Source organism: Symphalangus syndactylus, chromosome 19, assembly GCF_028878055.3.
Source record: "Symphalangus syndactylus isolate Jambi chromosome 19, NHGRI_mSymSyn1-v2.1_pri, whole genome shotgun sequence".
NCBI classification, from domain to species: domain Eukaryota; kingdom Metazoa; phylum Chordata; class Mammalia; order Primates; family Hylobatidae; genus Symphalangus; species Symphalangus syndactylus.
In genome coordinates this window covers 34,198,650-34,270,738 of record NC_072434.2, presented here as the reverse complement: position 1 = coordinate 34,270,738, position 72,089 = coordinate 34,198,650, and positions in this window count along the sequence as shown.

The window sequence follows — 72,089 nt, the reverse complement described above, 5'->3', positions numbered from 1 at the left end:
TAAAGAAATCCATAAATAATGTATTCCATTTATGCTAAGATAGATATGTGCAATAAATTATTAAAATGTGATTTAAAATCTCTTTTAATAATAGTTATTTTTGGTAATTCCCAGGTTCCTATGTATTTCATTTTAATTTTATTCAGATCACCTTTAATTTTCATGTATATCTATCTCTCTATCTTCCTAACTTGTAGAAAGTGAACCAGTTCATTCATTTATGAGAAATGTATTGAACATTTAAATTATAAGCAAAGTAGTGTAAACTCAAGAAATATAAAACAAAGTCCTTCACTTATTGTTAGTAATAGTTGCATAGACACTAGAAGATAACTCTTACATTCCACATCAGATCCCGATGGAACAAGACCTGAGAGACATAGCTAGAGAAACTCTTCTGCTCATTCTATTTGAGCTCCTTTAGCTGCTTAAAAATTACAAACCACTCAATTTTTCAGTTCCATAGTGAATCTATGAATTCACTTTATTCTTCTCTTCCTTTTTTTTTTAATGTTAACAGGAATTTGGAAGAATGTTTTTTATAATATATTTTAGATAGATTTTTTTCATATAAAAGAGGAAGAATAATAAAATAAACGAATTGGTAATGATGTCACTGAATCTCTTAATTTGATTATATCTCACTATTTTTCTTCTCTGAAATTATCAATAGTAGTTAGTTACTAATTCTCATTTCATTTTAGTTTCATGTTTTGTCATTCAAAAATAACAAAAAGTTTCTGGAAACATGACAGGATATTATTTGAATTAAAAATTACTCAGCTTTGGCCAGGTGCAGTGGCTCACTTCTGTCATCCCAGCACTTTGGGAGGCCGAGGCTGGCGGATCACGAGGTCAGGAGATCGAGACCATCCTGGCTAACACGGTGAAACCCCGTCTCTACTAAAAATACAAAAAATTAGCCGGGTATGGTGGCGGGCACCTGTAGTCCCAGCTACTTGGGAGGCTGAGGCAGAAGAATGGCGTGAACCCGGGAGGCGGAGCTTGCAGTGAGCCGAGATCGCGCCACTGCACTCCAGCCTGGGCGACAGAGGGAGACTCCGTCTCAAAAAAAAAAAAAAAAAAAAAATTACTCATCGTTTAATACATTAACTAAGTCAAGAGGTTTTACTAATTTCAATTGAAACTCAAATTTATAGATTAGAAATTCATTATTATATTACAGTTGAAGTAGCTTACGTTCAGTTTAGGGAAGCACTGAATACCATAAATCTGAAATGATGAGCTGGTCATACCCATTGACTATTGGAGTCATGATAAATCTAGTCTTCATTGAATTTACTTATTAAATTTGGTCAATTTCTAAAAGGTAATTTATTTCCTCATTATAGTTGTGATGAGAGTGGTAGCTACAGAACTGTTTAATTATGAAAAAAAATTCTGAAAAACTGGCTAATTAAAGTTACTAAACTTCTTGATGTTTTTCCTAATTAAGCCTAAGGGAAATGTAAAGAGTATTTTCAATTAACATAAACTATATAACTATACTGATTGCTGCAATTTGAAGTTTGTTCCTTACTTACATCTAAAGATTTATAAGTCATAGTGCATCCGAGGAAAAATCAATCTTAAAACTTATTTAATAAAAAATAAGCACATAAATTTGTCCTTAAAACGTTATGTAATTTCAAAAGAAAAAAAATAAAGAGAGAAGGAAAAGACCGTTTGGTATTATAAAACTCTTGATGTCAGAGACAATATATTATGATTTTTTTAAATTAACAGTATCTAATCAGGATTATGGGAAGATTTTTTTCACTCTTCAGAAGGGAAGAAATAATAGATTTAATTCCTTAAAATAATCAGAAGGGGGAAAATATTCAAAGTGGGAAGAAAACAATCAGTGAGAATATAAATTAATTATTAATTATAATTAATTAAAAAGTGGCGGTTGAATCATTCGGTTGGAAAATTTTAATGCAGTTTATTAGAAAAATGATTAAAAATTGAACTTTTTAATTTTTCAGTAGAAATTTTAAGTAGAAATATATGAGATGAATTTTTGTATTTTAATTGATTGAATGAAACATAATTACTTATATGGTACTCTTGATTTCCCAAAATAACACCAGAGAAACTGTTTTTTTTGTTTTGTTTTGTTTTGTTTGAAATGGAGTCTTGCTCTGTCACCCAGGCTGGAGTGCGGTGGCACAATCTCGGCTCACTGCAGCCTCTGCCTCCCAGGTTCCAGCGATTCTCCTGCCTCAGCCTCCTGGGTAGCTGGGATTACAGGCGCACAACACCACGCCTGGCTAATTTTTGTATTTTTAGTAGAGACAGGGTTTTGCCATATTGGCCAGGCTGGTCTCGAACTCCTGACCTCAGGCAATTAGCCCACCTCGGCCTCCCAAAATGCTGGAATTACAGGTGTGACCCACCACATTCGGCCTGAGAAACTTTTAATTGAACGAAACTAAATTCACTACAATAAGGGAGAAAACCATCTATCTCATTCTTAGCGTCATCTCAGAAGGGAAAGTCAAAGGCGGGATAAGATTCAGACTTTGTGGTCTGGGTAAAGTAATTTAAGGTGGATTTTTCATGATGGGGAATTGCTTTAGATTTGGCATTTGGCATTTGATGATATTTGATTTGGCATTATTCATGCTATTAGGACTGGACAGAGTGAAGCAAGGATCTTGAAGTGAATGTTGATGAGCACACTGCTGTTTGATAAATGAGCCAGTTGTTATCATCTGATAAACTGATTTCTTATAATTCCAGTAAATAGCGAAGTTATTTATTGGTTCATGGTTTTATATGTCTTTGGTATAAACTTCCTCAAAGAAACAACAAAGTTATATTAATGTGGGTAGACTACCATTCTATTAGTCATGTTGACAAAGGCAGCTTTGATGATTACACTTAACTATATGCCTGATCTTGTTTTATGTGCTTTTTAATTAGCTAATTTAATTCTCATCAAAAATTTGTGGATTTTTCATGTTCTATTCTTATCCTTATTTTACAGATGAATAAATTGAGTATCAGAAAGGTTAAGAAGCTTGTCCGGGGTCAAACCACTATGTAAACATTTCTATATAGGGGTTATTACATTCTATTGTTTGTTATTGTTATTATTAAATAAATGTATAAATACTGAAAATAAAAAAAATCGAGAGCTGGCATTGAGGTATTTCTTTTTTCAAGTTTTTCACCTCAGATATTTGGAAAATTTATAGTGATCAAATTGTTTCTTTTTATTTAAAATACTAGTATTTTCAAAGACAACTAAAAGTGTGATTTAGAAAAGAATTTTGCCAATAGAGTGCCCTTAACGTTTTTGTATATCTATATAATGTACATATATATATACACACATATATGAATATAAGATGCTGTCAAAATAACATACAGAAATGTAACATACCATTATACTGGCAAAATTCTCTTCTAAATCATATTTTTAGCTGAGTCTGTAAACAGAAGTATTTCAAATAAAAAGTATTTAATACTAACAAAAACATATATGCATGTCTTTAATGTTTTTGTGTACAATCTCTATATTTTTAGGTACTTTCAAAGTAACATATACGAAAATATAACAGGCCATGATATTGGCAAAATTCTCTTCAAATTGTTTGTTCAGGTGATATTGAAAATATTAGTATTTGAAATTAAAGTATTTACTTAATAACAATAATATATATGCATGCCTTTAAGGATTTGCTTATCAAAGAGTGAAAATAATTTGGTTCTGCATGCTGATGAATGTAACAGGTGTTTATTAGGGCTATGTTTAAGAGCACATTTTTGCAAATGCCATTGCAAATGTGTGAATTTCTAAAACCAAAATTGTGGTCTGTAATTGAAGAATTTAAAACAAGAATAAACAGTAGAATGAATATATGTAGATCTGAGATGCTAAAGGAATAATAGATTGTATGATGTCATATGTTACAAAAGTGCTTTATCTCATGTAAATAATAAAATAAAATATTTTTTTCTAATCACAATGTATATATTTTTGGAAAGGTCTCTGATGCATTATTTACCTAATGTGTCTAAAATTTATGATAGAAGTATTATAGTGTTACAACTCATTGGTATGACTAGATTAAAATAGAATTTTCTGACTAAGTTAGACAGAAGGGGCTTTTATTCTATAGAGAGGAGAAAGGCGATTTCAGGAAATGCAAAGAGATTGATCAGAAGCACTTTTAAAAGGCCCTTCATGTTTTCAAGAAATTACAAGAAGTCCAGGATGACTATAGATTTCAAGTAAGAGAAAAAAAATATAGCTATCTAAAGATAAATCAAAATGAACTTTGGAATATGGAGTTTGGTCTTATACTTCTTATAAAGAATTGTCTATGATATATTTGAGTAAGAAAGTGTAATTATATTTGCCTTTTAGAGAGATTATAATGTTAGCAAAATATGATACTGTGGAAAACTGATTTTAGTATGGGAAGTATCAAGGACCTCGATTAGGAAATATCTGAATCATTTTCATCAAGGGAGTTAAGTCTGACCGAGATTTGAAATCAAACTGAATAAAATTCTAATTATACCTTTGCTATTTAGTACCTATAAGGGACTTACTCACACTAGAAATTATGAGTGATAATTATGTGAAATAATGTTTGAAAATCCTTTAGTATAGATTCTAGCACCTAGTGAGCAGCAAGATATGATACTATGTTATCTATATGTGTGTGTCTGCATGTGTGTGTGCATTTCTACGTCTTTGAAATACGAGTGATTTGCAAAGCATAACCGATAAGCAGTGTTTAACAAATAGAGTTTAACAAATATAGTGCACCGACATGCACAATCAAAATGCAATCTAGAAGACTTGAGAGTCAATTCACAATTATAATCACCAATAATGGCTATGAGGAGTAAAGGACAGGTGAATTAGTAGATAGGAGATTGTGGGTTCCTCAAGATAGAGAAGACAGAAAAAGATCTAGGTTTAAGAGAAAGAACAAAATTTAGCTTTGTATATGCTGCATTAGAGATGATAGTAGGAAAACATAAAATTGACCTGCAGCAGTGTCTGATGAGGGGTCAAGAGACCAATGATGGAACAAGAGTAAGTAATGTGAAGGTTAAACAGCGCAAAAGAAGGGTTTAGATACTGCATGATGAACTATCAAAAAGCAGTGTTGCTGATATGAATGCAATGTTCTAGCTTTTAGAAGAAAGAAAGGAGATAGTCAAACCACTTTAATTGTCACTTTTAAGAACACGTATGAAAACATATTGGTTTTAATTGGGAAAATATATCAAGCAGAGAATTTGCCACTCACATCAATTTGATATACCTAAATATAAAAATAGAACACTGGGTTTATAACATATTATTTTCAGTAATGGAAAGCCAACAATAGCTAAAACATAAAACAGTCTGGTATCCTAGAACGTAGCTTGTTTTAAAATGTTTTTGATAATGCAATTTTTTTCTCTTAGGTGATACAATACATCAGATCAAATCCAGAACAGATTCATTACAAATTGTGAGGTTTTGCCCAACCACATTGGTATAGGAGAATAAGTATTTCCACTACTAAATTTTATTTTATCTCTTGTGTGTTTATTTCTCATTTTCATAAAATGCTTCTTGACATAAATATTAATAAATATTTAATAAACAGAAAACCATGGGGTAAGCAAAAATAAAATAATTTTATTGATGTGATATTTAATTCAGTTAATCTATTTCAGAAGAATTATTATGACTTTTATTTATTTAAAAATGTCTTTCAAGTATTAGATACTGTAAGAAAACCTAAATTATCATTAAAAATGATTATTAATCCACAAACAAATAACAGAAAAGCACTGCTCTGTCAGCAAAAGAGTCCCCCAATAAGACAGGGAAAGTAAACCAACTCTGTTGAAGCAGAAGCACTCATTGAGTATTCAATTAATTCTAATCATGAACATAGTTACTATCTCAACTATAAAAGATTTGTTCTCTACTTTAACATTTTAAGATTAAAACAAATTGGATTAAGGGTTAAGATGCTGACATTCATGATCTTTTTTGCTGCCTAAATGTTTAAACAGGAAGAGACCTTGGTAAATTCTACATCTTTGAAATACCAGTGATTTGTGAAGCATGACCAGTAAGCAGTGTTTAACAAATAGAGATTAACAAATAGAGTCTGGGATACTGGTGGGGTCTTGCAGTTTATAAAGTAATCCTGAGGCAATCTTTAACTACGAGAGTAAAAAGAAAATAGGAACTCAAACATTGATTTCACATTTAATAAATCTAAAATATATGGTTAATATTTCCACTCATTAAATTACATTTGTAGATTTGTAGAAATCATTAGAGCTCTAGAGGTTGTATCTGTGCCACAAGGACTGTGAGGTCTCTTGTCTTGGTTAGCATGTATTAACTCAGCGCACTTTATCTCAGTTTATCTTTTTATCACATCATTCATGTGCTATTATTCATATTTTTTAAATGTTTACTTTGTTGATATTGAAATCTCACATCAAAGCTTTAATTTATAAAAATAGATCAATGGCTCAAAAGTGGTTTGTTTATGCATCACAGTGGTGTTGAAACAAAAACATAACTATAATAATGTACAATCCAATTTTAAATATAAAAAGTAAAGAGAACTTAGGGGGAAATTTCCTTTTTCCTATCTTTGTCCTCTGAAAGCTTTGGAAGATCACCCTACTGTCTTTGCCATTCGGATAGCTCTTCAAACTCTTGACAATTCCCACATTTAGAACATGCTCATTTATATTCTTACTCATTTTGGGTTATGGGAACTAGGGATGCATGGCTTATTTAGAAAGCGAAGTCCCAAAAAGTGGATCTAGAGCTTACTATGTCCCTCTCTAAACTATCCCAATATCCTTTAAGACCTGAGGTTATTATTATTATTATTATGATTTTTTACTATTAACCTATTATTTAAGGACTCCTTGGCAAGGTCTCCTTGCTTCCAACTTTTGCCCATGCAAAACATTCATTTTACCTGGGGATGACGATTGGGGTGAGTAAATTAATCGAAGTGTTAACAAATAGTCGAATATTTACCAGCCATAAATAAAATTGTAAAACCCAGATTCCTTTGGGCCCCAAACCCCAATACTACAGTCACTTTCATACCCTCCGATATCACTCATTTGCCATTGTTGACTTATGCTGTGATTTTTTCAGCATGTCTCTTCACCCTGACTCTCAATAGCTAATCTCCTTTACATGGGAAAACCAACAGTGTACTTGGTTAGTCGTGTACCAGAGATTTACAGAAGACCCCAGTTACTTTTCCTGGACATTAAATGCAAATCCAAGGAGATTTCGTCTTCCTTTACAATTTAACGCTCATCCAATATGTAGATGACTTTCTTCTTTATTCTATAATATTTGATAATTCTTTGGAAACCACACACTATTTATTAAAAATCTTGGCTCTAAAGGGACATAAGATATCAAAAAATAAAACCATCTCCATTCACCTGAAATAACAGAGCTAATGGAAAAATAAAATTTAAAAATGCTAAAATGAAGAAAGGACTTAATCTCCTATGATATAAGGTTTTATTCCTTAGGTCCCAATATAAAATAATAACTGGCTGACATGAAGATTCTCTGTTTTTCCTGCCTCTTGAAGATTTGAACCTGATCAATTCACATGTTCCAAAATACTTCAAGAGATTTATTAATTATATTCACCTACCATCAACAGGTAGAAGCTGCTTTTCTCTAGTTCTATGAAAACCCCCACTCTACAACCTAGAAATTGGAGACTTAATTCTCTGGAAGGGACGTCATCAGAAAACTAATCTTTTACCTTCTCCACAGGGCCTTATGTCATACTCCTCGCCACTAACATTGCTGCAAAACTCCAAGAGGTCCAATCTAGATGCATGTCGTTCAACTCTAAACATCCAAAAGCTCCTCAAATGGCAGTCCATCTAAATTGGACATTGGAAACTGTAGCTCTCTCAAGATTCCTCCATAAACAAAAGGCATCACAAGGTAGATAGCTTTCATAAGAACTTTGGACCAACCAGATGAAAATAAGAGCTAGTTACCTTTCCCTTAAAATGTTGAAAACAAAATGTCCTAGGATTTCCTTGTTTATTTCCTAACCTCAGTATTTTTGTTATCTTTCTTGACTGTATTCTTCTTCTCTGTCTCCTTCAAGTTGGTATTTACATAAATTTTCACCCCCACTACACTTCAGCTTTCCAATAACAGACCTTGCTTTGTATTCTCTCTTCCTTGCTTCACCCAAGCTGTTCCTTCATTAATAATTCCATGAGTCTAACCAAGATCTCTGAGTCCATGATATTCATTCACCCAGTTCATAGCAAAATATCACAACCCTATTTTTGCTTGCTGGTTATATCCTCTCTTTCCTTTAGAAGCTTCTAGATTCTCCTAAATGTTTATGCTATTTCAGGTTCAAGGACATTTACGTTATCACTCAGAAGCCCTTTAGGTTTTCCCTCTAAACTTCTACAAGAACTTCCTTCAACTTCAATGTTTTCAAAAGAGCTGTATATGCTTCCACCCCAACATAACCAAGGACAGTTTCATGGGCCTAAGTGTCTGTAATTATAAATACTCTGCAACCAATAAAAATACCTATGTTTTTACAATGAAAGGCAAGAGTTCATATTCCTTGCCCTGTTATGTGCTTTAATAGACCTAGAAAATCATAAATATAATTTTATCTGATATGCTTGGAATAATTGTCTTCATTAAAGAAACTTTTCTCTTCCCAAGTGGACAAGATGGTATCTTCATCCCAAGGGGTCCTATAGACTCCAAAATACAAAATCATGGGACAATTATTTACACAAAACCTGGATAACCACTAATAAGACATATTTTATTTGTGGCAACCATGCCTATACGTATCTGCCCACTAATTGGATCCTGTTATTCAGCTAACTTTATTAGTTCTTATCAAATCTTTAACCACATTGTCTTCTTTTCTCACCTTAACCACTCTATTACATAAGGTTTAAGTTTTCTAGGTACTAGATGATCCAAAAGTCTACAAAAAATGTATTACTACTACAGACTTTGGTGCAGAATTCCAGCCCCAGAAGGAGGTTTCAACCTTACTTTCTCACAAGATTCTCAATTAGCCTTAGAATGAAAGGTTAAAAGAGTGAGAGTAAACTTAAAGGACTTGACTATTGCAGCAGATCGTGTATTCTTTCCTGGAGCAGCTGCCCCATGGTCAACTCAAGGTCACTAGAATGCCAATATTTTCAATGTTCTGCCTTAAGAAATAACCAGGACTGTCATTCTAACCAAAACCACCAACATCATCAGTAGAGAACTACAGTAACTCCAATGAGTTGTCCTCTACAATCATCTTCCATTAGGCATCTCTGGAGGAAGCTCTTCCACAGTGATCACAAGTGATGGTTATGTATATCTTCCATGGGACTTTTAACAGGTGATATGGCTTGTCCTTCAAGGCCGGCTTATAACATAAAGTCCAGCCCACTTCTGAAAATTGCATTGGTTAGCCTCAGCCTGACAATGACTGTTATTTTATCCCTAATTGTGTTTCAGTACAGTCTTTGTCTTCTCTGATAGAGGGAACTTAGCCAAATGCTCACATATTTTCCATGACTGACCCTCTAACTTGGCTTGACCACACTTTAGTCAGGCTTTTATTGTCTTTACAATACCCTGAACTTTGGTTCACTTTTAGGTTTATCCAAGCAGACATCTTTTAATAGCTCATTCTGATCACAGCAATGCATGTTTCCTGGTAAGCCATGTCAGTCATGGTGTCACCTCCAGCTCTTGCCATGATTCTCCTAAAAGTTCTTATTCATGATGCTTAGTTCACCCCATAAAATAAAGCCTTTCACTGTTTGATATTGAGCTGCCTACACATTCTGAGGTAGAAACATTCTTGATATTGCAGTAATATTTTCTAATAAAGTCTCTCCTTACTTAAGTCTGATTTGTTTTTATTTGATGATGTCTGTGCTTCAGTTTGGTAATAATTAACTGAAAAAATTTACTCTGAGTGCCTGCAGTTTCTGATTTAGCATAGAATTAAAATTTGTGCAAATGCTCTAGGAGTCTACAGACAAAATGACCTTTCAATTCAGGGCTCGTGCTTCCCCCGGGAAGAGCACCTGCCTCCTCTTTCCCAGGACTGTAGCCTATATTTTCATTGTGATTACTTCTCCTGCTATTGCCCTTATCACTGTCATAATTTTTATCCCTAGGAAATCACCTCTGAGCCCCATGGCTCCAATTGCTCAGGCATGTATGTGTGTGCTGGTGAGCCATGTCAACTACTCAATGGACACATTGCTTATTCTTTCCCCTAGATACTCCTTAACCCCCTCCTCCCATCTACCATCACCATGACCTGAGCCTGTAATGTGCTTGCTGCTACCCAGCATATCTCCTCTGCTCACAGGCAGATTCTACTGTCCAGTGAAACTTCACCTACAAAACACAAGTTCAAAGATGAAATGATTAAGAATTTCAAGACAGTTGACAGCAGAGCATTTAATCAAGGGCAGAAAAATTCCTGAAAGTAGGACTCTTTGTGTCTACACTTGTCTCACACTGATAAAACCAGTTCTACTGGGGAACTTTCCACAGAATTGGAATCAGGGACTAATCAAGGCACAGTTTCTATCCCAGTGTGGAAGGCCACCACAAATTCTGTCTAGTGAGACTTAGCAAAAGCTAACAACAAGTGGCTGTTGACTCAACTTTGTACCTGTTTATTATAGGGGTGTTTGCTATAGTTATTCCATATCTGTTCAATTATTAAATATGAGGTAACAAAAGAGTCTTTTAAATCAGAAGTTTTCTAGACCAAGACATACCACACCTGGGCTTTGAGTTTGAGGTTGTTATGAAGTTAGGCTTTGTAGTTTTCTCTGTTGAGAAAGAGGATACTTAAAATAGTAACATTTAGTGTCAGAAAGAAGTATGAGCCTAATATGAATATTTTTGACCTGAAGTATGGCTTATTATCATCATTAAGGTTATTCATGAATGTCCTATTGTCTTGTGCTAGAGATAATCTGAGATCACTCTTTTTGTTTACTGGAACTCAGGAATTATTTTGGCTAATGAATTGCAAAAACGTGTATGTGTAGTATTTGGGCAGGAGCTCTTAAAGCCAGTAACCACTTTGTTTTGTCCCTGCCCTTGATATCGTAACAGTGTGTGTCACATCGGACCTTCTGTCAGCCAGTGTCCCTGAGAGACAAATATGATCAATCTCTTGTGCCAAACCATGACATGATAGGCATACTCATTGAACAAAAAAAAAATGTTGTTTTAAATGACTAAAACTTTAGTTTTATTTCCTATAGGTAATGCAGAATAATACCAGTAATAAATTATGCAGCACAATGAAAAGATAGCAACTATGGAAAAAATTAACTGAAGGCCAGGTTGAATTCTAAATTGGAAATATGTGTCAGAGTATAACTTACTGGGAAGGTTTTTGCCTATCTTTAAATAAAAACCAGTTTTCTCCTGTATAAGCCAGTTGTAACTTTGAAGAAAAAGAAAATAATGTTTAGTGGGGCTAACATAGTAACTATTTCCACTGAGAACAATGAAGAGATCAACACTTGCTATAACATTTAAAGCTGCAGTTCATTAATAAAAACAAAAGTTAGTACATTATGTAGTTAAGTAACTTGCAAAATAATATTTGAAGTTCGTAGAAAATATGCTCTAAAGAAAAAGTAGATTATTGGCAAATTACTTTTTTTACATTACACTTCTGGTACATGTATATTAACTATAATATATTAGAACAATTAAAAGTTAACACTTTTTTTTAACAAATGATTAGTTTCAAATGGGATGAAACCACTAGTAGACACACATGAAGGAGGAGAGCTTAATGACTTTTTAATGTGTTGATTGTTAAAAATTCATGATATAGAAAAAAATTCCTTAGTTAATGACAACTTTTAAGACATTACCTGGAATGGAAAATAAGTGTAAATACCAATGGAATACCAACTATGTCATAACAAGGATGCATATCCTTCAAAATTAAAAATACTAAGCCAGGCTCAGTGGCTCATGCCTGTAACCCCAACACTTTGGTAGGCTGAGGTTGGAGGACTGCTTGATCCCAGAAGTTGGAGACCAGCCAAGGCAACATAGGGAGACCTCGTCTCTACAAATAATAAAACTAAAAAATTAGCTAGGTGTGGCAGCTCACATCTGTGGTCCCAGCTAAATAGGAGGCTGAGGCAGGGGGATCAGTTGAGCCCTGGAGGTCAAGGCTGCAGTGAGCCATGATTGTGCCACTGCACTCCAGCCTGGGCAATATATGGAGACCCTTCCTAAAATAAATAAATTAAATAAAATTAAAAACCCTCAAAGCAATTAAGAAACTGCATCTGAATTCTAAGACTTTTTTTTACATGTTCAAACAGAAAAACTGAAAGCTAAAATATTTTTCTAGATAATTATTCCATGTTGAAGAACATCCTAAACTTTTGTCATTATTAATGTATCCATGAGTGTACATCTCTTCAAACATATGATGCTTATAACCAGAGAGTTAGCACAGAACTATAATAAGATTAGAAGAAAAACATTTAGATTGTTTAAAAAATTTTAAAAGATTTAAAAATTGTTTATAGAATCGCTTTCAGTACAGTTAGGTTAGTGCTAATGTAACTGTGGTTTCGAACCTTAAATTTTAAATCATTATAAATAGGCTCAAACACATCTTTATTAATCAAAATAGGAACCATTATCATCAACACACTTTTGCCAACAAGAAATGAATTTGTTTATTCCTGTAGTGTAAAAATTCATGCTTTGGGATTCAGTGAATTATTGGAAAGCATTTTCTGCATCCTGCAGAAATTCCCCTGCAAAAAGTTGTTGAGATGCTTGAAGAAGTGCTAGTCAGTTGAAAAGAGGTCAGGTGAATATGGCGGATGAGGTAAAAGTTTGTAGTCCAATCAGTCAACTTTTGAAGCATTGGTTGTGCAACATGCGATTGGGCGTTGTCATGGAGAAGAATTGGGCTCTTTCTGTTAAACAATGCCAGCTGCAGGCATTACAGTTTTTGGTGCATCTCATGAATTTGTTGAGCACACTTCTCAGATGTAATGGTTTCTCCAGGATTCGGAAAGCTGTACTGTATCAGACCCGCAGGGGACCATAAACAGTGTCCATGATCATTTTTTTGGTGCAAATGTGGCTTGGAGAAGTGCTTTGGAGCTTCTTCTGGGTCCAACCAATGAGGTGGTTGTCTCCGGTTGTCCTATAAAATCTACTTTTCATTGGCATGTCACGATCCGATTGAGAAATCGTTCGTTGTTTAGTAGAATAAGAGAAGAAGACATTTCAAAATGGTTTTTTTTGTTTGTTTTTTTTTTTACTCAGCTCTTGTGGCACCCACTTATTGAGGTTTTTCACTTTTCCAATTTGCTTCCAATGCAAATGACTGAAGAATGGTTGACGTTGAGTTCTTTGACAACTTCTCTTGTAGTTGTAGGACAATCAGCTATGATGACTGCTCTCAGTTGGTCATTGTCAACTTCTGATGGCCGGCCACTATGCTCCTCATCTTCAAGGTTCTTGTTTTCTTTGCAAAGCTTCTTGAACTACCACTGCACTGCATGTGCGTTAGCAGTTCCTGGGCCAAATGCGTTGTTGATGTTGTGAGTTTCTGTTGCTTTACGATCCATTTTGAACTCAAATAAGAAAATTACTCAAATTTGCTTTTTGTCTAACATCACTTCCATACTCTAAAATAAGCATTAAAAAATCAAGTAATAAATCATTAGCAAGAAAACATAAAGCAAGAAATGCCCATTAAAATAATATGTGACATAATCACATTTATTTATATTTAAGAATGTTTTCCAATATCAAACGGCAAATTCCAACAATGCAAAAACCACAATTACTATTGCATTTACTGAATAACAATTTCTGCTATGTAAAGTAAGTTCCTTTAGTTTCTATCTCAGTGATATATTCCATACCTTAAAGAACCTAAACTGACCGACTCAGAACCATTTTGCATTCTGAGGTTTTCATTTAGGAAAAAAAACATTTTATTTGCAGTCATCTAAACTGTAATATGTAAATTCAGGATTGACATATCATTCCCTTTATTTATGCATTTCTGACCTTTATATCCACTTGATTCCTAATAAATTTTAATCAGAGACATATTACTTACCCAAGCTTTATTTATTTGAACTATTTAGCTGTGTAAAATTAGCATAAGAAAAGATAAATTTGAGTAACTTAAAAATAGCATACTAGGGATTAGGATAACTAACTTTTGAACATTGTACCAAGGACTTTGCTAAGAGGATCACACAAATTATTTTATATAACCATAAAAGCCACTGTTACCTCCTTTTTAGAGACCTGTAAACTTAGGTTTGGTGAGGTCAGGTATTAGTATTTCCAGAGCTATGCAGCTAATTAGACCAATGTCAACATTGTGTCTCTAGATTCATATTCTTAATGCCATTCTCTTCTTGTGTCTTACTGAATCACCCTATGTTGCACATCTGGGCCTTTCATTCAACATCCATTGATAACACTTATTCCAAAAGCTATTACAATTAGGTGGGCCAGTATAATACAACTATTATAACTTTCCTTGCCTTCATGCTTCCCCCACGTCTTCTAAAATTGCTTAGTATTGCATCATCCCTTACACAAAAATCTTAAATGATTTCTCATTGCTTATCTGTCTAAATATTTTAGTGTTTGAGATCTTCCACAATATAGTAATAATTTAGGTTTTCATAACTATTTTTCCCATGTAAAGTCAATGTACATTTTTCATGCACTTAATATGAAAATACTATAGAAGGCAGAGGCAATTCCATTCAAATACTTGTATGCCACACCCATTTGCCAAACCTATATATTGTAATCCTTTTCATTCTTTAAATAACAGTTCAAAACAGCAGTCCTTTATTTCTTAACTAGAAATGATTTATATTATATTTGACCTTTGTGAAATAATGGTTATATTGCAAGTATATTGCTATCTACAGACTTATTTTGATGAAATTATACAAATATTTGCTGAAAACATATTCAATTTAAAGACCAGAATTAGAGTCTAGAAATATAAATTCCATGTCTCAAAAATACCTAAATTTCAAGTCAATTTAAGAGAAACAAAACTGTAGTTGTGAATTTGGGAAAGACGCTACTATCAAGTGTGTGTATTTTTTAAATATAAAGTATCAGATTCAAATAAAAATGTTATCAAATTGATATATGACATTTTAATATTATTTTTTCTTAATTTTCATTCAGAGTCACTCTGAACCTAAATGACCTTTGATTAAATATGATTATTGGGAAGTCTCAAGTGGCTCTGGGTATTTAGGACAAGATCTCAAACTTGAATATTATGAGAAATGAGCTATATCAAAACACAGGAAAAGGGAAGCTAGACAAAGTAAAGTTAAATGCAGCAAATGCCAATGTAGTTTTCCAAAGGTCTCTTTCTCCACCATCTCTGCAAGTGGTTTTCTCTGCTTCTTGACGTTGTCAACAAACGCTTGTTTGCCTCGTTTCCAGAAGCTGAATTTTGTACCTTATCACAATCTTTCTATACTTAGAGCTTACACCACCATTTTGTAAGATCCTTTAGAAATAACCTGTATATTCAGTATTACCCTTCGAGTGATTATTTGCAGATGCTAGACGCTTCATAAATCCTAACCCACACTATCAGTTCACTCAGACTGAAAATATCTCTAAGGTTTTCTGCCACCAGATGGCAAGTAAGGAAAATAATTAAATTATTAGGAGTTCTGTAAGTAAACTCTGAACACTCATAAGTATATTTTTATATATTCCTGCCATTTTATTTATTTATTTATTTATTTATTTGTTTGTTTGTTTGTTTGTTTATTGACTGGGTCTTGCTCTGCCACCCAGACTGGAGTGCAGCAGCACAATTGCAGTTCTCTGTAACTTCAGACTCCTGGGCTCAAGGGATCCTCCTGCCTCAGCCTCCTGAGTAGCTGGAACTACAGGCATGTGACTTTTTTTTTTTTGGTAGAGGCAAGGACTCCCTATGTTGCCCAGGATAATCTCAAACTCTTGGCCTCAAGTCTGCCTCTTCCCTCTCAAAGGACTGAGATTACAAGTGTGAGATACCACACCAAGCATCAGAAGCTTTAAAAACCTACTCTTTCTCTAAAATTTTACTTTGAATAAAGCAGTCATATTTAATTAGATATAACTTATTACTTAAATTAGCAACGGGGAAACCTCCTATATTCTGCTTTTTCTAGACAGTGAGTAGATGAATTTTAAAGAAGTTCAGTCCTTCATATGTTCACGTTTATATCTAAGCCTATATTACTGATAGTTGAAGTATAACATGACTTCTTGTGAAAGTGTAACACAAATTATCAGTAGACATCGATTTTCATTCTCTTAGAGTGTATAGAAAACATAATTTGCATATATTCCATGTGACTCTGAAATGTTTAGAATAATATCTTATAAATGATCCATGAAATATTAGGCCCAAATATATTTTAACATGTGCTTTTTTAAAATAGAGATTTATTCATTACTTTAGGCAAATAAGTCCGGGAATTTCCAGCTTAAACAACATCAAATACATTTCCTTATTGCAGGCATTCTCAGAGCTTTTAATACACTAAATTATTTTGTAGAGGAGAACATAATTGGCAGTATTTACAGAATTGATTTGCCCTTGGAAAACATTTCTCATTAAGTGTTTGTTAGATCTGTATTCTGTAAGACACATTTTAATAAATATTACTCTAGTAAATGGCCACATTGTAAAAATAATTTTCTCTTCCCAACAGGGTCCAAGCTGTGGACCTCTGCCAGTGGGTGTTGTATCAGGATTAAATAACTATTTAAAATCATTTCACATAATGAAGCTAGTTATTAGGAGCAGTATATTACTTTCAAACGTTAGAAAAGTAACAGCTTCCAAAAGGGTATGACCTAGTGAATTCACTTGCGAAGTAGGTAGCTAATAATTATATCACGTGGTTGCTACTCAGTTAAATTGCCAGTGTGAGAAAATAATCAGCTGAAGGGAATGATAATTCTTTTACAGAAATCAGGCATTTTGACTGAGCTCGAGGTTGACTTTTCAACCACATTTAAAAAGCTAATATCTTAATAAAGCTATTTAGGAAACGGGGGTTTTAAGCATTCAAAAATCGTGTTTAATCCAATTTAATTTGTAATATGAAAAAGATAAAAATTTGAGCACTTTAAGGAGAATTATGATATAGAGGAGAAATAATAAATGAGATTAGCTATACACAGTAAAAATCTTAGGTTTTAACAGCAGTATATCTCTGATTGAAAGCTAATGAAGGTATTCATTTTAAGGTCAGGGAGTTTTAGCAGAACGGAAAGTGCAAGAGGTCAGGAGTTGGGAGGCCAGGTACTCCATTAAACTATTGACTAGATAGCTTTGCTGACCTTCCTGATTAGAGGATGAGAGCAAGAACCTTTAGAAATTAGTTGAAGGAGACTAGTTTATTCTTGAGTTTTTTTCATTCTTATAAAAAATAAAGATAAAGAATAATGAATGTAAGCAAAAAACTTAGAGTTCTTAAATAAATCTAAAGATAAGAGATAAACAGCAACTTATAATGAGGCAAAAGAACTCCATATCAAAGAGTAAAATGGGTTGGTTAAAATTCTCAATGCATTATTGTTCTGTGGACAAAAAATGACAAGGAACTCTAATCTTAATAAATAGATAAATCATATACAACTGCACAACAGCCTTATTATGGCCAGTTGATTTTTATGTCAACATAATATAAGAAGCAACCACCAAGGCTTCTCACCATTGAAATAAAATTTGCTCATTAAACTTTTTTATTTGGACCTGAGAGAATATCAGACTTAATTCACAAAATGCTCTGCCACCTGACCTTATTTGATTTATCGTTTCCCAGGCTACCTACCAGCAGTCACCTTACCATGTATCATGAACTGCAAAATGATATAAAATCCTCCTATTGCTTATTATTGTCATCTAGGAATCACATATTTCAATATCCAGTAAGTAATGTAAATTTGTAAAGTACACAATTACAAGACAATAGGGGTTGTCTGAGAGCAATGGGGAACATCGCAAAGTTGTACAGCGCATGTTTTGACTAAGCACACTCTGATTCTCTTTCATTTCATTAAACTTTTGTGTAATCTTAACACACACATGTGCACGCATACATATATCCTGGTCATAAATCATTTTGTCTTAATGATGATGCTGTCACTTACAATGTGGAGCAACTTGATGTCGTAATCTATTTAAGTTCAAGTTACTAAGAAAGCCATGTTCAGGGGACAGCTTTGAAGACTGGCATGCTTCATGTTTAGTTGAATTTTGAATTCTGTGGCTCTTCTAGAAATTAATAAATTTCTGAAAGTCACATTCATGTCTATTCTTTACAGAATTGAATTCCTGTTTCTTATCTAACAAGCAGACGTGGGTTTGTGGGCAGCCTGTGTGTAAAATACAAGAGGAGGACAGCTGGATCTCCCGTTCTGTACAGAAACATTGGTTCAAATTTACTCCCACTATCTCCTGCAAATATGATATTGCAGTTCTATTATTCTCCTGGTTTGGGGAAAAGCAACCGGTTGCACTTCTATCTGTATCCTTCTCAGTGAGGTCTAGAAACTGCAGCTACAAAAAATGTCTCCCTGAACTATCCAGTTGTTGGCCTCCAAATTTTGTTGTAATCGCGTCTCTGTTAATAACCCATTTCCCAAGGTGTTGTTGTTATTAATAGTTGTATTTTACTTCATTTTTAGTAAGATGAAGAACTAAACGATTATTTTTAATATACTAGCTTTAGCCATTAATACTACATCTTAATGATTTATGAGTATAGATTTACTTAATCTTTTCAAAGATTCTCATTGAGTTGGACAGTTAGAGTTCTGAAAAAGTGTAATATGAATACAATTATAATTTACTTGTTAGATACATTGTTTACAGTCCTGTGTGGCTTAACGATGATGATAAATTCTAAGAAATTGTTGTTAGGCAATTTTGTTGCTGTGTGAATATCACAGAGTATACTTACACAAACTTAGAGAGTATAGCCTATTTCACTAAGCCATATGTACAGCCCATTGCTCCTAGGCTACAAAACTGTTACTGTATTGAATATTGTAAGTAATTGCACCAAAATGGTAAATATTCTTGTATTGTTCAGTAAAAATACACTATAAAAGATCAAAAATGGTGCACATGTTTTTGGCACTTACCGTGAATAAGGCTTGCAGGACTGGAAGTTGCTCTGGGTGTCAGTAAGTGAGTGGTTAGTGAATCTGAAGGCCTTGAACGTTATTGTACACTGCTCTAAACCTTATAAACACTGTATATTTAGACTACACTAAATTCATAAAAAATGTTTTCTTACCTCAATAATAAATTAACCTTGGCTTACTGTAACTTTTTTGTTTTATAAACTTTTAAATGTTATTAAACTTTTGGATTCTTTTGTAATTTTACTCATCATAAAACACAAACACATTATACAGTTGTACAGAATATTTTCTTTCTACATAGCCTTATCTTACAAATCCTTTTCCATTTTCAAAATTTTCAATTTTCAGTTGTTTATGTTTTAAACTTTCTTTTGTTAAAAACTAAGACACAAACATACACGTTAGTCTAGGCCATCACAAGGTCAGGATCATCATCACTGTCTTCCACCTCCACACTTTATCCCACTGGGAGGTCTTCACGGGCAATAAAATGCATGGAGCTCTTATCTTCTAAGTTAACAATACCTTCTGGAATACCTCCTGAAAGACCTGCCACAGGCTGTTTTACCCTTAATTTTTTTTAATACGTAGAAACACAATACTTTAAAATAATGACGAAATTTATGGTATGGTAGGTAGATAAACAAGTAACATAGTCATTTATTATCATCAAGTGTTATGTACAGTACATAATTGTATGGGCTAAACTTTTAGATGACTAGAAGCACAGTGCATTTGATTATGCCAGCATAACCATAAATACATGAGTAATGCATTGTGCTATTATGTCATTAGGTGATAGAATATTTTCAGTTCCAATAAAATCTTATAGAACCACAGTTATATATGTGGTTTGTCATTGACCAATATGGTGTTATGAAGTGACTTCGTGTGTAGATACCCCCACTTTACGTCTGAGGGCAGGAATATTGGCATTTCCTAAGAGCATATCAAAGTAAAACGCTCAAAACCGCACATGTCTAAATGGGAACATGTCTAGTCACTGTATATAAATGTTCTTTTCTCCTATTAGATGTCGAGTACATAGTTCTTTGCTAGTATGTAATCATCTATTTATGTTTATTTTAATCCTGTCACTCTGGATCCATATTCTGATGCATCACATTGAAACTAGAGTACTTCGTAGCTGATAGAAGAGATTAAACTTAAGAATGTATAACCATGGTGTTAATGTCAAGTCAAAGGTACAGGCAATGGTGTCAGTATGCTCTTAAAGCTGGAGTTTCCCCTCTGGTATGTTGTTATATACTAGTGTGCCTCAAATGGCTTACAGTTGTGAGATGCTGATTGCCTCTTCCTATGTGTGCTATAGACAAAGATTGAAAGACATTGCTTTACCAAATCAATTTATCTAAACATCTTTTCATTTATTTATAAGAATTATTTCTGTATTTTTATGACAACTTATTATTTACTATAACTGAGGCAAATATTTTCTCCCCATATTGCTGATGACCCCTCAGGTTTGTTGCTTTTTACATTTGCTCCAAAGTGTATTTGTTTTGTTTTGTTGGTCACCATAATTTTATGATTATGGAGCACAAAACTCTTGGTTTCTGCAAATCTGGCAGAAGTCTTCAAAGTAGACATTTAATCATTCTTTTGCTGCTGATAAGAATTTCATATTTTTCTCTTCTAAGAAAGATTTTATTTGAAAAAACTCTAGGTTTTTCATTTAATGAGTTTTAAGTATTAAAAATATATTAAATAAGTCAAATTTAATCCTATGATATTTTCATTAAAAAGATAATTTTCTATCAAGGATTGTCTTATCTCATAGCATTATTATGACACTGATAATTATTATAGTCCTAAAATATATTTTAATATCTAGTAGAGTAAATTAGATATCATCATTCTTTTACTAAAGCGATATAACTATTGCATCTCTTGATTCTCAAATAAATTTAATTTGTTTGCAAGTCATGTTAAACTAATAAAACAAAATTTTCATATGACTCAAAAAATTAACTGATAATTCTCATGGTAATCTCATCATATTGGGTTTGGTATCTCATATTTTGTATCATACAAGTGATACATACTTCCATTTGAACAATTCCAAGATATTTCATTAGAGGTACCTACTGAATTCTACTTCAATAACCAACACAACAGTATTACCTTGTGCTATGTTCTGAATGTCTGTGTTCTCCCAAAATGTATATATATTAAAATCTTATCAGCAATGTGATGGTATTATTAATAGAAAATGGGGACTTTGGGAGGTGAGTAGGTCATGAGGCAGAACTCTCATGGTTATTAATGCTCTTTTTTTTTTTTTTTTTTTTTGAGACAGAGTCTCACTCTGTTGCCCAGGCTGGAGTGCAGTGGCGCAATCTCGGCTCACTGCAAGCTCCACCTCCTGGGTTCACGCCATTCTCCTTCCTCAGCCTCTCCGAGCAGCTGGGACTACAGGCGCCCGCCACTACGCCCGGCTAATTTTTTGTATTTTTAGTAGAGACGGGGTTTCACCGTGGTCTCGATCTCCTGACCTCGTGATCCGCCCACCTCGGCCTCCCAAAATGCTGGGATTACAAGCGTGAGCCACCGCGCCCAGCCTATTAATGCTCTTACAAAAGAGGCCCCAGAAAGCCGCCTTGACCATTCCACCATGTGAGGGCACAGCAAGGAGGCACCAGCTGTTAACCAAAAAACAGCTCCTCACCAGACACTGAATCTGCATCAACTGTAATTGACTCCCCAGCCTGAAGAACTATGAGAAATAAATTTCTGATGTTTATAGGCTACCTAGTTTATGGTATTCTGTCGTAGCCACCCAAATAGACAGAGACCTTGTAAATTTGTGATGCAGCATAATAGATATCCTAGTACTGAACCCATTGTCATGATAAAAGTAAATCATTTTAGGTTTAATGTCTAAAAATAAACAAGACGGGTTAAAAAAAACTTGATGATGTGGCGTATTTTTGGTTCTCAAAATACTCATATGGGTTAAGGATTTTGAATTAGTAAATATTTCTGGTGTTTGAAACAGCATGATACAAACTTTTCAAACTCAACTTCATAAAATGAGATGTTGTGACTATACACACACAGGACCTAGAAGGACACATCAAACTGTAAACTGCTTATCACTGTAGATGCATTTGTTATTTGCCTTTTGTGATTTTTAGTTTCCTATAATGCACATATCCCAGCTACTCGGGAGGCTGCGGCAGGAGAATCACTTGAACCCGGCAGACGGAGGTTGCAGTGAGCCGAGATCGCGCCATTGCACTCCAGCCTGGGCAACAAGAGCAAAATTCTGTCTCAAAACAACAACAACAAAAACAAACAAACTATTATTGAAACCTTTAAATGACAAAGTAAAATGCCTTAACTTGCCATATATTTAAGACAAAGTAGGATATTGGATCAAAATATTACCTACTTTGCTTCCAGAACTAATTCACTCATTAATACATAAATTTTGACGTGGGAGACTTTACCAATCAATATAAAATGTTCATATTTTTAATAAATAAGGCTGGGTCAATTCAATACCCATAAGCAAAAACTAAAACTTGATCCCTATCCATATTCTACATTAAAATCAAATTTCAAATTGATTACATACTTTCTAAATGTGAATAAAAACTAAAGAAAATACTAAAATATAGAATATGAGATAGAAAAATACCTTCATCAGCTTGAGAGATAAGCATATTTTGTAAAAACAGCATCAAAACTACTAAACACAAAGGAAAATATTACTAAATATAATAAATTGGAATTACAAACTCTGATAATTAGAGGGCACCCATCAAGTGAGTATAAAGCAAGGCTATTAACACAAAAACATGGAACTTATATTCAAAAATAACCTTATAATCACATTATTTAAATAACTCATTAATAAGCAAAAGATAAATTATTCAATAAAAACAGGCAAAAGTCTTGAATATGAACTTCATATGGAAGATGATTCAGATGTCAAAGCATATAAAAATATACACTTCTTAAAAATCTAGAAAATATAAATTTAAGCTATACTGAGATACAAATATTTGCCATAATGGTGAAAATTAAAAATATCAGTAATACAGCGTATGAATTCATAAAAATTCCTTGGAAAATTGTCTACTATAGTCTCTATAAATGTGTATGTATAATGCATATATGTATGTATGTGTAAACATATATGTGTGTTCATGTACACACACACGTATGTGTACACATACATATGAGTCAGCAATGTCATTACTATGCATAGACCTAACAAAAATGCATTCTGTTACATAAAAAATACACATACAGTTACAAAACCTGGAATATCTATTACCTATCAATGTCATTACTTAATATACAATGGATAAATAAATTTTGTACACAAAAGCTAAAAATATGTTTTGAAGAATGCTCATAAAGGCATTATCTTAATAACCGTAAAAGGGAAAAATATGCATTAACAATAAAATGGTATTGCCAATTGAATATCCCAAAAATAGCTCCACGAATACATCCCATCGCACATATCGTTCCTACAATGTGACATTGATACACCTCTACTCTATCAAGACGTGGAATATATGTTCCAATATATGTGGGGCCAGACTTAGTCTCTCTCTGTTTACTAGTGGATGTCAGTAACCACAAAGTGTGAATGCCAGGTCACATGGTGTTGTTATGTTTAAATATTACATCCAAAAGTCTCTGCTACGGGCTTAGCTAACAGTCAGCATCAATTGATGTCAGATATATAACTAAGTTTTAAGATGATTACAGCCTCTGGCCTTCAGCTCTCCTACTAAGGCCCTAGATATCATGGAAAATAGCCATTCTAACCATGCCTTATCTGAATTTTCTGCCCATTGAAACTGTGAGCATAATAAATAGTTGGTTTGCTAAATTTTGGAGCTATTTGTTTAATAGCCATAGTAACTGGAAATATTTATTGTAACAGAATGGTGTGGTACTGTGAAAAACACCTAAAACAATGTGGGAATGATGTGCACGAGCTGGGTGGGCCTTGTAGACACTGTTGGTTAAAGCCTATCAGAGAGCACAAATCTGATGGCCAACTGAGGAGTCTGATACTAAAGGTTTAAATGAAACTGAAGATTGTATTGGAAGTTGGGAGAAAGATGTTGGAAACTTTAGAAACATCTTTCCTAGGGAGATAGGTATAATAGAAAATGCATCTAATAAAATGGATGAGGGGATTTGTGAGCAGAGGGTTGAAGGTGCTCTCTGGCTTCTTCTAGCTGCCTATAAAAGGATCGAGAGAGAATTCCCTACTGTGATGTATTAGTCCTTTAACTTCTGTATCTAATTTAACAGTCTGGTTTCACATTCCAATATTCATTACAAATTCTTCTGTGCTTTATCCACACTAGCATGTAACCACTCCTGTAGCATTAAACTTTCTCATATTTTATTACAAGATTTAAAAAGATTATAAGACTAGATAAAACAAAACAAACAAATCAAAAATATGGATTAAAACACAAATAAGAATGATAAAATTGAATAAATCTAAGAGTAAAGCTAACATGCAACTATACATATTTTACAATATTATTACTTGGATAAAGATTGGAACTACATTTATCTGAGCAAGTTCTGATCAAGGAAATATATATAACAGGCTTACAAGACAGTAAGTTTTTCTGGACACTGAAATCTGAGGAAAATTTCTTCTCTAGGATTCACAGATAATATAAAGTACTACACAAAGTCTTCATAAACATTGTTTAACGTGATGATTTTATATACATTAAGAGCATTTCATTGTGCAGAATCTTCTCATTTTGCAGAAATATTTATTTGAATTACCTGTGTGTGTGTGATATTACCAAGTGGTGAGTTTGATTCATGGAACTAAATGGCCTAGGTTATAAGTGGGTCTCATTAGGGAACCTACATTTTATTTCCCTGCATTACATTTTCTACATTTCATATGGATACATTTATTGTGAAAATAAAAATTTTTTAAATATCCCCAATTTCTCATAATGTAACTGTCATGAATATTATAGCACATTCTCTACAATTGGCCTAATAATGCTTTTCTTTGAAAGTATATTTCAGGCCGGGATCGGTGGCTCATGCCTGTAATCCCAGCACTTTGGGAGGCCCAGGCAGATGGATCACGAGGTCAGGAGATCGAGATCATCCTGGCCAACATGGCGAAACCCTGTCTCTACTAAAAATACAAAAATTAGCTGGGCGTGGTGGCGCGTGCCTATGTAATCCCAGCTGTTCGGGAGGCTGAGGCAGGAGAATCTCTTGAACCAGGGTGTCGGAGGTTCCAGTGAGCCGAGGTCACGTCACTGCACTCCAGCCTTGGCGACAGAGCAAGACTCGGTCTAAAAAAAAAAAAAAAAAGAAAGAAAAAGAAAAAAGAAAGTGTATTTCAAAATGAAATTGCAATAAAAAATTGAGTCCCAAATAAATCAACTTCCTTTGATCAACTGTATCAACTATATAATATGATCAGTGTATAATCAGACAGAATGCTTAATATGAAAATACATTATATCTTCAGTTCACTCTCCACAAATATCAATAAAATTGTTATTGATTGATTGATTGATTGTTGCTCTATTCATTTATACTGGAAGTCTCATTGGCGATTTACTACCCATCCCAGGTTACGAAATGACAAGAAATGAAACTTGAATGGAATAAAAATTAACATGAAGGCAAATAATTAGCAACTCTAAACCTGGCAAATTACATAATAAGAAATCAATAGATGTTAATTATTTTTATCATCAACATCATCATATCTTTATTTGGTGCCAAACATGACACTCTTTATAAGGGGACATTTAGAGTAACGAATCCTCTAGTTACAAAATCTCCTCTCTGCCGGGATCGGTGGCTCACGCCTGTAATCCCAGCACTTTGGGATGCCGAAGCGGGTGGGTCACAAGGTTAAGAGTTCAAGACCAGCCTGGCCAAGATGGTGAAACCCTGTCTCTACTTAAAAAAAAATAAAAAATAGCGGGGGGCGGTGGCGGGTGCCTATAATCACAGCTATTCGGGAGGCTGAGACAGAAGAATTGCTTGAACCCGGGAGGTGGAGGTTGCAGTGAGCCAAGATCGTGGCCACTGCACTCTAGCCTGGTCAACAGACTAGAGACTCCATCTCAAAAAAAAATCTCCTCTCCAGTATTAATCATTTCTTGTTTCTGGCTCTGAGAGAAGCAACATATAACATATCTGTGAAAATTCATAAGACATTTGGGGGTAGTTATTAATCTTTTACTAATTGTAAATGTGGATACTTATCTTACAATTTTTGCTTTTAGGTCTAGTAACAGTGAACACCATCAAGTACATCTATGGTAATTACTATGTGCTGGACACTCTTCTAAATGCTTCGTCTATATTAATTAATTTAATCTTCGTAGCAAAAGAGGTATGTTTTCTTATTACCTTTATTTTACATATGAGCACATTGAGACTTAAACAATCATGTTTCAAAGTCACACAATGGTACAATGAGCTATTTAATGAGCATAACATCAGAAAAATATTGTTTTATTTTTATTTCTTATAAGACAAAGCTCTCAAAATTATGTTGAAAATAGTGGTTGCAGCTTATACCTTGGCTTTTTCCCAGTATAAAATGTATTTTGGCATTCCATTAGTCTATATGATACTGATTTTTTTGTTGAGAAAAGTCTACTGTATTTTATTTAAATTTAACACATATACTTAATGAATGAGTGCTAATGTTTTTATCAAGTGCCTGTAAAAGTCTTTTTTTTTTACTTTGTATAGAATTAGGTTACTTGGTTCTTTTGTACATTGTTTTATCCTTGAAAGACTAAAACCTATTTAATTATGTTATAGTATTCTTTGTTTCAGTTCTGAAATCAAGTTATTACAATTTTGTCTGTATTTTCAGTTCTTACTGATTTTTATTTTAGGTTCATGGGGTACATGTGCATTTTTTTTTATACTGGTAAATTATGTGTTGCTGAGATTAATATACAAATGATCCTGTCACCCAGAGGGTGAATATAGTACCTAACAGATAGTTTTTCAACCCATAATTCCCTCCCTCTCTCCCTTCTCTAGTAGCCCTCAGTGTCTATTGTTCTTATATTTATATTCATGTTTACTCAATGTATAGCTCCCACTTATAAGTGAAAACATGCGATATTTGGTTTTCTCTTTCTGTATTAATTCACTTAAAATAATGTCCTCCAGCTACATTCATGCTACTGAAGAAGACATGATTTTCTTCCTTTTTATGGCTGTGTAGTATTACACAGTGTATGTTTACTACATATTTTTATCCAATCCACTGTTGATGGAAATCTAGGTTGATTCTACATCTTTGTTATTTTGAATAGAGCTGCAATTAACATAAGTGCATTTGTCTTTTTTGTAGAATGACTTACTTTCATTTGGATATGTACCCAGTAGTGGGATTACTAGGTTGAATGATAACTCTGTTTTAAGTTCTTCGAGAAATCTCCACACTGCTTTCTATAGTGGCTGAACTAAATTACATTTCTACCAACAGTTTATAAGTGTTCCCTTTTCTCTGCAATCTTGCCAACATCTGTTATTTTTTGACTTTCTAATAATAGCCATTTTGACTGGTGTGAGATAGTATCTGATTGTGGCTTTGATTTGCATTTCTCTAATGATTAGTGATATTGAGCATTTATTCATATATTTGTTGACAGCATGTATGTCTTCTTTCGAGACATGTCTGTTCACCTCTTTTGCCTGTTTTTTAATGGGATTGTTTTTGCCTATTAAATTATTTAAGTCAGGTGGTGTGATGCCTACAGCTTCGTTCTTTGTGCTTAGGATTCCTTTGGATATTTGGGTTCTTCTTTGGTTTCACATGAATTTTAGAATAATGGTTTCTAATTTATTGGAAAATAATGTTCATGGTTTGACAGGAATAACATAAAATCTATAAATTGCTTTTGGCAGGATGGTCGTTTTAACAATATTGGTTCCTGCTATCCATGAGCATAGAATATTTTTCCATTTGTTTGTGATGTCTCTTTTTTTTTCAGTAGTGTTTGGTAATTCTCATTGTAGAGATCCTTCACCTTGGTTATCTGTATTTCTAGGTATTTTATTCTTTTTGTGGCTACTGTGAATAAAATTGCATTCTTCATTTGGCTCTCAGCTTGGACATTATGGATGTATAGAAATGCAATTAATTTTTGTACATTGATTTGGTATCCTAAAACTTATCTGAAGCCATTTATCAGTTCTAGGAGGCTTTTGGCAGAGTCCATAGCGTTTTCTAAGTCTAGAATAATATCTTCTGTGAAAGAGATTGCTTGAATCTCTCTGAATATAGTACCCAACAGATAGTTTTTCAACCCATAATTCCCTCTCTCTCTCCCTTCTCTAGTAGCCCTCAATGTCTATTGTTCTTATATTTATATTCATGTTTACTCAATGTATAGCTCCCACTTATAAGTGAAAACATGCGATATTTGGTTTTCTCTTTCTGTATTAATTCACTTAGAATAATGTCCTCCCTTATAATTTGGATGACTTTTATTTCTTTCTCTTGCCTGGTTGCCCTGGCTAAGACTTCCAGTACTGTGATGAATAGGAGTGGTGGAATTTGGCATTCTTGTCTTGTTGCAGTTCTCAAGTGGAAATGCTTTGAGCTTTTGCCCATTCAGTATGATACTGGCTGTGTGTTTGTCATAGATGGCTCTTATTATTTTGAGGTATGTTCCTTAGATGCTTATATTTGTTGAGAGTTTTTAACATGAAGAGATGTTGAATTTTATGAAAAGCCTTTCTGTGTCTATTGAGATGATAATGTAGATTTTGTTTTTAATTCTGCTTCTGTGATGGATCACATTTATTGACTTGTTTATGTTGAACCAACTTTGCATCCCAAAAATAAAGCCTACTTCATCATGGTGAATTAATTTTTCATGTACTGCTGGATTCAATTTGCAACTACTTTGTTGATGACTATATTCATCAGGGTTACTGGCTTGAAGATTCCATTTATTGTTACATCTCTGCGAGGTTTTGGTATCAGAATGATGCTGGCCTCTGAGAATGAGTTAGGCAGGAGGCCCTTCTCCTTGATTTTTTGGAATAATTTTAGTAGGGCTGCTACTAGCTCTTCTTTGTACATCTGGTAGAAGTCAGATATGAATTCATCTGGTCCAGGGCTTCATTGGTTGGTAGGTCTTTTGGAACTCATTATTGGTGTCTTCAGGATATAACTTCTTCCTGGTTCAATCTCGAAGGTTTGTGTGTTTCCAGGAATGTATTCATCTTTTCTAGATTTTCTAGTTTGTGTGCCTAAAGGTGTTCATAATAGTCCCTGGGGATTTTTTGTATTTTGGGGGGTGAGTTGTAATGTCACTTTTGTCATTTCTCATTGTGCTTATTTAGATCTCTCTTATTTTCTTTATTAATCTAGCTAGTGGTTTATCAGTCTTGTTTATTCTTTCAAAGAACAAGTTTTCGGTATGGCTGATCTTTTGAATTTATATTCACTTGTCAATTTCATTCAGTTTGGTTCAGATTATGGTGATTTCTTTTCTGCTGCTAGCTTTGTGGTTGGTTTACTTTTGCTTTACTAGTTCTTGGAACAATGTTATGTTTTCATTTGAGATCTTTTTAACCTTTTGTTGTTGGTGTTTAGCACTGTAAACTTTTGTCTTAACACTACATTAGCTGTGTCTCAAAGATTTTGGTATGTTGTGTCTTGATTTTCATTTGTCTCAAAGAATTTTTTGACTTCCGCCTTAATTTTGTTCTTTATTCAAAAATGAGTCATGAGCAAGTTTTTAAGAGATCTTCTGGGAGCTTGAGAGATCTTCTTGGTATTGATTTCTATTTTTATTACACTGTGACCTGAGAGTGTAGTTGGTATAATTTCAGTTTTTTATATTTTGTTGAGACTTGCTTTATAGCAAAGTATGTCATCTCTCTTATAGTATGTTCCATGTGTAGGTGAGAAGAATGAATATTCCATTGTTGTTGAGTATTCTGGAGATGACTATTAGGCCCAATTGTTCAAGTGTTGAGTTTAAGTCCAGTATATCTTTGTTTGCTTTGTGCCTCAGTTATCTCTCTAATACTGTCAGTGGGGTGTTGAAGTCTCCCACTTTCATTGTGTAGTTATCTAAGTCTCTTTGTAGGTCTCTAAGAAGATGTTTTATAAATCTGAGTGCTCAATGTTGGGTACCTATAAATTTATAATAGTTGAGTCTTGTTGAACACTTTATTATTCTATAATGTCCTTTGTCTTTTTTGATCATTGTTGGTTTAACATCTGTTTTACATAAGAATAGCAACCCCTACCTCTTTTTTGTTGTCTGACTAATAGATCTTACTCCATCCCTTTACTTTGAACTTATAGGTGTCATTACATTTGAGATGAATCTCTTGAAGACAGCGGAGAGTTGGGTCTTACCTCTTTATCCAACGTGCCACTCTATACTTTTCTAGTGGGAACATTTAGCTTGTTTACAATTAAAGTCAATATTGATATGTGAGGATTTGATCCTGTCATAGTGTTGTTAGCTGTTTTTTATGTAGACCTGATTGTACAGTCGCTTTAGAGTATCAGTCAGCTATGTACTAAGTGTGTTTTTGTGGTATCATGTGTTTTTTTCATTTGCATGTTTAGAACTCCCTTAAGGAACCCTTGTAAGGCAAGTCTAGTGGTAATAAATTATCTTAGTGTTTGCTTTCTGAAAAGGATTTTATTTCTCCTTGCTTATGAAGCTTAGTTTGGTGAGATATTAAATTCTTGATTAGAACTTCTTTTCCTTAAGGATGCTAAAAAGAGACCCTCAATCTCTTCTGGCTTGTACAGTTTCTGCTGAAAGGTCTGCTTTTGGCTTGATGGGTTTCCCTTTGTAAGTCACCTTCTCCTTCTTAGCTGCTTTTAATGTGTGTGTGTGTGTGCATGTGTGTGTGTGTGTGTGTTGACACTGGAGAATCTGATGACTGTGTCTTTGGTGGATGGTTGTCTTATACAGTATCTCACAGAGGTTCTTTGAATTTCTTTAATTTGCATGTTGACTTCTCCACTGAGACTGGCAAAATTTTTATGGAATATAAGTGTATTTTCCAAGTTGCTTACTCTCTCTCCTCCTCTTTCAGGAATGCCAGTGAGTAATAGATTTAGTCTGTTTATATAATTCCATATTTCTTGGAGGACTGTTCATTTTTTAAGTTTGTTTTTTCTGCCTATGTCTATTCAAAAGAATTGTCTTTAAGCTCAGAGATTCTTCCTTCAGCTTGGTCTATTCTGCTAATGCTTCCAATTGCGTTATAAAATCCCTAGAGTTAACTTTTTATTTTCAAAAATTCAGTTTGTTTCTTTTTAAAAAAATAGCTATGTCATCTTTCAATTGTTGGATTGCTTTACTATCTTCTTTTTATTGGATTTTAAGGTTATCCTGTGTCTCATTGAGCCTCCTTGCCATCCAGATTCCGAATTCTGTATCTGTCATTTCAGCCATTTCAATCCGGTTAAAAGCCATTGCTGAGAAGCTACTGCAACTTTTTGGAGATAAGAAGACATTCAGGCTTTTTGAGCTGCCAGAATTCTTGTCCTGGTATTTTTCCTCATTTGTAAGGGCTAACGTTCTTTCAATCTTTGAAGGTGCTGTCCTTTGGTTGGCACATTTTGTTTTTATGTTCTTTATTGCCCTTAAGATTTGACTGTGGTATAAATTGGGTTTAGTTAATTGGCTTCATATCTGGATACTTCCAGAAGGTCAAGGCTCAGCTTGGTGCTCCTGGGCTGGATGCTCTAACCCTGGGGTTGGGACCAGGCCCACGGCTTTGTCCTCTGGCCCCTCAAGACATAGCACCAAGTGTACTGGGGTAGCTGAGGTAGTATGGGCTGCTGGCACAGTGCTCTATTGTGGGCCACCAGCAACAGTGCTCCAGTGGGGCAGTGATGGGGATGTGGGAAATAGCCTTCTGGTGAAGCAGTAGTGGCTCTGAGAGCAAGAGCACTCCAGCAGGGCAGTGCAGGCAGGCAGTAAATCAGCTGAGTGGCAGGGGTTCCATGGGAAAAACAAACAAACAAACAAACAAACAAACAAACAAACAAACAAAAAAACCGTTTGGCAAGGGGCCTTTAAGAAAAGCACTTCAGTGTAGCAGCAGGGCCTGTACCTTTTTCATTTAGTTTTTTATGTAAACTTTCTTTCTGTTTTCAATTTGGATTATCTCAATCAGGCTTTACTATTAAAAATTAAGAGGTACTTCTTCCATGATTTATGATTTTAAAAAATTTAAGTCACACTGGAATTATAAGATTGATTTTAACCAAGTTATAAAATGATATGGGCCTGATCAACTTTGTTGAATTGTAGAAATTCTGCAATATTTTTTGTAGTCTATTCAAATATCTACCTTTTATCAATATAAGAGTTTGTGTTTTGCTAGAAAGTCATCTATTAACTCTACATTCTTAAATATGATGTTGCATAATTGCACGTAATTCCTCATTATTAATTTATGTTATTTTCACAAATTTAATTATATATTTGTTTTTCCAAATAAGATACTGTATTTCTCTATATGTTTCTATTGAAACTCGCAGCATTCTGTTGATTTTATTTGATTGTTTAGAAATTTTTCTGATCACTAATTATCTTTGCCATGTTTGAGTCTATTTCTGATGCTTGCTCTATGTCTTCAGATTGTATTTTTTATATTTTAATATGCCTTTTTTTAAATCAAAACCCAGCTATGATGTACCCAGTGCTGGTTTCATCATTTGTTTTTACTTCTGTGCTGCTCCTCTGTATCCACCTATTTATTTCTCTGATTTAGAGGGTAGCGCTTTTCCTTTTACCACAATTCACTGATTAATCTCAGAAGCATTGTTGATTTTTAGCTCTTCATATTTTTTTCATGCTGTAAGAATGGGAAGGATGGCTCCCTAACATGCCAGACTGGAAATCAGAAGTCTCAATTTTTCATTTTTAAAAGATAATTTTACTGGATACAAAATTCTATGATGATGGATTTTTTTGTCTTCCAACACTTCAAATATTTCAGTCCATCTTTCATTTTTTTTTTTGCATTGATTTTGATGAGAAGTCTAATCCTTATGTGTGTTCTTCTATGGGTGAAAAGGACTTGCCCATTGACTTCATTCAAGATTCTGTCTTTAATTTTCTGCCTTTTCTGTCTTTAATTTAATTATATTAAAATATAATTTTAAGCTTATATTTAGTTTTAAATGTAATATGCGCTAGTATACATATTTTGGCGTATATCCTGTTTGGAATTTTCTGGTTCTGTTTTCTGTAATTAGTTTTGGAAAATTCTGATCCTTTATTACTTCAAATATTTCTTCTTCTCCTTTCTCTCTTCTCCTTTTGATATTTTCATTATCCATATGTTATACTTCTTCTCATAGTGCTGCAATTCATGGATATTTTGTTTCATATTTAAATTATTTTTTCTCTTCACTTTTCAGCTGGGAAGGTCTCTACCAACACATTTTCAAACTCACTGATTCTATGCTCAACCATTTCCAGTGCAGTGATTATCAGATCAAAGGAATTCTTCATTTCTGTCACAGTGTTTTGGTTTTTAGCTCTTCCATTTGATTTTACCTACATTGCTCATTGTCCATCTATTCTTGCATATGGTCCATGTTTTCCATAAGAGTCTCCAAAATATTAGCCACAATTATTTTAAATTTTCAGTCTGGTAATTCTAAAATCTCTGCCATGTATAAATTTGGTTACAGTGCTGCTTTGTCTCTTCAGACTGTTATTTTTGTATTTTATTTTTGTTTTTGTTGTTTATCCTAACTTTTAATTTTTTGTTGAAAGCTGAATATAATGTTTGGTAAAAGAAACTGAAATAAACAGATCTGTCATGTAAGGACTTATGTTTATCTAAGTCATTGTTTGCTATTTTTGTAGGAGTAAGAGGTTAAAATTTTCTCTGATGCCCTGGTCTTTGCCTCTTATGTCATCTTTAGATTTCCCTACAGACTAATTCCTAAATAAGGTCTGAGCCACACAGTTCTTTTCACCTATAATTCTCTTTCTTTATACAGGACTCCTATTTATGTGGTGATATGGTATTGAGGGAGGGGAAGCATTCTTTGTTCCTGCGATTAGTTATCATTCTTCTACTGGGCCTCTTACCCTCACTGTGACCTTCACAAGTGCTTCTCAGCTTCCTCACTGCCTTGTTAGTAGGACTGAATGCTGGAATTGTAAATTTCCCTTTTCCCATGTCAAAGATTAGAGGGGGCTCAATTTGGGTATTTATTTCCCCCTTTAATCAATTAGGATCAGGTAAAATAAGATCCCTTCAGGGAAACCCTTTATTAATGACAAAAGAATGCTCTGGGTGTATTTCAAAATGGTTGCTCCCTGCTCACCCCGCGTTGCAAGCATTAGGACATGTTTTCTTTTATCATCACCCTGATAAACAGGTCTAGCTCCTGGAGATAGAACTCATGAATGTTTGTAGGTACCTGCTAAGGTGTGGCACCTATGAATTATGTCTCGAGCTAGATTACACTCCATCTCCAGCAATTAATCAATTACCCTGTGAGTGTTTCTCCCAGTCTCTGGCCTGGTATCTCCCAGCTGCACCTTTTCCTCTCTGTGCATTTTGATTCTCTGTAGTCACCTGTCTCTAAATTCTAGGACTGAAGCTATTAAGAGTTGTTGATTTTCAATCTGTTAGCTTTTCTCTCGTGAGAATGGAGGGAAGAAATTCTGTTCAAGATGGCCGAATAGGAACAGCTCCAGTCTACAGCTCCCAGCGTCAGCGACGCAGAAGAAGGATAATTTCTGCATTTCCAACTGAGGTACCGGGTTCATCTCACTGGGGCTCGTCAGACAGTGGGGGCAGGACAGTGGGTGCAGCCCACCGACCGTGAACTGAAGCAGGGTGAGTCATCGCCTCACTCGGGAAGCACAAGGGGTCAGGGAATTCCCTGTACATGAAAGATACCCCCACCAATACAACACAACTATTTTACTCAAAATATTCATGGTTTTCTAAATGATCAGAGGTTTCAAAAACTGTATTTGCGAATATATCTATTAGCGGTATATTAAAAATGATCATGACCAATGCTAGATAGACATTGGAAAGTTTGTAATCCAGTGAAGTAAATTGTTCTTAGAGTTATAAATAAAACCTACCACCAGAAAATCTAAATAAAATGAGAATAAATGAGATGTTTTAAATCTAGAATAAAGAGAATAGTTGTTTTTAAATAGTTTTGACCTTAACCCCTACACAATAAAGTATGCAGAAAACGCATGGAGTAAATATTGTCGAGACCTAATAATTATTCAGCAAAAATGTAAATGCAATCTAAAGCCCTAGATGTAACATTGTGTTCTTTTATCATCAATATGTTTTTCAAGAAACATAGTACATATTGAAAAGCATGGTCAGGCAGGCAGAGTTTGGCAAAATGCAAATAGGAAAGAAACATGCTACTTCAAGTAATAACAAGCTCTTGCTATTCTTAGAAGGAATTCTTTCCATGTAAGTTTTCTTTAGTTATATTGGGGATTGCTGATATTAAATACTGCCTAGTTTTCATGAATATACTACATCTGGATGGGCTGCCCTTTAAAACGTTGCAGAAGTTGAATATGAATGCCCATCAGGTATTCCTCGTGCAACAGTTAGTTTAGTTAATGCAACAGTTTTTACCACAAATACATTTATAGCCCTGGCCTGCCAATATCAGTTTTGTCTCAAGAATATGTCATTTTTTTAGAGAAAATACAAATGCTACTGTAAAATTTTTGCAGACCTTGACAAGAAAATTTGTTAAAACTTTCATGATCTAACCTTCCACTTTTCTTGTGCTGTCACCTGAAATCTTGTGGTAATCAAGTCACAAAAATGGTCCCCATAAAATTTTCAGATGTGTGACAATATTGAGTATATATCCAACATATCTTGTTAACTGAATAACAATCCATCCTCCTATTTTGATATTTTTTTCCTATAAGAATTTAGCTAACATTACCCTCAAAGCTGTGTCTAAAAGTAAACATTTCTTTCTAGATGCTTTTTCAACAACTGAAAAAGAGCAAGCACTTTAACAACAGGCCCTTGCAGAAAAGAAATCATCTCAATATAGATAAAGCTTGTGAAATGTTCAAGCTGTAGTACCTTTGTGACTTTTTTTTTTTTTTTTGAGACAGAGTCTCATTCTGTCACCCAGGCTGGAGTGCAGTGGCACGATCTCGGCTCAGGCTCACTGCAATCTCCGCCTCCTGGGTTCATGCCATTCTCCTGCCTCAGCCTCTCCGAGTAGCTGGGACTACAGGCGCCCGCCACCACGCCCGGCTAATTTTTTGTATTTTTTTTAGTAGAGACGGAGTTTCACCGTGGTCTTGATCTCCTGACCTCGTGATCCGCCCGCCTCAGCCTCCCAAAGTGCTGGGATTACAAGCGTAAGCCACGGCGCCCAGCCGTACCTTTGTGACTTTAAGTCATGGAGCTCCCTTCAAATCTATCACTTAAACTGCAGGTACAGATGTATTTTTTAATTATAATTCAATCATTACACTGCCCAATTTACCAGATTAAATGTTTGCAAAGACATCTCCGCCCCACATACACACACACAAAAAAACAAGGTACATACATAAGGACCAAAAGATAATCTCTACTCAATTTCAATATTATAGAACTGGAAATACATATCTAAAGTAACAAGTGAATTTCATTGGAAAATATATAGGGCTATTTGCAATAAAATGGAAAGATGAAATATGAGTTGTAAGTTACTGACGTTTTTTAAATCTTTAAAATGAGAGTAACCATGGCACTTATTTGAATGATGTGAAAAGAGTCAAGTGACATAAATATGTTAAGCTCTCTGTGAAGTATCTTGCTTAGAAGCCATCAGACCTCACAATTTTTGATACCTGCAGTGCAATAGTAAGTAAGTATTTTTATTGGATGTCAATTTTTTAAAATTGTAACTGTTATTTGAACAATTATTATGTTGATGTTAATAATTCCTTAAGACAATTTTATTCACAGAATATTTGGTTTCAATTTTTATTTTCCCTGCACATACTGAAAAAGTCTAAAGCTATTTGGAGTTGAGCACATATAAAAATTAATCCATTTAAAATCTCAATTCCTGCTCTGCACTGTACTCTTTATTACCTGAGGTACAGAAATTATTAGAAGGCTTTATATATTTGATAGTTAGTAGACCTCTTCTGATCACACAGCTCACATGGGAATAGAGACCTCTGAAAATTAAGTGATCCTTATAATTACTATACCAGAGATGGTTTCTGTGCACACTTGGAAACAGGTAATGGTTTCTTTATGCTCTTTCCTCCCTGCCTATTGTCACTGAGGAAAGGTTTTGTAATTACCTGACCACAGTTTAAATAGATAATATCAGGAATTTAATATCTGTCATGTGCAGGGATAAATAGCCTTCAATACAATTACTGGCACCTACTCTAATACAAAGTGTGAGAAGTGATCATGCCCCTTGATGAGATACATCTTCAAATTATATTATCTCTCACCATGGGCAGGAGAATATGATTGTGGGCAGGAATGAGATAGGGACAAAATAATGGAAAAATTATACATGTCTCATTCTGCTTCTCATAAAACAAATAAAAATTAATCAATAATGCATAAATAAATAAACAGGTATAATGCAAATATCTTGACATTTTACATTTATCGGCATTTTTAATTGTCATTTCTTTCAGTAGGTATACGTTTAACCTCTATGAACAAAATGGAAACTGTGGTCTAATACTATCAGTAAAATTAATTTAAATATAAAGATATCATATATAAATTTTGTCTACGATTAAGTCATGCTTATATTGCTGATGTATTTGGTTTCAGTAACAAAATATTCTGCAAACTTCATCCTATATAGTTCCTTATCCTTGAAGTAATTTTAATATACACAGAGATATATTATTTCTGGCAAAATAAATGATCGAATGCTTTCAATACATACAGAAGGAACCTTCAGAATTCACAAAAGAGTACTTTACAAGTGATGGTATTTCTAATATAGCTACATATCTCTAGATTTGTATAGGAGTAAGACATGCATGTCTTTTCTATCGCTGCTAAAACAAATTACCACAAATGTCGTGGCTTAAAACACAAATTTACTGTCTTAAAATTCTGTAAGTTAGAAGTTCAACACAAGTCTTATTGGGCTAAAATAAAAGTGTTAGGAGGTTACTTTTTTTTTCTGGAAACCCTATAGGAAAATGTGTTGTCTTGTCTTTTCTTGCTTCTGGAAGTTACTCGCGTTCCTTGAGTTTTAGTCTTATTCCATGTCCAAAGACAGCAAGGGCAGATTGAATTTGTTTCACATTGCAACATAATGGTATCTTCCGTAGTTGCATCTCCCTTCAATCCAGACTTTCTTCCGCTTTTAAGAACTCTTGTAATTACATTTGGCACACCAAGACAATTTAGGAGACTCTCACATGGATGAAGCTGGAAACCATCATTCTCAGCAAACTAACACAGGAACAGAAAACCAAACCCCACATGTTCTCACTTGTAAGTGGGAGTTGAACAAAGAGAACACATGAACACAGGGAGGGGAACATCACACACCAGGGCCTGTCAGGAGGTGGTGGGCAAGGGGAGGGATAGCATTAGGAGAATAACTTAATGTAGATGATGGGTTGATGGGTGCAGCAAACCATCATGGCCCATGTATACCTATGTAACAAACCTGCTCACTCTGTACATGTATCCCAGAATTTAAGGTATAATTTTAAAAAGCTAGTTGATTAGTGTATTAGTTATGGTTCTCCAGAGAAACATAGCAAATAAGATATGTGTATCTACAGAGATACAGATTTAATTTTAGGAATTGGCATATGCAATGTGGAGACTGGAAATTTTGATATCTGAAGGATAGGCCAAGAAACAGAAGGAGGCCCAGGGAAGAGTTGATGTTGCAGCTCCAGTTTTCAAGCAGTCTGGAGGAGAATCTCCTCTTCCTCAGAAGATGTCCGTCTTTTTTTTCTTAAGGCCTTCAGCTGATTGGAGGAGGTCCGCCCATATTATGGAAAGGTATAAGCTTACCTGAAAGTCCACAGATTTAAATGTTATCCTCATCTAAAAACTACTTTCACAGAATATTTAGACTGGTATTTGACCAAATATTTGGATACCTTGGCCTAGCCAAGCTGACTTGTAAAATAAACCATCAAAAGAAGCAAGCTTAATTTTTCTTTGCCATACAGTCTAACAGGTCTGCAGGTTTCATGGTTTTAGGAGATTGACATTTATTGTTGATCATTACTCTGCACATCACAGACAATGCACGTGTGTGCACATATGTAGGTGCATGCCTCTGTGTATTTGTCCTTCTCATTTGCCCAAAATTCCTTGTGCAATGCCTATGCACAGAAACTTAGGGCATAAATATGTTAAGTATGTCGTTTCCCCCTACCTTCCCCTAGTTTCTTCCTTCTTAACCTGCTGGAACAGTGTAAATTTAATCTTCAATAATACTTCATTTTCATTTGCCAGTTTTTTTTCTTTTTTTTATTATTATTATGCCTTAAGTTTTAGGGTACATGTGCACAATGTGCAGGTTTGTTACATATGTATCCATGTGCCATGTTGGTGTGCTGCACCCATTAACTCGTCATTTAGCATTAGGTATATCTCCTAATGCTATCCCTCCCCCCTCCCTACATCCCACAACAGTCCCGGGAGTGTGATGTTCCCCTTCCTGTGTCCATGTGTTCTCATTGTTCAATTCTCACCTATGAGTGAGAACATGCGGTGTTTGGTTTTTTGTCCTAGCGATAGTTTACTGAGAATGATGGTTTCCAGTTTCATCCATGTCCCTACAAAGGACATGAACTCATCATTTTTTATGGCTGCATAGTATTCCATGGTATATATGTGCCACATTTTCTTAATCCAGTCTATCGTTGGACATTTGGGTTGGTTCCAAGTCTTTGCTATTGTTAATAGTGCCGCAATAAACATACGTGGGCATGTGTCTTTTAGCAGCATGATTTATAGTCCTTTGGGTATATACCCAGTAATGGGATGGCTGGGTCAAATGGTATTTCTAGTTCTAGATCCCTGAGGAATCGCCACACTGACTTCCACAATGGTTGAACTAGTTTACAGTCCCACCAACAGTGTAAAAGTGTTCCTATTTCTCCACATCCTCTCCAGCACCTGTTGTTTCCTGACTTTTTAATGATGGCCATTCTAACTGGTGTGAGATGGTATCTCATTGTAGTTTTGATTTGCATTTCTCTGATGGCCAGTGATGATGAGCATTTTTCCATGTGTTTTTTGGCTGCATAAATGTCTTCTTTTGAGAAGCGTCTGCTCATGTCCTTTGCCCACTTTTTGATGGGATTGTTTGTTTTTTTCTTGTAAATTTGTTTGAGTTCATTGTAGATTCTGGATATTAGCCCTTTGTCAGATGAGTAGGTTGTGAAAATCTTCTCCCATTTTGTAGGTTGCCTGTTTACTCTGGTGGTAGTTTCTTTTGCTGTGCAGAAGCTCTTTAGTTTAATTAGATCCGGTTTTAACACTTCTCTTTTTGTTGCTATTTTTGAGTATTTTTTCTTATGATCTGGAGGATTCATCAACTTATAAACATTGTGAACTTGGGAAAATTACTTTGACCTTTCTGAAAATTGGTATCTTTATCAGTAAAATACACTCAATAATTATTGAGATTTTAGTGTAAATAAGTAACACAATACATTTACACTTGACCTTTGAACAACCTGGATTTGAGCTGCGTGGATCTAATTATGTGTGTATTTTTTCCAATAAATATATTATAAAAACTTTTCCAGATTTGTGACAGTGTGAAAAACTAGCAAGTATACTGCATAGTCTATACATATTTATTTAAAGCTTAAAAAATTATATATATGTCATGAATGCATAAAATATATGTAGATACTCATCTGTTTTATCATTCACTACTAGTCTGTTTAATCTAATGAATGATACTATTTTATCATTATAAAATATACTAGTATCTATGGATACTATACTATCTATAATACTATGATCTATAATGGTTAGTATCTGTAGATACTAGTCTATAATGTCTATAGATCTATATACTATAATACTGTAGCTACTACAGATACTAGTCTATTTTATCACCCACTTTCTCTTATAAAACATTAAAATTTATCAAAATATACATACACAAACACAGAGTGTAAATGGCATCACTTGCAGTAGAAACATAAACAAACATAAAGATGCAGTATTAAATCATAACTGCGTAAAATTAACTGTAGTACATACTCTACTACTGTCATAATGTTGTAGCCACCTTCTGTTCCTGTTGCTGTGAGCTCAAGTGTTACAAGTATCCACTTAAAATGCCATGTGATGCTAATCATCTCCACGGAAGCAGTTCTTTCTAACTGCATATCAAAGTAAAAGTGATAACTTACAATTCTCACTTATTGTTAATCATGCTTAGTACACTACAATAAACCTTGAATAACACCATGGGACTCATACAAAGTGCCACTAGTGATACTGGAAGTGCTCCTGAGAAGCAGAGAAAAATCATGACTTTACAAGAAAAAGTTGAATTGCTTGATATGTACCATATATTGAAATCTGTGTGGAGGATTGGTAATCTAGAGAAGTATTTTTAGAGAAATGGAAAAGCAAAAACTCAGAAAAAAATTATGATGTGTTTCTGTCAAATCACACAAAGTATGCCCATCTCTCCTGCCTCTTTTTCACCTGTTCTACTTTTCCTGCCTCTGCCCACCTCTGAGACAGCAAGACCAACCCAAACTTTTCTTCTTAGTCCTCAGGCCACTCAACGTAAAGACAATGAAAGTTAAGATCTTTGTGATGATCCACTTCCAATTAATGAATATTAAATATATTTTCTTTTACTTATGATTTTCTTAACAACATTTCATCTCTCTAGCTTTCTTTATTGTAAGAGTGATTCATGTAATGCATATAAACATACAAAATATGGTTGACTGTTTATGTTATCTATAAGACTTCCAGTCAACAGCAGGCTGTTGGTAAAGCTTTTAGGGAGTAAAACCTTCTATGCATATGTTTGACGGTATGGAAAGTCTGCATTCCTAACCCCTGTGTTGTTCAAGGGTCAACTGTACAGCCATTATGAAAATGCCTGACGCTTTAAAAAAGGTTAATGTTAATCTTAAATTTTTGAGAACTTTTCTAAGAAGTAGGTATTAATCGCTTTTCATATTTACTAGAAATGTTTTCCCAAGTAATTTTTTCGACAAAAATAATTATTAATTATGTTGTTCTATATAATTTTAAACGTTCATTTAGTAAAGAATACTGGCTTATTTCTTTGTGATTTCGTGTTCTTCATTGAAAATTGAGAAGGTATTCACCATCTTAAATCCATTAAATATTCACCTATTTTTTGTAGTTCATGTGTATGCGCATGTGTGTGTGTGTGTGTGTGTGTGTGTTTCTTTTACCTGTAGTGTTTTTGAAGCATAGGCTCTGTATTTATGCTACATTTCTCTTAATATGACTTCCAGAGATGCCTGGGGAGATGACCTCTGAGAGTGACATGCAATATAGTCACAAAGTCACATTTTTTCCTTATGAGAAATCAGATAGCCTCTGTTTTCCAGACTCCTGAAGTTAGGTGGCACTGTATGACTGAGTTCAGGCCAAAGGCATGGGGGTTGGTGGGTGGAGAGTGAGAGATGGCACTTTCAGGATGCCCCTAGTAAAACTGCCTGCATACTTCCTCTGTGCACCCTCCCTGGAGGCTTTTGACAATTGGCCAGATTATATGACCCCAGGGGGTAGTAGAGCCCCTAGATAGAAACAATCTGAATTCCTGAATGATTGTACAGAATAGAGAGCTTTGGAGGGCACTGCACTGTGAAGTGAGTGCGAGTGAAGAAAACAAACACAAATAAAAAACAATTATTTTCAATTAAGCTACTAAAGGAGTTGTTACAGTGGTTAACCTACGTTGACTAATAAATGACCTTTGTTCTGTTTCCACTGTTCTAAATCCCAGAAAGCACTTATATTAGGCTGGATCTGCCTGGGAAGGCTAAAGGTAAAAAATGATGACTGGGTAATTCCCTGGTTGTAATATATACTTCCTTAATTAGATAGTACATGCATAACTTTTATGAAAGTGACTGTCACATAAAAAGAGGTTAATGTCAGTCTTAATCTTTTGAAAGTTTTTATAGATGGCATAGATTAAGAATTTGCCAAATTTGGTGGTAATATATTCCCACGTTATATGTGTTTGCATGTTATATGTATTGTATACTGTGTTTACATTGAATATTATTTAAACTAATTTTTAACATGATGACTCCCAGCATACAGGTAGCATAACCTGTTCACAGAGCTGTTTTACCCTTATTTCTTTGAAGCTGCACTTGAATGAAGCACAGATGTAACACCGATTCACTCAGGTGTTGTCATCTGTAGCTCATCTCCCCTTGGTGAAGATTTTTGAGACCTGAAACCTCGAAATATTGCACATCCTAAAAAATTATATTAATTATTCAGCTGTTTAATCTTGATTCCTTGATCCACTAACTTCTTTCTTTCTATCCATTAGCTAAATAAATGTTGGTTGATCTATGCAAATAGCATGCAGGGCATCCCTGCCATTGTCTGCTGTCATCTTTCCATCAGTCTGAATGTACTATTTACCTATATCAATACAGGTTGCACACTGACTTAGTTTAACCAGATTTTATTTTGGTGCTTGGTGCAAACTAATGATTTAAATCGATATAGGAGCATTGAATTTTCCAAACAATTTGTATAAATTAGATTTATTTCCATAGAAATTTGACAACTGCATTAGAGTAAATTTGTTCTCAGTTGAGTATGCTTGATGGTTGTTTCTTTCCAGTTTCTAAACTAGATATTTTAAATATTTAAAATTATAAGAGCCATGCATGTTTTTGATTACATGCATTCTGCTTGACACTGTCATTTCCAGTCACCAGCAAACCATCGTTAATGCTGGTGTGTTCTTCTTCTGTGTGCTATGCAAAGATACATAGGATTAGATAGAGTAGATAAATAGCAAGAGATAATGTTCAATAGAAATCTTTTTTTTTTTACTTTTTACAAAAAATATAATCATAGTTTGGATGTTTTTATGAATCTTGCTATGTTAACAATTTATTATTTGTTTAATATGTATCAATTTATCAACATATAAAAGTATTTAGTTTTGTAAACAGCTTGAAAGCACTGATATATTCGTGTGCCATATAGATAAAATTATTTCGCTGTCAATTAATTTTTTTATGATTAAGGTTTACTTTTTAAATTATGGACCAAATTGATACATATCATTGAACAATACAAACTTAATACAAATTGTAACAAGTGTGTTTTTCTCTGACTCTTTGCATTGAACTGTTTATAATATCATGAATGAGATTATTAAATTACTTTTTATTATTTCCACCTTGTGGCAGGTTTATTTGAAGTTATATATTAACATACAAATATAGGCAGCATCACTATGAACAATTTATATATGCACAAATTTCTGTTACCATGGCTTAGTTAAATAACACCAGTACCCACAACACACAGTACAAATTTCAGTTACCATGATATATCAGCTGTGGATGATTGCATATAGCATTAAGTTTGTGGTTAGCTCTCTATTCTACAAATCACTGCATATATAGCAACTGTATATCATGATCAATAACTAATCACATCACATCAATCAAAGTTGGACAGTAATAGGTCACTATTCATCTGTTATTCTGCTCACACACAGACAGCAAAGTGTGTAATATTATTTTATTGTATAATGTGATAAACCCACATGTCATTTTACAAAAAATAAATACGTAAATAAAAGAGATGGGCCAACAAGGGTAAAATGCAACAAACAATAAATGTAATGACAATGAAAGTAAAATTTAAATTGAATATATATGGCACGATAGAAGAAATAGCTGACCAAGATTCTAATGTGCAGCCAAGGAGGCTTAGTTAAGGCAATCTTATCAATACAATCGAGAAAAGTGACTATAATACAAATAATGATGTCCAGAGGAATTGACATGGGCAAAAACCTTCCCATTCATGGAATTCAGAGATATTTCAAGACACTGAAACTGCAAAGGGTAACATGTTGAAATCTTATCCAAATTTAGCAATTTGGATAAGATTTTTGCCTAAACATGGAAAGATGCTCATTTTATCATAAATCACATGGTGAGAAATGTAGAAGGAGAGTATTCTTCAAACTTGATAAGGCTTTAAATAGGAACAAGGAAAAATAACACTATAATTCACCCTTTAAAATTACAGTGTAACAAACATCTATTAGCTGCAGTAGTTTATCTTTTTTAATCTCAATTAAATATTGACAATTGAATTAATACTCTTCTGATTCTGTTTACTTTCTCAAGATAATGCAAAGATTTTATAAATAAAATGCCTGAGACAAATTAAGAACTTTTTGTCATTGCCATTAATATTTTAGGTGACCTATCTCAAATATCTACAATTAGACACACAAAAAATTACCTCATTAATTGTAATTTTTCTTTATATAATAAGGAAAAAAACAAAAATATTTTAAATCTAAGAATAAAAAAGTCATAAAAAGCCAGTGCAGATGTAGGGGTATCACTTGCAAACAACGATAGCAGGGATTTAATAAAACCTTCCACCCAATTGAGCAATAAATTGGCCCAAATTTTAAATCCAATCTATTCATTTAAATTCAATACTCTATCAAATATAGATTCAAAATCGTAAATCACCTAATTTCCCTATGGAGATTCTTACCAATTTATTCATATAACACAGACTGAATATCTGTTATTTGAAATGCTGGGGACCAGAAGTATTTCAAACTTTGTATTTTAGGGATTTTGAAATACGTGCAGTTACACTTAAATGCTGATAATGTCAAATTTGAAAATCTGAAATCCCAAAGGCCCAAATTTCATTTCCTTTGAGTGTCACATTGGCATCCAAAATGTTTCAAATTTTGGAGCATTCTGGATTTCAGATTTTTAGACTTGAGATGCTCAACATCTAATATCTAAATAAATTTAAATTATTGTATATGCATATTTATATATTATTATGTATGCTTATGACTACATAGGAATTTATATGAATATATGCCATGTCTACCTATGTTTCATATGCCTATCTTAGCAGTAAGTATAAATTGACAATATCTATTGGCTATATGTTTCCAATAATCCTGATAAGACAAATATACTTGATTAAAGTGAAATCACTTGTAAATAATAATCATCAATACTTTCATTGTTTTCTTTATTTGTCCTTTATTTTCTCAGATTTGAGAAATTTGTAAAAACAGAGTAGCGTTTTGTAATTCTTGTGACTAAAGAAAATTATGTTAGTATAAAAATGTATTTTCTTTAAACTCCTTTAATGAATGCAAGGTGATATTTTGTACTTCATGTTATTTTGAAAGATCAAGTTTTGATTTTGAAAAATATAAAAATACCAAATAAAAGTATCTAATCATGCATTTTTGTCCAATATAATGCATGCACTCACGCCTGTAATCCCAGCATTTTGGGAGGCCGAGGCGGGTTGATAATGAGGTCAGGAGTTTGAGACCAGCCTGCCCAACATGGTGAAACCTTGTCTCTACTAAAAATACAAAAATGAGCTGGGCGTGGTGGCGCGCCTGTAATCCCAGCTACTCAGGAGGCTGAGGAAGGAGAGTCACTTGAACCTGGGAGGCGGATGTTGCAGTGAGCAGAGATCACACCACTGCACTCCAGCCTGGGCCACAGAGCGAGACTCCGTCTCAAAAAAAATAAATAAATAAATAAATTAAAATAAAATAAATAAAATAAAATAAAATAAAAATAGATAAATAAAAATATGAATGTGTTTGTGGGTACATATATCATATGTGTTACAAGAAACAAAACTGTATTTGTTGAATTCCTACTTATAATTGACCGACAGAGTTACATCAACTGGAATTACCTGAGGTGCAGATTTCTCTTGATTACATAGGATGGTAACTTTGAACTACCATGTAGAAACTTAGAAATTTTTAAAGCGTTGCAGCATCCACAAACTCATTTAAACTATTTAAGTCATTTTATAGTATTATATCAGCAACAGTTATATTTGCTTTGGAGCTTGGTTTTATCAACATCCTTTCTATTTTTTTGAAAAACCTCAAAATGTGTTAACTTGGGACTGTGTGAGCTTTCTATAGCATGAGCATTTCTTTAGGTAACATAGTGGTTTTATTTTAGATAACACTTTCAGATTACTGTCTAAAACCTTGAAGGCAATACAATTAAATACACAGTGATCTTATCAAATGATTTCTAAGCCATTGGTCGAATAAGTTGTACAGTATTCTGGCAATGCTGCTTGGATATTTTGCATTTAACAGAAATATGTAAGAGTGAAGCAAAACAACTATTTGACTACACTTTAGTAGATCTTATAAGACTATCAAATTTCCATTGAAACATGACTTATGGCATTAATATTTTAACCTTGCAAAGGATGTAAAAAATAGACATAATTTTAGTTGAACAAACTACACAATTATCTCCTTGCCAACAGTTGATAAATCATTTATTTTTCTGTTCCACTGTAATACTCAATAAAAACTAAAAATTCCTGATACTATAATCAAAGTGTATTGCTGTAAAGCATTCAATGACAATCTAGAGCAAATTTCAATTACTCTAAGGATAGATTTGTTTTTTGAATTGACTTGACAGAAAGAGCAATAAAGATTTAAGAAATATCTTGTAAGTTCTTAGTTGAAAACTTCTTGCCAAATATCATCAATCTATATTCTACTGAGACCAAATTTACCAGAGAGTTACATTGAACTCACATAAGTTTTTCTGCTACAAATTTTGATGTTGCATAGTAAAAATTCTTATATTTCTCAAATTCTTGGTATTGTAAATGGTTTCAAATTTTGAGAAAGCCTTCATTAACCACCTGCTTGCTTGATTAAATTACAATACTGGAACGCAGTACTACTTTTATATCTTGAAGGCAAAATATGTCTGTTTCGTAATGAGTAACATTAGAATTCCTTAATGTGTAAATCTTTTTTTTTTTTTTTTTTTTTTTTTGAGACGGAGTCTCGCTCTGTCGCCCAGGCTGGAGTGCAGTGGCGCGATCTCGGCTCACTGCAGGCTCCGCCTCCTGGGTTCACGCCATTCTCCTGCCTCAGCCTCTCCGAGTAGCTAGGACTACAGGCGCCCGCCACCATGCCCAGCTAATTTTTTGTATTTTTAGTAGAGACGGGGTTTCACCATGGCCTCGATCTCCTGACCTCGTGATCCGCCCACCTCGGCCTCCCAAAGTGCTGGGATTACAAGCGTGAGCCACCGCACCCGGCCATGTGTAAATCTTAATACTGCAAAAAATATGAAAAAGAATCAAAACATCTATAATGGGGTAATGGTTGGTCATTAAGGGATACTTTTCTATTTAGCATTTCTTTATTTGTTTTACTGTGCTAGAAATGGTCATGCAGTTATTTCTGCGATTGCATTATAGTTTTATTTACAGTTAACAAAAGATGTGTAGAATAAGATGAACATTTTCTTATATTTGCACCTAGGCAAAAAGTAACAAAATTATATACATTTTATTTGGAGAGATAATAAATGTGGCTAATAAGCAATCTACATTTTTATCTCTCCAAATAAAATGTATGTAATTTATATAGAACAAAAAAGTATACATAAATGTTGGTTTCAGTTTTTTAAAAATGCCTGAAATCTATGCTATGTATTTATTTAAATGTAAGATGTAAATCAATACTAATCTTTCTAATTGCCAAGGCTGTTATTGCCTTAATATCAGGTTACATAATACATTTTTTTCTTGACATCACCTGGACCTTACGTTCTATTAAGTGGTTAGTCTTCTTTCTAAATTCTGAAGTCTGAATAATAATTTTGCATTTATCATGTCACAACACGTTTTTATAAAAGACAAAACTGCATAGAAGAAAGAATACTTACGCAGAGGTGGTAATACTCTTACTTATCTTGATACAACCAAGGCCACAGAGGTACCGCATGCTAGGGATGCAAATTTATGCTCATTACTTCACAATCACAGCTCAGTGCTTTTTAAAAAAGCATGTTGCCAGTTGAAATCAGACTCAAAATAGATTCTGACTTGCTGAACTTTGAGTTACATTCTGTGCTGAAAATAGGCCACTTAATGAATCCGTAGGTTCTTGTCTTGGGCCTGGAGTACTAGCTGAACAGTCCCATTCCATATGGTAATGTTCCTTCCCTGTATGTGCACTTTGTTCAGAGCCTCTGTGACATATTCTGACAGTTAACTTTGAATAGCAGGAAGAATATCAAGTTAGGTTTTTTGAGATTCTTTTTTTTTTTCAATGGAGGCATTTTACCAATTGGAGGCATTTACCACTATAAACTACTCTCTAAATACTGTGTGTGCTGCTCCCTGTGAGTTTTAGTAGGTTCTGTTAAGTTTTCACATGTTTTGAGATATTTTCTAATTTCCTTTTGATTTCATTTTTAACCCATTGGTTGTTCAAGAATGTTTTGTTCAATTTCTACATATTTATAATTTTTAATCTATTTTTTTCTGTTATTGATTTCTAATCCATTTTATTTTGGTTAGAAAAGATACTTCGTATGATTTAAATCTCAATTTTTTTGACTTATTTTATGATCTAACTTGTGATCTATAGTGGAGAATGTTACATGTGCACTTGAGAAGAAGATAAATTTTGTTTATCTTGGGTGAAATGTTATGTGTGCGTCTGTTAGACCAATTAGGTGTATGGTGTTGTTCAAATCTGTCATCTCTGTTGATTTTCTGTCAGGCGTTTTTTCCATAATTGAAAGTAGTGTATTGAAGACTCCTACTCTATTATTGTATTACTGTATATTTCTCTCTTCGGTTCTGTCAATGTTTGTTTTACATATTCAGTGTGTTTTATATACCTGATGTTCTATGTCTACATATTAAAATTTGTTAAATTAATATCTTGCCAATAAATTGACACTTTCTCAATATATGTTTCCTTGTCTCTTATGACAATCTTTTTCCCTAACATCTATTTTGTCTTATACAGGTATATTCATCTTTGCTCTCTTTTGGTTGTTATTTCCAAGAGATATCTTTTTCTATCCCTTTACTTTCAGCCTCTGCATGTCCTTAAAGCTGAAGTTCATTTCTTGTAGATAACATCTAGTTAGGTCTTATTTTCCTTAATCCATTCAGTCACTCCATGTCTTTGATCAGGAACCATAAGCCATTTACATTTAAAGTTATTGTTGATAGGGAATTATTTACTATTGCATTTTGTTTATTGTTTTCCATTTGTCTTATAGTTCTTTGTCCCTGTATTTTCTCTCTTGCTATTTCTTTGTGTTTTCTTAACTTTCCATATTAATATGATTTGATTTCTTTATCTTGTGTGTGTGTGTGTAACTTCTATGGGTATTTTATTTGTGTTTTCAATAGAGTTTAAGGAAAATATCTTATAGTTTATAAGTTGATTTTTTTTTTTGTTTTTGCTTGTTTAGAGGTATTTTCTAATTTCCCTTTTGATTTCTTTTGTGTCCCGTGGGTTAAGAGTGTTCTGTTTAATTTTATTTAATTTCAAATGCATTAATTTTTTTCTTCTGCTTTATTTAGTCCTCTGCTTATCTTCAGTAGAATTTTCTAATTCAGTTTGATATGGTATGGATCTGTGCCCTCACAAAATCTCATGTCAAATTATCATACCCAGTATTGGATATGTGCCTGGTGGGAGGTGGCTGCATTACGAGGGTAAATTTCTGGTGAATGGTTTAGCACCACCTTTTTTGGTGCTGTTCTCATGATAATGAGTGAGTTCTCTTAAGATCTAGTTGTTTAAAAGTTTGCAGCACCTCTCCCCTCACTCTCCCTTGCTCTTTTATAGCAATACAAGAACTGACTAATACAGAAAATTGGTACTTTGTTCTAAAGATACCCAAAAATGTGGAAGCAGCTTTGGAACTGGGTAATGGGAAGAGGTTGGAAGAATCTGGCATGCTCAGGGGAAGACTGGAAGATGAGGGATAATTTGGAACTTCCTAGAGATTGGTTGAATGGTTATCACCAAAATGCTGGCAGTTAGAAGGACAGTGAAGGCCAGGCTGATGAGGTCTCAGATGGAAATCAGTAAGTTATAGGGAACTGAAGTAAATGTCAATTTGATATTCCTTAGCAAAGAACTTGCCTGCATTGTGCCACTGCTCTAGGGGTCTGTGGGACTTTGAACTTGAGAGGGTTGATTTAGGGTATCTGGTGGAAGAAATGTCTAAGCAGCAAAGCATTGATGATGTGGCCTGGCTGCTTCTGACAACTTATTTGTGTCAGCAAAGAAATGATCTAAAGTTGAAACTTATACATAAAAGGGAAGCAGATTGTAAATGTTTGGAAAGTTTGCATGCTGTCCATGTGGTAGAAAGCCCATTTTCAGGGAAAGAATTTAAGTGAGCTGTAAGAATTTGCATAAGTAAAAAAGAGCCAAGTGCTAATAATCGAGAAAACAGCATAGAATAGCTTCATGGTCCAGACCCAGGGCCCCACTGCCATGGACAGCCTCAGGACATTGCTCTCCACATCCCAGTGTCTCCATCTCTAGCCATGGCCCAAAGAGGTCCAGGCACAGCTTGGACCACTGCTTCAGAGGGTGCAAACCATAAACCTTAGCAGCTACCACATGATGCTAAGCCTGCAGGTGCACAGAGTGCAACAATTGAGGCTTGAGAGCCTCTTCCTGAATTTCAGATTGTGTATGAAAAAGCCTGGATGTCCAGGCAGAAGCCTGCTGTAGAAGTAGAGCCCTCCACCTATACACCATGGAATACTATGCAGCCATGAAAAGGGATGAGTTCATGTCCTTTTTAGGGATATGGTTGAAATTGGAAACCATCATTCTCAGCAAACTATCACAAGGACAAGAAAACCAAACACCACATGTTCTCACTCATAGGTGGGAATTGAACAATCAGAACACTTGGACACAGGAAGGGGAACATCACACACCAGGGCCTGTCGTGGGGTCAGGGGAGGGAGGAGGGATAGCATTAGGAGATATACCTAATGTAAATGACGAGTTAATGGGTGCAGCACACCAACATGGCACATGTATACATATGTAACAGACCTGCACGTTGTGCACATGTACCCTGGAACTTAAAGTATAATAAAAGAAAGAAGGAAGGAAGGAAGGAAATAAAGAAAGAGAGAGAGAGAGGGGAAAGAAGAAAGAAAGAAAAAGAAAGAAAGAAAGAAGAAAGAAAGAAAAGAAGAAAGAAGAAAGAAAGAAAAAGAAAGAAAGAAAGAAGAAAGAAAGAAAGAAAGAAAGAAAGAAAGAAAGAAAGAAGAAAGAAGAAAGAAAGAAAGAAAGAAAGAAAGAAAGAAAGAAAGAAAGAAAGAAAGAAAGAAAGAAAGAAAGAAAAGAAGTAGAGCCCTCACGGAGAACCCTGTCTAGGGCAATGTAGAAGGACCATGTGGGGTTGGAGCCCCTACAAAGAGCCCCACTGGGTTGCTGCCCAGTGGATCTATGAGAAGAGGGCTGCTGTCTCTGCCTCAGAATGGCAGATCTACCAGCAGCTTGCATCCTCAGCTTGGAAAAGCCAGACACTCAGCGCCAACTCTGGGAGCAGCCTTGGGGAGAGAACCATGCAAAGCCACGGGGGTGGAGCTGTCCAAGGTCTCGGGAGCCTACCCCTTGCATCAGTGTGCCCTGGATGTGGAACAAGGAGTCAAAGATTATTATGGAGGCTTAAGAGTTAATGGCAGTCCTTCTGGGTTTTAGACTGGGATTTAATGACAGTCCTGCTGGGTTTTAGACATGGGGCCGATAGCCTCTTTCTTTTGGTTGTTTCTCTCTTTTGTAATGGGACTATTTATGCAATGCTTATACCCACATTTTGTTTTGGGAGTAATTAACATGTTTTTTATTTTACAGGCTAATGGGCAAAATATACTAGCCTTGTCTCAGGTGAGACTTTGGACTTTTGACTTAATGCTAAAATGACTTAAGAAGTTTGGGGACTGTTGAGAAGAGATTATTGCATTTAGAATGTCAGAAGGACATGAGATTTAGGGGGCCAGAAACAGAGTGATATGGTTTGGATCTGCATCCTCACCAAACCTCTTGTTGAATTAATTGTAGTCCCCAGTGTTGGAGGTGGAGCCTGGTGGTAGGTGGATGGATCATGGGGATGGAATTCTCATTAATGATTTAACACCATCCCCTTGGTGCTGTTCTTATGATAGTGAGTGAGTTCTTGTAAGATCTGCTTGTTTAAAAGTGTGTGGCATCTCCCCCCAACTCTCTCTTGCTCCTACTTCGTCTATGTGAGACAGCTCATTCCCTGTTGTTTTTCATCATGACTGGAAGCTTCCTCAGGGCTCCCCAGAAGCAAAAGCCACTATGCTTTATCTACAGCCTGCAGAACTGTGAGCCTAGTAAGCCTCTTTTATATGTTACCCAGTTTCAGGTCTTTATAGCAATGTGAGAATAGACTAATACAAGTTATTATATTCTTATCTCCATGATTTCTGTTTGGTAACTTTTAATATTTTCCTATCCTTTGAAATTCTAACTTTGTTAGGCATTGTTCTTCTGAATCCAATAAGCGTGTTTTGGATGGTTATTTTTTAGTTGATTTTTTTGTTTAGAATACTTTACCTGTTTCTTCATATTTCTTAACTCTCTATGTTGGAATCATCACATTAGGTAAAACGACTGTCTCTCCCAGTCTTCACAAACTTGCTTTGAACGCGAGAAGAAACTCATTAATCAGACTGGACAGGAATTCTGGCTTTCTCTCCAACACTCCTGCTACTCCAACCTGTTTTCTTTTTTCTTAGTTTCCCCTAAGCATCTATTTAGATTATGACAGGTCCTGTCACTTCTCTGAGCTGAACAAGACTGAACCTAGTTCTTCAAGTAGCTCTCAGAAAAGTTGAATTCTTGGATGCTCAGTCCAACTCTTTAACTCTGAAGGAAGAAACTGGCATTTGAAGTTTTTCATTCACTTTCTCTGTGCTTAACAAGGCAAAGGGATTACTGTGCTATGGTTGCTGCTAGACCGAACTGTCATCTCAGTTCTTCTTGGATACAGTCAGTTTAATTATGCCTTGTTCCATCAGCACTCTGAGATGAGCAAAAGAGAAGCTAGTTCTGTGCATAGCCCTATGAAAATTTGGGCCATTTGGCATGTAGTCTACATCTATCACATCTCAGAAACAGGCTAGAAGCTTGAGTGGGGAGATTCTTTACAATCCATGGCACTGTGCTGGGGGTAGGATTATGTCAAAGAGAGTACCTTGTCTCAAACCTCTCTGCTGGCTTCAATGTAGGTAGTTTTTCTACTTACCTTGGATGCAGGAGCCTCTATATTAGTTTCTGGATTTCTAACAAAGTGAATTTGTTTATGAATGGTTGAATTTGTGTATTCACGACAGGAAGGAGGGTGAAGAACTTTCTAGTCTGTCAGCTTGTCAATACACTTCAAATTAAGGGCAATTGAAAAGAATTGAGAGATAATGGCAGGTAGAAATTTTCTGCTCTTAAACACCATATTCTTTGTTTCCTGATTTGCTGATTCATTTGATAAACAATTTCAAAACCATAAACTTGTTCAACAATAAAAGGTGAGGCCTATAGTATTTGCCAAAGAAGTTCCTATTTTTAAATAGCTATTCTATGAATGCCCAATTTAATAAATCACAGAAAACAAGTCATCAAATGTTGCCAAATATGTTGCCATTGATATCAGCTTTGCTCCAAGGAATCTGAGCCCATCCAGGAACTGAATTTAGAGTGAAAACGTTGTTTCTTCATTCAGTAGCAACTGTATTTAATTTAAAGTATGAATATAAATAGGAATAGAGCTATAAAAGTAGGGTTCAACCTAAACCAGGACTAAGAATTTAAAAAATAAATGTTGTTTCTTTGTTGGCTATGCCGTACAATTCTTTATCCAAAATGAAATAAACCTAGACACATTAAATGTTTATCAGTAATTCGTAAAATTGTCTTTTTACTGTGGAACTCAAGTGATGTGTTGAGCTTACCTAAATTTATGTGCAGATTCCAACATAAGAGAGTCAAGAAACATTAAAAAAAATGGAAAATTGTGATATCAACAATGTAAAAGAGGACATGGTATAGTCGAAAGCCCCCAAGAAGTTTTTTTCTCCAGCAGGCTGGTCATCTCAAAGAAAACTGCCTTGGAAACTAAGTTTAAAATGTGAAAGAATTAAAAAGTCTTGTCTTTGCCAAGGATACCTTAATATAGATGAGAATTAAAGGGAGGTTTCAATTCTAGTATTTATATTTACTGCAGGAGAAGGTTATATTTTACCTATCTCTATGGCTTTTAGGGAAAGAGAAAATCTGAGGAATATGATGTCATGTACCATAAAATCTTAAACTGGAAACAATACTATAGTCTTTTTTTACACTTTTATCACTGACTTTACATTAGAAAATCAGTGACTAAATGCTGCTTGAATGACTTATAATTTTCTGGCTTTAGAGTCGGTTTTTTATCATCAAAATATCTGTGTAATAAAGCTTACTTAAAGGTGACTGTTTTTTTAATTTATATATTAAAATTGTGTAGGCCTGGTGTGGTGGCTCATGCCTGTAATCCCAGCACTTTGGGAGGCCAGCACGGGTGGATCACCTGAAGTCAGGAGTTCAAGACCAGCCTCGCCAACATGGTGAAACCCCGTCTATACTGAAAATACAAAAATTAGCTGGGTGTGATGGCACATGCCTGTAATCCCAGCTACTAGGGAGGCTGATGCAGGAGAACTGCTTGAGCCTGGGAGGTGGAAGTTGCAGTGAGCTAACATGGCACCGCTGCACTCCAGCCTGGGCGACAGAGCAAGACTCCATCAAAATAAAATAATAATAAAATAAAATAAAGTAAAATAAAATAGTGTAATCTTGTAATTTAGGGAGGGTCTGCAAATCTGCTATCTCTTTGGCAATGCTGCTAACCATATACTCAGTTTATTCATGTGAACTGTATTAGGTCAACTATTATTTCATTTACACATTCAATATTTCATAGACAAGAATCATGAAGTGTGTGAGCAATTTTCATGATTAATATTAGTATGCAACATTTGGTTCCAATTGATCAATAAATAAAATATTGAGATTATCATCTACTTTGGATGAAAAAGCATGTAGTTTTGCTTGAAATAAGCAATGCTTAATAGGTATCAATTTTGTTTAAATTAGAAGCATACTAACATACCCACGGAAACACAAAACAAAAAAAAATGAAGAAAGCTCCAAAGTGTTGTGCTAAATGTTTACATTTAGAGGGCCTTAATGCCAGAAAGAAATGAATAAAAGTATAGTCATGTGCCATGTAGTGATGTTTCAGTCAATAACTGACCACATATGACTATGTTTCCTTAAGATTATAACTGACCACATATATGACTATGGTTCCCTAAGTTTATAATAGAGCTGAAAAATTCCTATTGTTTAGTGATATTGTAGCCTTCGTGATGTGACAGTAAAATGCATTACTCATATGTCTGTGGTGATGATTGGTATAAATAAACCTACCGTGCTGCCAGTTGTATAAAAGTATAGCACGTGTAACTTTGTACAGTGTATAGTATTTGATAATGATGATAAATTAGTATGTTACTGGTTTATATGTTGACTAGTTTATGCTTTTCATTGTTATTTTAGCATGTACTTCTTCTGTTTAGAAAAAATAAAAAAAAAAAAGGAAGTTACCTGTAAAACAGCCTCAAGCGGGACCTTCAGGAGGTATTCCAGAAAAAGGCATTGTTATCATAGAAGATGACAGCTCCATTTGTGTTTGTGCCCCTTACTACCTTCCTGTGGAACTAGATGTGGAAGACAGTGATGATCCTGACTCTGTGTAGACCTAGACTAATGTGCGTGTTTGTGCCTTTTTTTAACAAAATTTTAAAAGTTTAAAAAATTAAGAGTTTATAGAATAAGGATATAAAGAAAATTTGTTTGCACAGCTGTACAAATGTTTGTGTGTTAAGCTACGTTATTATAAGAGTCAAAAAGTTAAAAAAACAAAAGTTTATACAGTAAAAATGTTAGTTAGCAAAAGTTCATTAATTTACTAATGAAGAAATATAAATATTTTATATTAATTTAGTATAGCATAGCTATACAGTATTTATAGTCTACAATACTGTTCAGTAATATCCGAGGTATTCACATTCACTCACCACTCACTCACTCACTGATTCATCCAAAGCAGCTACTAGTGCTATAAGCTGTATTCATGGTAAGGGACCTATACAAGTTTACCATTTTTGACCATTTATATTGCATTTTTACTGTAATCTTTATATGTGTAGATATGTTTAGATACACGAGTATTTACCATTATTTTACCATTGCCTACAGTATTCAATACAGTAAAATGCTGCACAGGTTTGTAGCCTAGGAGAAAGAGTCTATAGCCTGTAGCCTAGATGTGCAATAGGCTATACCATCTAGGTTTGTGTTAATATACTCTATGATGTCCACACAAAAATGAAATCTCCTAATGATGCATTTCTCAGAATGTATCCTCATTATTAAGCGATACATATCTGTATTTATGAGTATTTGAAAATAAAACAATTGTAATACTATTGTCTGAATCTTCTAAAATAAATAATTTTCATCAAGCCATTTACTATGGATTTCCACATAGATATATTATTTTGTAATAGGGAAGTCCCATACATGTAGAAATAAAATAAAACTTTTACAAATAATTGTAGACTTTCTTTTTAGAGCTGAGGTATACAGAAAAATTGAGCAGAAAGTTCCTATAGAGTTCTACTCCCCCTCCCACCGTTTCTCCTACAACTATCATTTCTAATGAGTGTGTGCAATTAATGAATGAACATGACACATTGTTATTAGCTAAATACCATAGTTTACACTGTTTCAGGCTCTGTGTTGTTCAGTTCTGTGGGTTTTGATGTATGTATATTGTCCTGTACCCCATCTTACAATACCACGCAGATATTTTCACTGCCTAAAATCTCCCATGTCCCACCTATTCATTCCTTCCTCTCCCCAACATTTGGCTATGATTTGTCTTTTTTCTCTCTATAGTTTTGTCTTTTTAAGAATGTCATATAGTTGGAATCATACAGTATGTAGTCTTTTCAGACTGGCATTTTTTTCTTATTAATATTAATTTAAGGTCCCTTCATATCTTTTTATGAATTGGCAGCTTAGTTCTTTATATCCCTTAATAATGTTTAATTATATGAATGCACCACAGAATCCTTATCCATTCATTTTCTGAAGAACATCTTGATGGTTTCCAGATTTTGATGATTATGGATAAAGCTCCTATAAACATTAGTGTGTAGGATTTTGTGTGAACATAAGTTTTTAACTTATTTAGGTGAATACCTACATGCGTGGTTCCTGTACTTATATGGTAAGGCTATGTTTACCTTTTAAAAAACTGCCAAAATATTTTTCAAAGTTGCTGTACTCTTTTGCATTTCTACCAGCAATAGATAAGAATTCTTGTTGCTGCACATTCTGGCCAGCATTTGGGTTTGTCAAGTGTTTTGGGTTTTAAACATTCTAATAGGTCTGTAGTAATAGCCTATTGTTTTAATCTGTAATTCAATAACGACATATAATGTTTAGCATCTTTTGATATGCTTATTTGCTAACTGTATATCTTTGGTGAGGTGTCTGTTTAGATATTTTGCTCATTTATTATTTTTTAAAAAATATATATTGTCTATTCCTGGTATATTTTAGATACAAGTCTTTTATCAGAAACAGGTTTTGTGAATATATTCTTCTAGTTTGTGACTTGTTATTTCATTCTCTGAATGAAATCTTTTACAGAGCAGAAATTGTCAACTTTAAAATATTTATCAATTTTTTTTATATTGTGCTTCTGGTGTGATATCTAAAATGTCATCACCAAACTCAAGGTAACCTAGATTCTCCTATGTTGCCTCCTCAAATTTCGATAATTTTATGCTTGATATTTAGGTCTGTGATCCATTTTGAATTTTTGTGATATAAAGTTTGTGTCTAATTTTTTTTTTGCACATAGGTAGACAGGTGTTCATCATTTGTTTAAAAATATTATCCTTCCACCATTGTCTTTGATCTTTTGTCAAAGATCTGTTGGCTATATTTGCATAGGTCTATTTCTGAACTCTCATATCAGTTCAATTGATCTATTTCTCTTTTGTTTTGCCAATATCACTTTGTCTCAATATCTGTAGCTTCCTAATGTCTTAAAGTCAGATATTGTTAAATCTCCTACTTTGTTCTTTTTTTAGTATCATGTTAGCTATTAAAAGACTTTTGTCTTTCCACATAAACTTTAGTGAATTGTTATGAAACTTTGTTGGACCATTGGTATATTGAAAACAGAAAAGAATGGTTTGAAGGAGAATTTGGTAAGGACTGTTAATATGTATAATATGTTTTTGTCTTTTAAATTGAAATTTTATTTCTATTGATTTGACTAAAAAAATTATTAGTGGTGTGCACAAGAGTTTAGCATAAGGCTGTTTATAACACATTTTAGTAAAAGAAAACTAAGTAAAGAAAGAAAGCAACTAAAAGGTTAATTATCCATTAGTTATATGATAAATAGATATAATAATATTTGCCAGGCATTTCCCAAAGAGTGTAGATGTTTTTAAAAATGATGACATACAAAAATATTGACTATTATTCAGTTATTAAAATGTATACTGCACAATAATTATCAGTGATTTGGAAAAACTTTAAAATCTGTAGGTTAGTTAGAAAAGGGCGGCAAATCATTTGAGCTATATCTTCCCAAATTTGAAGTAAAAATTGCACATAAATATTTCTAATATATAAATATCTCTGGTATATACTAGTGTACACTGGTGATTTCTAGTATGGAAAAAGAAAAAAATATGTGTTAGCATGCTAATTACAGTTTTTCCTATATTTTATAAATTTTGTAAATTTGTCACTAAATTGTCAGTTTGTATGCAAAATAATTATAAACATATTTAAAGAAAAAGTTTTGTTTCAGATTTGGTTTTGATGGTTTTTTTAAGGATGCCAAAGCTTAAAGTTATTTTTCTATATGTAGAGACTACAAAGTTTTATGTTAGCTAAAACATAAATAAATGTTTAGAGGGGAAAAATTGTTGAAGGGTTTGCCTGTACCTTGCTTATATTTCTATTTAACTCTTTATAAAATGGATTCACTTTTAGTGAAATCAACCAAATTATCTATAGAAAATTATTGAAGGGATTTCTATGAGATAGTTAATGTGTATTAACTGTTTAGGATGACATTCTTTTCTAATCAAAATTAGAAGGAAATCTCTTGTTCTCATATACAAAAGGGGAATATACCATGAAATACATCTTTTCTCATTGTATCACTTATGAGAGTTAGTATCTGTAGAAAAATAACTCAAAATAATATTTATTGAATAAATAATATCTTTTTTAAAAAAATATTTTTAAAATGTCAATAAAATTGTTTTGTAATATTTACTCAAACATGCTAATAGAGGTTAATTGCACCACAATGTTACTGTCTCAGATTTTAGTAGCTACAGGCAACTATAAAGCATTACCATTGCATGAATCAATACAATTTAAATAACCTGTACATAATGAACTAACAAAAGAGAGCAAACAGTTTATTTATTCAAAATAAAGCATGCACATAGTTTTTTTCATGGCATATTCCTAAGAGTCTTATAATAAAAAAGAATTAGTCTTCTTCCTCAACTTTCTGAAACTTTTATTCTAGAGTCCCCAAAATAATCCATCTCTGTGATATATTTATCTTGCCTTTGCATTCGTACTGGCATTGTTTGATTTTTCAATGTTATATATGTTGTGTGGATTTACTATTATAATAGTCAAGGATTAGGCTCTTCTCTATCACCTTTACTATTCACCTAACTATCTTCATGTGGTATATTTAATAACATTTTTCAATTCTGATACATAGTAGAATTTCCCGTTTATTCTTGAAATTCTAAAATGTCAAAATAAAGCTTTCTAAAATGTGTTAATTTTTGTAATTAACCATCCTTTGTCAAGCTTTTAATTGGAGACATGCTGTTCTGAGATTTCTTGCCTCATTTCTTTGATTATTTCTTCTTTTCAGATTTTTTTTGTTGTCTCTTCCTGGTGTAGTTAACAATTACCTAGATTCAGCCCGGTTTTCTTTTGTTAAGTCTCTTATATTCTGTATCTTCGAGGTTTTTTTTTCTCTTTATTTCACCTGGTATTCCTTTAACTCTATCTTTTAATCCTTCTAATTATGGTTTTTATTTATGTATTGTATGCACAATTTTTAATAACTTTTCTTCTCATGTTTCTTTTTATGTTATTTTTTAATATTATAATCTAATTTCTCTAAAAGAATATTATATTTTCTTATGTTTTTTCTTCTTGTTTTTATGTTTGGGAGAATGCCGATTCCTCACTCTTGATCATTTCTTTGGTATAGAAGAAAACATATAACGTAACCCATGTGTATTTTTTCACTGGCCCTCTAACATTGTAAGACAGAGCAAGTGGAGTAACTCATCCACTGGTGAGTTTTGGAGGAGAAAATAAGCATGTATACCTCTGTGCCTTTGTATATGGGTGTTTGTGTCTTGGAATCAAGTGACTTCTCTAGGTCACACATGCTGCCGTATTCCACATACAAGGTTTGTCCCTTAGAGACAGGAATGAAGAGGATTATATATAACACTGGTCTGCATTCCCATGTCTGGGTTATTCCTAGATCTTGTACTAGGAAACACATTTACCTAATATCTAAGTTGAATTTCTCAGATATACCTTTATCAGCTATTAAGAGAGGTAAAAAATTAATTGTCTATTTGTCAACTCTCAGAATTATTTCTTAAGTTTTATCAGCAGGGAAGGGAGCATTACCAATCACTCCCACTCTCACTTAGACAATAACACTTGGTGTTATTATTTTCCCTCTGGATTAAAAATTGTTTTTTATCCCAGTTATATAACATGCTTTGTCCTTAAGCACCAAATTAATATTTAATAATGAGGCACTAAAAGCTGATTTAAAGTTTGTGTAAAACGGTAAGATTTATCTAACATAGGATTTCCCCGCAGCAGCAATATTGGCATTTAGAATCAGTTAATACTTTGTTGCAGGAGGCTGTCCTGTGTATTGTAGATGTTTAGCACCATCCCTAACTTCTACCCACTAGATCCCTGTAGCATCCGTTTCATCAGCTGTGAGCATATTTAAAAAAAATAGACTTTGCCAAATATCTCCCAGAGGCAACATTGTTCCTAGGTGAGAACTACTGATCTAGTATGATATGGGATCATACTGTTAAGATTGGCAGCATTTTATTGGCAGCATTTTGTTAAGATACACAAATCTCATACCCAGTAGAGTTTTCCATTCAAAGTTTTAGTTTCTCTAGGGGAGAAAAATGACCCTGGCACATATCCTCTCTTTTCTGAATCCAAATAAATAGCTGGAATATCTTCTATCGATGTATATCGTCCTGTAGTCTTTCTCTCTTTAAACATTGCAATTTTGTCATTTCAAAGGGGTCTTGAGCAGAGAAGGAAACAAGGTTATAATTGATTGTGGATTAATCTGCATGCTTAAATAAAATCCAGGCAGAATTTGTAGTCCCAAAGTGCACAGCTTTTTAATTCACTTACTCACTTAATGAATATGTATTTAATATATATATGTTTTTCATAACTCAGTTATCTATGTGACTCCAGAGAAGTTTTTCAAATATAGATCATTCAGATTTAGATTTCATGGTTAAAAATTACTACAAATGTCTTAATTCATAAGAATCATAGGTATATTTAGATACAATGACAAATTCAATTTAACAATTTTTGAAGAAAATCTCTGGATATTTATACCCAATCACTGTGAAACGACCTGTTCATTTTTTAATTTACTTGTAGTTGGTAGTATATAATATGTAAAATGCCTAAGAGTATTCTTTATAATAGACATAGCTACCTTCAAATACCTCCTGTGATGAGATGAATTATGTCCCCTCGATATCCATATGCTGAAGTCCTAACTTTTGTTATGTCAGAATGTGATTATACTCGGATATAGAGTCTTTAAAGAAGTAATCAAGTTAGGATAAGGTCATTAGTAGGCCTTAATTCAATGTGACTGACGTGCTTATAAGAATAGTATAAACACACACACACACAGAGGGAAGACCTTGTGAAGATACAAGGAGAAGACGACCCTGTGTAAGCCAAGTAGAGAGGTCTCAGAAGAAAGCAACCCTGCTCTTACCTTTCTCTTAGAATTCTAACTTCCAGAATTGTGAGAAATAAATTTCTGTTGTTTAAGCCATGTAGCCCATGGTACTTTTTTATGGCAGCTCTAGCAAACAAACTTAATTTTAAAACCTCACTTAAATGACAGTAAAGAGAGAAAAGGGCATAAACTTACAAGAAAGCAAAGGGGACAGAAGCAACAAAAGTTACTGACAGTTCAGTGAAAACAATGAACGGCCCCGAGAAAACATCAGTTCACATCACAGAAGTTAGAAAGATTTCAAGAATTGGTGTGGAAGGAGAAAGATATGTGAAGCTGAAAATAGGAGGACAGCTCTAAAGCCTGTGAAAAGAGCTATAACATGCCAATCAAAAGTAATATTAATGATATACATATATATTTAAAAAGCTGTGACATTGTTTGACTCTCACCCTCACCTGCACTTCCACAACATGATGACATTTTATCCTATCAGAAGACTTGCAGGCATTAAATCAGAAGTTTGTAGTATAAACCAAAAATAAAATCTAAACGCCACAGCTGACTGACTAAATGGACCCCTTCTGATGACCAAGAAGATTCCAAAGAAACTTGAAAAACTAGTTCAGGTCATGATGGGAAGTTGGGAGTTGGATATGCCCCATTATATTATCTTCCTTTTAAAGGCCCGAGTAAGAAACATTTGCCATATTGTCTCTAAGGGCTGTCACCTATGAGACTTCATCTACATAATAAAAATTTCAGCGTCTACAACCCCTTATCCTAACCCAGACCCTCTTCCTATTGATTCCAGGTTTTTAAATAATAGCTCTTTCAACCAACTGGCAATCAGAAAATATTTGAATACACCTATGACCTGTAAGCTCTCACTTCCAATTGCACCACCTTTCTAGACTGAACCAATGTATACCTCACATGTATTAATTTTTTTTTTTTTTTAAGATGGAGCCTCACTCTTTCACTCTTGTCACCCAGGCTAGAGTGTGGTGGTGTGACCTTGGCTCACTGCAACCTCTGCCCCCCGGGTTCAGGCGATTTTCCTGCCTCAGCCTCCCAAGTAGCTGGGATTACAGGCGTCTGCCACCACGCCTGGCTAATTTTGTATTTTTAGTAGAGATGGGGTTTTGCTATGTTGGCCAGGCTGTTCTCAAACTCCTGACCTCAGGTGATCCACCCACCTCGGCCTCCCAAAGAGCTGAGATTACAGGCATAAGCCATGGTGCCTAGCCTGACTGATGTCTTATGTCCCCCTAAAATATACAAAATGAAGCTGTAACCCAACCACCTTGGGCACATGTTCTCAGGACCTCCTGAGGTTGTGTAACAGGTCATGGTCCTCGCATTTGACCCAGAATATATCTCTTCAAATATCTTAAAGTGTTAGGCTTATTTTTGTCAACATTACTCAGAAGCAAAGGCATTAGGAAAGTTAGCTACTGAAGACAGGAGAGATGACATTCATTCTAAGTGAGACTCCTCCATTCTGCCCCAACACCCTGCTCAGGACTTTCTATCACTGCCTCACAGAATGATGGCAGCCAAGCATCTGCTTAGGCATGATATTGAATATTCATCCTTGAGCAAGTAATAAAGCTAATTACAAAATAACAATACATATTTACACTATGTGTTACACATTCTCATATTTATTTTACTATGTATATATCTATATTACTACTAAATATCTATATTACTATGAGCTATGTATATATATCTTCCTTAACTTAAATATATAATAATAATTAGCCTTAATAACAATTCTATGGATTAAATACTCTTACTACTATTTTAGTTTCTATTTATCCTCAATATAATGAACGTTCCAAGAGGGTCAACAATTGGAGATTTAGTCTTTTTTTTTCACTAATCTATTTTCAATCTAAAAATTTATGCCTCAAAATAATGAATATTTGATGAATGAAGGAATACTTGAATTCTTATCTCATAGATGAGGAAACTAAAGCCTATAGAGGTTAAACTATGAGCTTAAGCTGTAGAAAATGAAAGTCATACTTAAACCTCATTCCCAAACGCCTATGGATATTAATAGTTAGGGTTCTTACCCCAAAGAGCACACCTTCATTATCCATCACTCAGCAAGGCATGCCCATGGATTTTTATTTGTTTCTTATCAAGTCATTATTTAGATGCCATAAATTTTGTACAAGTCTATGAACTTTGACGAGTGTATCCAGTCATGCAACCTCCATCTAAAATGAAGATAGTCTCAACATCCAAAAAAAAAATGTGCCCCTCTATAATCAATCCCATTTTACCATCGCAGACCTTGGAAACCACTATTTTGATGTCAGTTCTTGTGCTTTTGCCTTTACCAGAATGTCATATAAATGAAATCACAGAATATATAGCCTTATATGCCTAGTTTGTTAACAACATGATGTATTTTAGTTCCCACCTCTTTTTTAATATCTCAGTATTTCATTCTTTCTCATTGCTCAGTAGTATTTTATTATAAGAGTTACCATATATGGCTGGGCACGGTGGCTCATGCCTGTAATCCCAGCACTTTGGGAGACCAATGTGGGCAGATCGCTGGAGGCCAGGGGTTCAAGACTAGCCTGACAAACATGGTGAAACCCCATCTCTACTAAAAATACAAAAATTAGTCAGGCGTGGTGGCAGGTGCCTGTAATCTCATCTACTCAGGAGGCTGAGGCAGGAGAATCACTTGAAGCTGGGAGGCAGGGATTGCAGTAAGCCGAGACTGAGCCATTGCACTCCAGCCTTGGCAACAAGAGCAAAACTCTGTCCCCAAACACCCCTGTACCCCCAACACACACAAAAAAATAATTACCATAGTGCATTTGTTTTTAGTTTTTGCCAATTATGAATAACCTGTCAATAACAATTGACTTACAAGTTTTTATGTAGGCATATTTTTCTTGGCTAATACCAGGAGTATTGGATTGTTGGATCACATGCTAAGAGCACATTTAATTTCACAAGAAAACACCAAGCCCTTTTTCAACGGGGCTGTTCTATTTTGCATTGCCACCAGCATTGCATGAGACTTCCAAATGCTTCAAAATTTCCCCAGCAATTACCCTTTACAGTGTTTTTATTTATTCCCCTCCCTCCTGTCTTCTCACTTTTTTTGGCCATTCTCATGAGTACATAGTGGTATCACATTGTGGTTTTATTTGCATTTCCCCACTTAAGCATCTTTACTTATGTTTTTGCCATCCCTATCCATGAATATTTTATTCACATAAATCTGGATCTGAATCTCTACACTATCTCTTTAAGAAAATTTTATTTTTGCTGTTTCTTTACTCATGCTTAAAATGCAATACAGTGTTTGTGTGAGGATTAAGTTGGTTCTTATGAAAAACCTATCCTAGACCAACATTTTTCCTTTAAACTTATTTGATATGTCACTGCTCTGTTGAGAAACTATCAATATTTCCTTATTGTCAACAGAACAAACCAGGATTTAAGCTTGTTCTTAACTTATTTGACAGACCGTGTTCTCTCAAACCTATTTTCTGATCAATCACATTATGTCCAAGTTAGGAAGTGCACCATAACTTTATATTATTGTTATTATGCTCTAAATAATGTATTTGCCTCCCCATATGTGTACTTTTCCTTGTTCTCCCTTCTCTATTTTATATTCATATTTCTCGTGTCATTGAGTCTCAACAACTTTTACGTCTCGTAACTGCAGAGGCTATGTCTGTCTTTTTGACCGTTAAGTGTTTTCCTAGAGCCTTGAAAAGAGTGTGGCATATGTTACATATTCAATTAAATGTTTGTTGAATAAATGAAGGCAAATACTCCACTGGTATCTATTGTTTGTTTCCTGTTCTACTTTAAAGATTTAATTTCCTCTGATATTGACTGTCATCTTTTTGTACCTTTAACTTTCATTTAGTATAACAAACTTAAATTTTCTTTAAAATAACATTAGTTTTTTTAAAAATAACAAAGATTACATATAGTATCTTCCAGTTACATGTGTTCATGCTCTATCTCCCCCAACTAGTTAAAAGTTGAGAACAAGAAAAATTTATGCCAAAAACTCGAAATTTGAAAATCCCCAATAAAAGTTGTGTGATAAAAATTTTCATCTTCTACTTAAGAGAAAATTTTCACATTCTACTTAAGAGAATATAATAGATTAAGAAAGTGGTTTACAGATCACAGTACTATAGACAAAATAATTGGTTATAAAATATTTTAAAATATTATTGATATGTTGGCAAAAAACTAAGAGAAGGGAAAAAGAGAGAGAGAGAGAGACAGAGATTACCATTAAAGAAAAAAGAGTAACTTTTCCCAGTGGAAAAAGAACATATGGGGAAAAAAAGCCTTGAAAGAAACCAACCAAACAAGCTTCCTACTGAGAATTTATAAGGTATAAGAACAGATTGTTTTAGCATTTTTTCCACTTGTTTGTGGGCCCTTTTCTTTAAAAAAAAAAATGAAAAACGGTACTGATATTCAGCTAGAATTACAAAATACAACTGAAAATAGATTTCCAGTAGTTATTTAATAAATGACATACTTCAATTTCCCTCCCTTTACACTCAGTGTACATTCCGGCTTCCTGCCCCTTATTATAAAGTTAACGGATGAGAGATATTTTTAAAATTAGCTAACCACAGGAATAACTTTTTAAAACCCTTTATTCAACAGCCTATTCAAATAGTAGTAGCTGATCTGGAATATGTGCAGCCCAGGGATTACACTCAATTTATTTCTGCTTGATTTGGCTTTGAACATAACCGCCCGCTGTGCATACCCTGCCAAACCTAACATGGATATGCCTATTCCAGGAATCCTTCAGATAGGTGTCCTTTGTGTCCCCAGGGGCCTCTCATTGTTTTGCTAAAAGCACATTACCAGTAAGTTAACTTTGACTGAGATTGTCACAGTGTATATGATCCTTCAATGATTTTGAAATTATGAAAAGTATTTTTATATAATTGTGAGCATTATGCTTGACCCCATGATTATAGAAAATTTTAGATGTATATTTAAACCATTACAGGTTTCACATTAGTTCAACCATTTTTCATCTATCAAGCCCACAGCAGGATTTCAAGAACAAATCTCAGACAAACTCATGTTGAATTTGTTTCATTATTTGCCTTTTAGCATGTTTATGTAGCTGAAATATGCCACAAAAGGCCATGGTCAAATAATTTAACCTACTTTGAAATGAATTAAGTTTATAAAGTTAGCAACCTTATAAAATGAGAAATAGTACAATTTACATCAAGACCTATACCATCTGGTTTGACACACACACTGTCCTCATTCTGACCTGGGAAACACTAGTGCAAAGCAGCTTGTGGAGTAAGAGTCCCTAGGATGGTATAGCAGCTCTTCAACTTACTAGTTGTGTAATCCTAATCAAATTGGGTTGATGTGGTGATTAAATTAAATTAGATTATCCACTTAAAGTGCTTGCACATAGCAAACACTTACTTAACGTTTGTTATTAGTTACATTAATTGTAGCATTCTACCAGCTGTATGCAGCCTCGTATCAAGGGAAATTCAAGTGGATTGAAAATACCATGCAATAAACCAAATATGTAGTCCTTCCATTAGCATTAACTCCTTTAGAGACTCTGAGAAAGCAACTGGAGTTTTCTGGGCTGCTTCTGTAAATTGTTAGATATATAAGCAAGCCATCATCATTTGGATTCAGCCCAAATTTGTACTTCATATTTCTCACTTCCTTCAAATGACCATTAACCTTTAATGGTGTGGTATCTCATTTTTTTCCCCTTATACGCACAGACCCGAGACTTGGATTGCTTTTCACAATAGGAAAGTAGTGTAATTTTTGTAAATATTTTTCATTTCTCTTTTGACTATTTCATTGTTTTTTTTTGTGATGGAATAGTAGGAAAAACTAATTTTATTGGTAAGCTATTAAAAATCCAATTAACCTTTTATTTTCAGATATTTGAGATTACTTAGGAAAGATAGTGTACACTCATCTTAAACTCTTGGATTTGCTTATCATCAGGAATAATGAGTCTGTGCTTTAAGTTTTTATGAATGAAGACTCTAACATTTAGAATACAAGTGTTGAATGGTAGTATTCAGGTACCACACCTGAATCTCTATTACCGTTTCCACTGTACAAAAAACTTCAGTATTTTGTGTTTTCTGTGGTGATTTCTTTCATTTGTTTCCTTCAAACACTAATGTTCTCATTAGAATCATGTTCTAACAAATATAATTATATAATTCTCTAATTAACTTTGTATTGCACATAGTCAAGATAAAGAGGAAGAGGAGGAGACGAAAAGGAGAAGGAGGAGAAACAAAAACTCTAGGTAAATAATGATTCCTGGTACCATTTTCTTCTAGATCTACAACACACTTTTTAAATTTTAACTTTTTGTGAAAAGTTTGCTAGGCAAAACGCTGATTCTCTCTGTTAGTGAGCATCAACACTATTAAATACATAACCAAAGCTTTAAAAGAGTTCAAACTGCTAATATGTTATTACCAGTAAGTAAAATTAATATACAGGATCAACAGAAAAGTAGAAGTATAAGAAATACTATATCTGTGAAACTGTATGTGGCAAGTCTGCCTTTTCTGTCTCAGTGCATAGGCAGGAGTGAAGAGCATCCAAAGTTCGTGATGATCCCAGGAATATATTTTTTCATCTCTTAGACACCATCAGCAGGAGTGAGAATGAGATTAGTGAACTCTGTGTCTCTTGTTACATGGCTTCTCCTGAGGAGAGGGGAAAAGAGCACTCACTATGTGTATCACTCTACTTGCAAATAGGCAAACACTCTCAGCCACAAACACCCCAGTCTGCCTAAGAAACAATCAAGACAGATACCATCATCACTTCTATCCTTGTTCTATCAATTACCACAAGAAATACAAAACTGCCAAGATATCACTCATTGCCCATCACTCCCCTTCCAAAGTAGCTCTGCACATTCCTAATCTACTACATGCATCCTGTTTCAAGTTCAAAATACTCAATGCCAATATGATTAAAATGTACTATATCCTTAACCTCTTTTCTCACTGTTTCTTTCAATTGCTGCCTCTAACTGAAATCCAAATCTCTCTTGAGAATATTGTTTTTGGTAAAGACCTCCCAAGTGGCTATATTTTGTTTTGTTTTCCCCTTCCCCAACACTCTTACATGTGAATGAGCTTGCAATCAGGCGGCTACATTCCTTAACTCTTATTGCCAATCCCAGACCATTGTCTTAGCCACATCGGTCCTTCAAAACACTCAGTGTATCATTAGACCATGCCAATTGTCTTCAGTAAGTTAGACAATAAAGGTTGTAATATCTACAACATTGTAAATATGATCAACTGTCTAACTATTTTTTTTTAAATAGTATTTTCTTCTTCTGGTGGAAAACATGATTCCCAGTTCAGTTGTCACTAAATTAGTGCTACTAAAATTGGTTTTAGTAACTAATGCCAGCCCATAAGTTGTTTATAATTTGTCTGTTATACAATAATTATAAACATTGAGAAAATATTTTACAAATGTTATGACTCAATAGAGTAAATTCCTGTCCATTGAATCTAATATTTTTAAAAGACTTGTATTTTTTATATATTTATTTTATTTTCTATTCATTTATTGTAGTTTAGAAAGGTATCATTATGTAACAGTTTGGGAAAATATTAATCACAACAGAATTAAGAAGCATATAATAGTAGGGACCTTCAACCACCATAGAACAAAGGAATAACTTAGATTCCAATGCACAACTTTATCCAGCACAACTTTATCCACTTAAGTGCTAAACTGCCCAAAGCACAAATACCCAGAGGTACTAGCTTTAAGCAAAACATATAATATTTATTTCTAGGAAACAACTATACTCAGGGGAATTAACCTAAGCAGTGTACCTTGACCTAACAAAAGTTCACTGTGCTTAAACTGAAACAAAATAGACATGTTATACTCCTTGGTGATAATCTACCAAACAGGGGGCAGTACAGAGAAGGGAAGGCTGCTCTCAGCTCAGCACCACCACAAAATGTTGGCCTGGAAATACTGAGAAGAATTGTTCACACTGGAAATAAAACAAACATTAACTGTCTTGCAGAATCAGATAAAATCCTAATTTAAAATAAAGGAAAATAACAGTGTTTTCTTTAAAACCCTTACTTAAAGCATTATTTACCTGTTATATAAATGGTGTTATATTTAAATAATCTATTTTCAAAAGAAACTTATTCGAGGAATACAAACTAAATACATGAAACAAAGCATAGTATACAAATTGAAGATACAACTTTAAAATTTAGGCATATAGTGCAGTACTTTACATGTTTATAATTTATCATAAGCTAGAAAGTAACGAACATAATTTTTTTCTTAAATAAAATGTATTTTGTTTTCAAATCCACTTTATTTAATAACCCCAATTTTTACTATTCCAGTGAAGTATAAGATTTGAGAACTGATTTCCAGGGAGCTAATTTCATACAGAAAATTAAAGCATTTACCTTTCCAGTTTATTATTTCATGAATGTGAAGTCACTACATGA